The sequence below is a fragment of the Arvicola amphibius genome, chromosome 5, assembly GCF_903992535.2.
Source record: "Arvicola amphibius chromosome 5, mArvAmp1.2, whole genome shotgun sequence".
Taxonomy (NCBI): domain Eukaryota; kingdom Metazoa; phylum Chordata; class Mammalia; order Rodentia; family Cricetidae; genus Arvicola; species Arvicola amphibius.
Window position 1 is genome coordinate 64,145,592 of NC_052051.1, and position 72,089 is coordinate 64,217,680.

Consider the following 72,089-nt stretch of genomic DNA (forward strand, 5'->3'; position numbering starts at 1 on the left):
GAATGTGGCTGACGGTGGAGGAGGACTGAGAAACCAAGGACAATGGCGTTGAGCATGAACTCTACAGCATGGACGGGCTCACTGTGAGCCTTGTCAGTTTGGTTGCTCACCTTCCTGGACTTAGGGGGAGCTGGGAGGACCTTGGACTTAACATACTGAAGGGAACCCTGATGGCTCTTTGGCTTGGAGAGGGGCAGAGTGGGGGTATCGGTGGAAGGGAGAGGAGGGAAGGGGGAGGAGGAGGGGAGGAGATGGAAATTTTTAATAAAAAAATGAGAAAAAAAATAAATAAAATTAAAAAAGAAAACTTGTGCTAGATAGTTTAACATTGGGCAACATGCAAAGCTAATTCCTGTGTCAATGTTTTCTAAATGCTTACTACTAGGAAAAGGCAATATATGTGATACACCATGTGATGAATGCAATATACAGTATTACATATAAAAATAAATGGAACACATAGTGTATATGGAATAAGTTCTATGCCATGCTGTTAAGGCTTTAAAAAGAGGAATAAAATGTCATTGATGGATTTGGAGAACATTATGCTAAGTGAAAAGCCAGGGACAAAGAAAAACTGTATGGTGTGCTCTCACTTATACGCAAAGTTTTCAAGAGTTGAAAAAAACAGGAAAAGAAGAACAACTGTGGCAGTAATATCAGAGAGAAAAAAGAAGATATCAAAGGTCTACTGCATGGATGGGCTTTGTGGGAGCCTTGTCTGTTTGGATGCTCACCTTCCTGGACATGGGGGGAGCGGGAAGGACCTTGGACTTCCCATAGGGTAGGGAACCCTGACAGTTCTTTGACCTGTAGAGGGAGAGGGAGGGGGGTTGGGGGAAGTGGAAGGAGGGGGGAAATGGAAATTTTTAATATATATACATATATGTGTGTGTGTGTGTGTGTGTGTGTGTATGTGTGTGTGTGAAAGAAAAAGGGAAGTATCTTTAACAAGTGGTGTTGGCATAATTGATATTAACATGTAGAAGAAAGAAAATAGATCTATATCTATCCCCATGTACAAAACTCAAGTTCAAATTTATTAAAGACCTCAATATTAATCTGACCACATTGAACCTGATAGAAAAGAAATTGGGTAGTAGTCTTCAATGCATGGGAAGACCGTTTCCTAAATATATCACCAGTAGCACAGACACTGAGAGCAATGATAATAAATGAGCCCTCCTGAAACTGAGAAGCTTTTGTAAAGCAAGGACACAGTCAATAAGACAAAAAAGCAGCCTACTGAATGAGAAAAAGATCTTGACCAGCACCACATCAGACAATAGACTGATCTCCAAAAAATATAAAAAGAAATCTAGAAATTTGACATCAGAATTCTAAATAACCCAATTAAAAATGCAGTACAGAGCTAAACAGAGAATTCTCAATGGAAGAATCTCTAATGGTATAAAGACACTTAGGAAATGTGCATCTAGGTTGTTTCCAGGATCTGGCTATTACAAATAATGCTGCTATGAACATAGATGAGCATATGCTTTTGTAGTATGATTGGGCATCTTTTGGGTAGATTCCCAATAGTGGAATTGCTGGGTCCTGGGGTAGGTTGATCCCGAATTTCCTGAGAAACCGCCACACTGCTTTCCAAAGTGGTTGCACAAGTTTGCATTCCCACCAGCAATGGATGAGTGTACCCCTTACCCCACAACCTCTCCAGCAAAGGTTTATTATTGGTGTTTTGGATTTTAGCCAATCTGACAGGTGTAAGATGATATCTCAAAGTTGTTTTGATTTGCATTTCCCTGATAGCTAGGGAGGTTGAGCATGACCTTAAGTGTCTTTTGGCCATTTGAACTTCTTCTGTTGAGAATTCTCTGTTCAGTTCAGCGCCCCATTTTTTAATTGGGTTAATTGGCATTTTACCGTCTAGTCTCTTGAGTTCCTTATATATTTTAGAGATCAGACCTTTGTCAGTGCAGGGTTGGTGAAGATCTTTTCCCAGTCAGTAGGCTGCCTTTGTGTCTTAGTGACAATGTCCTTTGCTTTACAGAAGCTGCTCAACTTCAGGAGGTCCCATTTATTCAATGTTGCCCTTAATGTCTGTGTAGCTGGGGTTATGCGTAGGGAACAGTTCCCTGTGCCCATTTGTTGTAGAGTACTTCCCACTTTCTCCTCTATCAAGCTCAATGTGTTCAGATTAATACTGAGGTCTTTAATCCATTTGGACTTGAGTTTTGTGCATGGTGATAGATATGGATCTACTTTCATTCTTCTACAGGTTGACATCCAGTTATGCCAGCACCATTTGTTGAAGATGCCCTCTTTCTTCCATTGTGTACTTTTGGCTCCCTAGATGCCCTTCAGTGGAAGAATGGATGAAGAAACTGTGGAATATATACATGCTAGAATACTACTCAGCGGTAAAAAACAATGACATCTTGAATTTTGCAGGCAAATGGATGGAAATAGAAAACACTATTCTGAGTGAGGTAACCCAGACCCAAAAAGATGAACATGGGATGTACTCACTCATAATCGGTTTCTAGCCATAATTGAAGGACATCGAGCCTATAAATTTGGGATCCTTGAGAAGATAATAGGAAGGTGAACTCCCAAAAAAAGATATAGTAATCCTCCTGGATATTGGAAGTAGACATGATCGCCAGGCAAAATTGGGAACTTGAGGGTTGGGCGCGACTGGGCCAAGGGAAGATGGGGAGAGAAAAGTGTGAAGGGGAGAATGGGGGGAGCTCGGAGGAATGGGATGCTTGGGATACAGGAAGGGTGGATATGGGAGCAGGGAAGCATATATCTTAATTTAAGGAGCCACCTGAGGGTTGTCAAGAGACTTGACCCTAGAGGGGTTCCCAGGTTTCCAGGGAGACGCCCCCAGTTAGTTCCTTGGGCAGCTAAGGAGAGGGAGCCTGAAAAGGCCAGTTCCTATAGCCATACTGATGAATTTCTTGCATATCACCATAGAACCTCCACCTGACAATAGATGAAGAAAATGACAGAGCCCCACATTGGAGCACCAGACTGAGCTCCCAAGGTCCTGATGAGGAGCAGAAGGAGAGAGAACATGAGAAAGAAAGTTAGGACCGTGAGGGAACCTCCATCTGGCGATAGATGAAGAAAATGACTGAGCCCCACATTGGAGCACTGGACTGAGCTCCCAAGGTCCTGATGAGGAGCAGAAGGAGAGAGAACATGAGAAAGAAAGTCAGGAACGTGAGGGCTGCGTTCACTCATGGAGACGGTGGGACAGAACTAATGAGAGATCACCAACTCCAGTTGGAATGGGACTGATGGATCATGCGACCAAACCCGTCTCTCTGAATGTGGCCAACAGTGGGGGCTGACTGAGAAGCAAAGGACAATGGCTCTGGGCTCTGACTCTTCTGCATGGACGGGCTCTGTGGGAGCCTTCTCAGCTTGGTCGATCACCTTCCTGGACCTGGGGGGAGTTGGGAGGACCTTGGTCTTAGCATAGAGTAGGGAACCCTGATGGCTCCTTGGCCTTGAGAGGGAGGGAGGGGAGGTATGGGTGGAGGGGAGTGGAGGGAAGGGGAAGAACGAGGGGAGGGAAGGGGGAGAAGGAGGGGAGGGAAGGGGGAGAAGGAGGGGAGGAGATGGAAATTTTTAAATATAAAAAACTAAAACATGAGGAAAAAAATTAAAAAAAATAAATAAAAAAAAGGAAATGTGCAACATGTTTAATTATCAGAGAAATACAAGTCAAAACAATTCTAAGATACCATCTTATACATGTAAAGAATGGCTAAGATGAAAAACACCAATGATAGTTTATGCTGGAGAGGATGTATAGTAAGGAGAACACTCTTACATTGCTGGTGGGAATGCAAACTTATACAACCACTTTGGCAATCAGTATGGTGGTTTCCCAGAAAACCAGTAATCAACCTACCTCAGAATCCTTTAATACCACTCTTGGGAATACACCCAAAAGATGCTCAATCATACTACAAAGACATATTTTCACATATGTTCATCGCAGCATTATTTATAATAGCCAGAACCTGGAAACAAAGTAGATGCCCCTCAATTGAAGAATTGATAAGAAAATGTGGCACATTTACAAGTTAGAGCACTACTCATCAGAAAAAAAACAAACAATGATATCTTGAGTTTTGCATGCAAATGGATGTAATTAGATGTGGTTCAAGGTTTCTGTTTTGCCCAGCCCTCCAGCTGTTCAACTTCAAAGAAATACATAGAAATCTACATTAGTTTTAACCTGATTGACCCATTATTTCAGGCTTTTTATTAACGGATTCTTATAACTTACATTAACCCAAAATTTTTGTCTGAGTTAGCCACGTGGCTTGGCACATTTTTGACAAGGCAGTCACATCTTGTTTCTTCTGAATCTGGGTCACAACTGCAGACTGCACGTCCCTCTCCCCAGCATTCTCTTTGCTCCTCCTCTACTTTCTGCCTGGTTGCCCCACCTATACTTCCTCCCTGGCTACTAGCCAATCACCATTTTATTAAAAATAATACAAGTGACAGGATAAAAGACATTGTTCCCCATCACTTCTCCCTCCCTTTTTTTTTTAAACAAGAACTCTGAATTGACTCTACCTTGTTTAACTTTTCTACTAACCATTATCCTTAACAACTTGTAACCAACATTATAAACAAAGACAAAAGTTCACAATCCCTTTTTTGGTAAGTGGGCATAGTTTTCTAGGATACTTCCTTCTGATTGGGGGTCCTTATAATCTTTTGGGGACCTAAAGAAAATTTAGATTGATGATCAAGTCCTGGCTGGAATATTCTATGAGGCTTGATCATCTCAGCCAGCAGTCTTGAGGCTGTTCTGGATGGAAAACTCAGGTATCTGGGCCATCTGCTCCTATCAGAGATTTTTCAGGGGTATTCCTTGTTCAAATTCTATTTTTCTTAATCTAGAATGAATCCAAAATTTCATTTCCTGTGGAAACAAAAACAATGTCTCTTTTCCAAAGTAACATATGTTTAGACTTCAATTTTGATGTCAAGGCATTTACAAAATATTTACGTTTTATTAATACAGCAGCATTTATATTCAAATATTTTTAGCAGCTGTTTCTTTTTCCTCAGCTGTAAATAAATTCAAAGACAACATTATAACATACAGTATCCAGACTGTATATCCAGTATCTCTGTGTATATTCCATCTTTATGTGGCTTTATTTTAAACTCTCTTTTATTTTTTTTTTAATTTTTGACTACTTGAGACAGTTTCTCTGTGTATCTTTGGCTGTTCTGGAACTCTTTGTAGACCAGGCTGTCCTTGCATTCGCAGAGATCTGCCTGCCTCTGTCTCCCAAGTGCTGGGATTAAACCTGTATACAACCACACCTTGAATTCACAAGATATGTTGACCTCTGTCTCCCAAGTGTTGAGATTAAAGGTGTGTGCCACCACTCCCAACTACTCTCCGTTTTTTTCTTTTAAGGACTTTAAACTTTTTCTTTTCTCTCCCAATCCTGCATATATTTTTTAAACACATTGTAAACCATTTAGAGTTTTTGTTTCTTGACTGAATCTATCTTTACTGGCTATCTCTATTTTTCTGACCACATGAGTCTTTAATTTGTTTAGCAATATGGCTAGAATTTAAAGCCATAGCTTTGATGGCTGGATCCAGCCCATTCCTTAGCTTTCTGAGAATCTAGTCTAATGGTTTATTGCCACAATTTTATGGTGTTTCAAAGTCTCTGACACAACCAAGAAGCATGCTATTGGCAATTCATAAACACCATATAAGTGTTTGGTGGCAGAGCAAAGCTTCACAGTAAAGCTGAGTCAGGAAGCCTCTCTTAAATGAGAGTTCTTGCCTCTAGCAAGCAGATCCCACCTGAGAAAATGCTGATATCAATAAGCCATGCCTAACTTGGTTCTTTTCTGTCTGGAATTACTTCCCAAGCTCTCTCAGGCTTTATGTGGATGCAGTTGTCCACGCTGGCACCATTCTGTTGTACAAAGTTTCTGTGCTACCTGGTCAGAATGTCCTGCAGTCATTCAGCCTTGAAGAAATACACAGAGGTCTACATTAGTTATAAACTGATGGGCACATTAGCTAGGCTTCTTATTAACTCATTCCTATAACGTATTAAGTGCTGTGGAACAGTGGTCTTTTATCCTGTCACTTGTATTATTTATTTTTAATAAAGTGCTGATTGGCCAGTAATCAGGCAAGAAGTATAGGTGGGATGACCAGGAAGAAAGTAGAGAAGGAGCAGCGAGAAAGCAGATAAGAGGGAAGTGTAGTCTGCAGTTGTGACCCAGATGTAGAAGAAGCAAGATGTGACTGCCTCACTGAAAAAGGTACCAAGCCAGGTGGCTAACTGAATTAGATTATAAGAAGCCTGAGCTAATGGGTCAATCAGTTTATAACTAATGTAGACCCCTGTGTATTTCTTCAAGGCTGAATGACTGCAGGACTGGGTGGGACAGAAACCTCAGACAATTAGAAAATATTATGCTGAGTGAAGTAACCCAGACCCAAATAGATGAATATGGTATGTACTCATTCAGTGGATACTAGAAATAAACAAAAGATATTAAGCAGATAGTTCACCATCTTAGAGAAGCTAAGCAATAAGGTGAACCTAAAGAAAAACATATATAGATCCACCTGGAAATTGGAAACAGACAAGATTGCTAGAAAAATTTGGGAGCATGAGTGTGGGGAGAAGGGAGGGCAGAAGGGGAAAAAGAGGGAGAAGGGGATGTATGAGGAGAATTGAGGAAATGGGATAGTCAGTGTGGAGGAAAGACAGAGATAAGAGCAAAGAAAGAGACATCTTGATTGAGGGAGCCATTATAGAATTAGCAAAAACCTGGCTTGGAAGAAATTTCCAGGAATTCCCCAAGGATTATCCCAGCTAAGACCCTAAGCAATACAGGAGAGGGGACCCAATCTTGACTTTCCCTGTAGTCAGACTGATGAATATCTTAAATATCACCATAGAATCTTCATCCAGCAACAAATGGAAACAGAGACATAGACCCACATGGGAGTACTGGACTGAGTTCCCAAAGTCAGGTTGAAGACTGGGAGGAGTGAGAATATGAGCAAAGATCAAGATCATAATGGGTTCACCCACTGAAACAGTCTACTTGAGCTAATGGGAGCTCACTAACTCTAGACAAACTGGGAATGAACAAACATCGGACTAAACTAGTCCCTCTGAATGTTGTTGACAGTTGCATGGCTCAGGCAGACTGAGGGACCACTGACAATGGCACTAGGATATCTCCTTACTGCATGCACTGACTTTTTGGGAACCTATTAACATTGGATGGATACCCTTCTCAGCCTAGATATAGAAGGGAGGGCCTTGGATCTTCCACAATGCAATGTGCCTTACCCTCTCTGAAGATTGGAAGGGGGTGGGGATGTATGTGTAAGTAATGGAAGGATAGGAGGAGTGGGAACTTGGATTGGTATGTAAAAATAAAAAAGCTTATTTTCTTTTTTAAACACACACACACACACACACATACACACTACAAAAATGATTTGATACACTGAATGCCAATGTTTTAAGCAAACAGATTTATTTTAAAGAGTTTCTATTCTCTCATCATAGTGGAATGGATCATGAGTCCAACAAAGGATCTCAAGCAATAACTTTGTTTGCAAATCCAAGAAAATGATCAAAGAAGTCAAGAAAAGGTTTTAGAAGACTATGAAACCCTACTTAGGTACAAATATTAAATAAATATTTAAGAGTACACTGTGTTACATTTTTCTATATTGTTTTAAAAAATGGGTATTAAAATAACAATAAAAACAAAACAGGTATTAGCAGTTATCTGCATCTGTTTATAGCTGTCTATTGGGAAAGGCAATATTCATAGAAGGCGTAGTTCATATAGAAAATTTATAATGTAGATATTGAACAGTATTCCCAGTTGTATTAATTGGTTGTTTCCCTGTTGATAAGTACTTGTGTGCCATTTGTTGTAATGATGAGTGGTGATTTAGAAAAGGAATAACTCTCCCTGTGTTTCTCATTCCTTACAATTGCTGAGTGTGGAATCAATGCCTGCTTGGGTAGGTATAGCACCATTTTCTAATATTCTAGTATAGCACCATTTTCTAATCTTCTAGTATAGCACCATTTTCTAATCTTCTAGTGTCAGGTTGTACCCCTTGTTCTGTGTTTTTGTTGTTCATAATCTACTTCTTTGTGTCTTTATGTTTTTGCCAGCACACCTCTCTCAAGTTCTTTTGTAACCTTTGGCTTCTTTCCTCACAGTTGAAACTGAATTACAAGGAATTAAAATACTCTTCAAAGGAATAATATTTGAAATTAGTATGTGTAGTATTTTGGCTTTTCTTTCTCCTTTCATTCTAAATATAAAAGCATAAAATTAAAAAAACTGTCTTATATATCTCAAAAATTAAATTATTGTTGCCAATCTGAAAAGGTATAGAAAAATTTCCTATATATTACCAGTTTTTATGATGGATGAAACTTATCTAGGACTTATGCTCTGTTAGGTATTGGTAATTTCAAATATATATGTATGTGTCTATATATATATTCTATGGATTATCATAGATACATATTTTCTCATTTGAAAAATACTATAATAATAGAACAACTCACACTGAAAAGAATAAATTGAAATAGTTATTTAGTTCCAATTATAGGATGCTGGCACAATAATTTAGTGCATAAGAGGCCTTTCACAAATTGTGGTTATGAACTTTTATATGATTTGAAATATTTTGCAGCAATTTATTTATATTTTCAATAAAATTATCATTGCTTTAATAGAAGTTTAGGGCACATTCTAAGCCATTGCACAATAATATTGTCTTTCTTACTCTACCACTCCTTATATAGTTAATCAAATTGCCTGCTATCCACTTTGTGTTCGTCCAACATATATATCCACTACTTTTCAGGAATTTTGAAGTTATACATGAATTATTCCCCTCAGAAAAGATAGTTTCATGAGTCTGGTCTTGCTTTATTACTATACTTTGAGTTCTCATTTTATATAGAGTATCAAATATATAAAAATAATATTTAATATAATGTCTGCACTATGCTCTTTTATGCCTTATTTGGGGCAAAGAGACTATTAAAGTCTTCTTATATTTGCTTAAATTGTCTTGACATAATATTCCTTTTTTTCTTAATTTTTGAGGCAGTCCTGTAATTTGGAAACTGATTACTGAAATTTAGATCTTGTCTTTCAATTGCATTCTCTGATTTAGATTCTTGTCTATTTCAAGACATACTGTTGATCTATAACTCTAACCAGCTTTTCTTTACTTTTTAGTTTTAATATTTCACTTAAAATCCAAAGTTGACATTTAAAAATTACATTTAAATCACATTGAGTAAATTACTTCTAAATGCTTCATTTTGTCATTAATATAAATCTATAAATTGGTTTAAAAATTAGTAACCCATTGTTATATTTATGTCTTGTAACCATAGTGGAAAAGGTCTCTGAAATATTATGACATTTCACCCAAGTTTTATTCAAAGGCTACAGAATTTCAAATAGTTTCTCAATAAATACACCCAAGAATTAGGTTGAAAAAGATCACATTGATCTTGATCAATAGAGAGCTTCACAAATATCTTGTAGAATGACATAAACATAGGAAAAAAAATACTATCATGCATTTTAGTCAAGAAAAAAACTATAGAAATAAAGGCAAAAATGACATTGAAAATCTAGAGGAAGGAATTGATTAGATAACTTTTTGGAAGTAAATACAGGAAATGCAAAACAACTAGTCCATAACAAATTTTGGTTCTGAAGTAAAGTAAATATTGCTTTATTTAATCTAACACACCTCTGCTCACATTCTGAGAAAATACTATTTCTATTGATGACAAATGAAAAAGTACATAACGGATAGATGTCAGAAAGCCAAACATAGAAATGCCTAGCAAAAAAGACCATGATAAAGATAATGAAATTCTGCAGTAGTGCCAAGGAAAGTATGCTTAATATGATTATTACATAAGATATCGAGAGATATAGCTATTTTCTGTAAAACACACAATAAAGTATAGTATCATAGTAGAATTAATCAAATTAGTGATGACATTACAAAGGAGAAGTTGGAATGAACAGGCTACTTAGTGCAAAGAATTCCAGGGCCTCACTATTTGTTTGTTTGTTTCCTTGCTTTGGATTTTGAGACAAGGACTCCAGTAGCCAAAGATGCTTACAACTCACTGTCTATCCCTGAATTATTTTCAATTGGTGATCCTTTGATGCTGCTCACTCCCAAATGCATCCATACGTATCATCTAGTTATAACAGTAAAAGAAAAAGAGCAAACAAAACAGAGCCATCAATATAAAAAGAAGTCACTAGTCAGTAGATTAAGGAAAATAAAGATGGAATAAATTTTAGTCAATTAATTGTACTTGTACAAGAGTCTATCTTATAATTAAAGAAGAATAATAATTAGGAGCATGGATTATTATATCTTTAGCTTTGGATACAAGTCCTAACTCTGACACTTCATTCCCCTAAATGCCAGTGTCTCTGTGTATAAAATGGATCTAATAAAACAAACTTAAAATTCTGTGATGTTTATGTTAAATAAAGTGTTAAACATCGTGCCTTTCCCAGAATAAATGTTGAATACAACTTAGGCATAAATGTTATCATTAATGATCATAGTTGACTTCCAGGTTTACATTCTATTATTGTAGGAAGTAATACATCAATAAATCACCCCAAGCCTGTATTACTGTGAGTAGATATTGAAATGTAAATAACCTTTATCTGTGTATCTGTCTTTCACAGAAAACTGTTAAAAAAATATATGACAGGTACAGCAGACAAAATGCTTAATTAGAAAATATTGTTCACAACACAGTAACAAAGGTAGGTAAGAATACTTTGAAAATCATTTCCAAAGTATTAATGTGAAAATAAAAATATTGTCTCCTGAGTGCGAGGATTCATGTAAGAAGGAGTTATGGAAGCATAAAGGCAACTTTGAAAGTCAAAAAAAAAAAAAAACAGAACAAAAATACCTGGTTCTAAAGTAACAAAACAATGAAAGTAGACCATTTTTAACCATTTAGTATGTTAGCAACTTTCCTCTATTTAATAATTTTCTATATTAAAGGAGGTCATTATTTACCCCAGAAGCCTATGGTTCTCATACCTTAGCATCATGTGCACTACAACTAAAGAAATAAGTTGAGTTATACTGCTGGTTTTCATCTCTTTTTTGTTATTATCTTCCAATCTCTTTATATGTGATATCCTGATCCTGATTATATATCCCTTCCCAAATGTTATTCATGTAGCAGTACAGTAAACAGAATAAATAATTATAATTAATGGTAAGATACTTAACTCACAGATGAAAACTTGGTCATTTTCTATCAACAGGTATCTTGAAATACTCTCCTCTCTTCCAGTCAATGGATCAAACAAACGACACTGTAGTTTTTGAGTTTGTGTTGTTGGGACTCTCTGGTTCCTGGAAGACTACAATTTTTATCATATCCACTTTTTCTTTGCTCTATTTAAGCATTATCATGGGAAATCTTCTTATTGTCTTTTTGGTAATTACTGACTCCCACTTACAGTCTCCTATGTACTTTCTTCTGGCCAACCTGTCCGTCATTGATGTTGGACTTTCTTCTACCACAGTTCCCAAGATGATCTCAGATCTTCTGAAAGAATGCAAAGTAATTTCTTTCCACAGTTGTATGACTCAGGCATGTTTTATCCACATTATGGGAGGAGGGGAGATGGTGCTGCTCATAGCCATGGCATTTGACAGGTACACAGCTATCTGTAAGCCACTACACTACTTGAGAATCATGAGCCCTAAATTATGCATTTTATTTGTAATCATTAGCTGGGTCACTGGTGTGGTCCATGCCCTGGCCCAGTTTTCCTTTGTTATAAACCTGCCTTTTTGTGGTCCTAACAAAGTAGACAGCTTTTGCTGTGACTTTCCTCGGATTGTACAACTAGCATGTGCTGATGGAGACAAGTTTGAGCTTGTTGTTGCTGCCAACAGTGGCTTCATAAGCATGGGGACCTTCTTCCTGCTTCTCCTCTCCTATATGTTCATTTTGATCACTGTCTGGAAAAGGTCCTCAGGGGATTTATCAAAGGCACTTGTAACTCTGTCAGCACACATCACTGTAGTTATTCTTTTTTTCACTCCATGCATGTTTATATATGTATGGCCTTTCCCCACATCATCAATTGACAAATACCTGTTTATTGTTGACTTTGTCATCACCCCTGCCCTGAATCCTGTCATCTATACACTCAGGAACAAAGATATAATGGTAGCAATCAAAAGACTGTGCAATGTGACTGGTTATGACAAATATTGCTGACTCACATGGTGTGGGAACTCTAAAAGAGTATGCCCCAAAATGTACATTGGAAAATTTCGCTGAGGAATATGCTCGTTAACCTTACCAATTGCACATGTCACCTACCTCACAACAATATCCCTTTCCATAAACCATTAATGCCTTGCTTCTGTTCCTTTGAGAAATTAGAATATATCAGCATGTACTTCTTTTAAAAAATCACTATGGATAGATAAATGTGGGTTTTTCCTACCTTTGTGATAATCTGAAAACAATAAAGAACACAATGTCATCCTACAATGTTCAAAATTAGCTCCAAATTTGTTTGGGTAAATAAATGTATAATCATAATAAATGGTTCCATATTTAAGTTTACTGTCTCAAATTATTTATGTTATTTTGGTTGGGTTGTCTCAAAGAGTCCACAGAGTTTACATTTGAATATAAACAGCTTATTTAGAAGAGGTTTCATGGTCATCAATGGGAAATTAACACTTTAGTAGCGTCTACTGACTCTTCCCTAAAGTTGGCTATTTTATTGCTGTAATTTAGAGTGGTTTCAATTGTAATATAATATATCCAGTGTGGTTTTTATTTTGTTAATGCACATTATTTCTTTGATATGTCCAATCTGTTTCCTAGAAAATTTCCTATGTGCACCTTAGAAAACCTAGAAAAGTCATCAAGTAGGGTTGATGGTTAATACACTAAAAGCTAACCATCAAGTAAATTGACGATCATCATCTAAAGGTTATGTAACTTATAGAAATATACATCAAATTTTTCCACTTCAATTATGTGTTAGAATAAAAATAGTTACTAATACAATAGCATGGTTTAACCCCAAGTGCAGAGAGAAGAAACCTTAAACTTCAAATTTTTAAACTGATGAGATAGTAGAAGACTTTGCAACTGAAGTTGGACTAAGTGTCTTTTGCATTATCATATTTTCAGATCACATAGAACCCAGGTATTGGAATATGGTGGTTTTGAATGAAAAATATCTACCATAGATAGTCTCATATATTTTAATGTTTGATCTGTAGTTAGTTGAACTATTCATAAAATATTGGAAGTGATGGCCTATTTGGAGGAGCTATATCACTAGGAGAAAGCTTTGAGCTTTCAATGTCCAAGTCATTCCGACTTAACTTGCTCTCTCTTTCTTATACTTATAAGTGACATGCGAGTTCTCAGGCACTGATCCAGCATTATTTTGCCTGTCTATAATAGCAAGCTTCCTGCTGCAATGGACTCTAATGCTATTAAAGTGGAAGCCCCCCAAATAGTTGTTTTCCATTACACATTTTATTGGTCATAGGTATTTTGTCATGGCAGTAGAGGCAACTAAGAAAATTGGAGTAGAATTGGAAGAGGTTGTGTTTTATCTAAGCATATCATGTATCAGCTATACAGCCATATTTTATAAGTTCCATATTTGGTAAGAAAAACTTTCTGTAGGAATTCCTACAGCCAGTAGCTTTTAAGTTACCCACCTACTTGATTTTGGTTTCTTATACTGCAAATGCCAAAGTAAAGCACAAGGTCACTCTCCTGGCAGCAAGATTCAGTTGCTGTTCCCCGATTAAGCAGAGGACTTTGATTTGTGAGTTTACCCCTAAATAAATAACCTTTTATTATACTAAATTCTGAGCTAGTGTGAGGTTTCTTTTAGCATCTGTCTTCAAAAACTGATATATCTAAATCAGGTGCAAGGAAAATTGACTTCTTATGGGTCATATATTTTATCTTGTGTTATAAAATACCCATTTCCTAGTACAATAATGTAGGCAGGTGAAACTCAAAGTAAACCATCAAAGAGTTCCAAAATGGGTTTATGGGATTAATAAATTGTTTTGGTAGACTGAGAAAAACCACCTAAGTAAACAATATAAATAAATAGTTAAGAGTGTAACATAGTATTTTTTTTGTATTTTAGATAAATATATATTTCTAGAGAAAACTAAAAATAAAATAGATATTAAATGTTATTCCCAGATATATTAATTGTCTGTGTTTCTGCACATACACATAAGAACAATTTGAACCTGTTTATCATTAGTCATAACAGACAGTGATGAATTGGAAAAAAATACATTTCCATGTGTTTCTCATTCTTCAGAGATACCAAGAGTGGAATCTATGCCTGACAGGTGAGAAGAGCATCATTCTCTGGTATTCTAGCATTAAGTCATTCTAGCATTAAGTCATACTACCCTTATCTTGTTCTTTGCAATTGTTCTTCATAATTTTCTTTTTCACTTTTGTGTTCCTACTTCAGCTCACCTACATGAATGATGTCCAATTAAGTTCATTTGTAGCCTTTGATTCCTTTCCTCTTGGAAGGAACTGAGTTGAGAAGAATTCAAATATTCTTCAAAACAGTATTTCCAATATTTCCAATATTTCCAAGTGATATTTGTAGAGGTTTGACACTTCTACCTCATTTATTTCCAAAAATAAAATCATAATTTTTAAAGAAATGTCTGAATCATAACTATCATAGCTATCTCATTATAGTTCAGTTATTGCTTTTAGGAACGTTTTAGGAATATTTGTATCATCTAAGTTTGTGTCATTTTTCATATGTAACTATTTGCTACAGACTTTGCTTCTTGCTTGCAAAAATTATCTTGTTATATATAATATCCCTCCTTTGTTTTAATTTGGGAGGCATTTATGTAATTTGGCAATTAAAAACTAAGTTTTGGTACCTCCTTTCAATCAGCCTTCCATGGTTTAGAGTCATGGCTGCTTGACAAAATATTGTTATCCCATTCTCAAAATAACCTTACCTTTTGGTTTTAGTGTTTCAATTTTGTTTCATTTTACTTTTATTGGTTTTGTGGTTATTTATTATTTATTTATTTTACACGCAGACAACAGTTTTCCCTCTCACTCATCCTCCCACACTCTAGTCATACTCACCTCCCAGCCCCATACCCACTCTTCTGTTCTATTTAGGAAAGCACAGGGGTACCATGGATATTGACAAAACATGGGTTATCAAACTGGAGCAAGAATAAGCACCTCACCTTGTCTTAAGGCTGGGCAAGGCAACCCAATATGAGGAATAGGGTTCCAAATACTAGCAAAAGACTCAAAGGCAGTTCTTGCTACAACTGATGAGTGTGATAAGAAGACCAATCTACACAACTGCTACATATATGCAGAGGGCCTAGGTCAGTTCCATGCAGGCTCCCTTGTGAATTCAGTCTCTGTGAGCTCCTGTGAACCAAGATTGTTTGATTCTGTGGATTTTGTTGTGATGTTCTTGATGCTCTGGCTCTTAAAATCTGTCTGTCCTCTCTTCCACAGGATTCCCCAAGCACAGCCTATTATTTGCCTCTGGGTTTCTGCATCTGTTTCCACCAGTTGCTAGATGAACCCTCTCTGGTGACTATTGGGTTAGGCATTAATCTATAAGTATAGCATAATATTGTTATGCATTATTACATTGACATTTTTTTTTCTCCAGTAGTGTATAGTTGGTTCTATACTAGGTGTCTAGACCATGTAGCCTCTGGATCCTGACATGCCAGTGTCAGTGGTGATCTCACTGTCTTGGCATGGGAGTCAGTCTGAGCTAATCAGTGTTTAGCCACTCCCTCAAACTCTGTGTTACCCTTACCCCAGCACATTCCATAGGCTTGAAGGACTATAGGTTGAAGGTTATGTGGTTCAGTTGGTATACCAATCCCCTCACTTGTACTCTTGCCTGGTCAAAGGACATGGTCAATTCAAGATAACTATCCCCTTTTCCAGGACTCTTAGCTGACACCATCAAAAGGACAGATCAGCAGCCTACAGAATGGGAAAAAAAAATCTTAACCATCTCCAAATCTGACAGAGGGATGACTGACAAAATATATAAAGAACTCAAGAAACTGAAGTATAATATAAAATTTAAAACTGGGGTACAGATCGAAACAGAGATTTTATAACAGAAGAGTCACAAACACCAAAGAAAAACGTTAAAAATTTAACATCCTTAGTCATCAGATAAATTAAAATCAAACTCCTTTCTATATTCCATATCAAACCTGTCAGAAAAGATAAGATAAATAATGCAAGTGAGAATTCATGCTGCTGAACAGTTGGAACACTCTTCCAATGCCAGTGGGGATGCAAACATGTACAGCCATTATGGAAATCAACATAGTGAGCCTTGGAAAATTGGTAATAAATCTACCTCAAGATCCCCCATCCCACTTATGGGCTCAATCATATCACTAGGACACTTACCCAGTTATGCTCATAGTACCTTTATTAGTAATAACCAGAAACTGGAAACAACCTAGATGTTCCTCAACTGAAGATCATAAAAAGAAAATATGGCACATTTACACAATGGGGTACTACTCAGCTGTTAAAATCATTGACACCATGAAATTCAAAGACAAATGAATAGAACTAGAAGAAATCATTCTAGTATAACCAAAGTATGTCTCAGAAAGACAAACATACTATGTACTTATTCACTTATAAGTGGATATAACTATAAAGTAAAGAAAAATCATGATACCATCCACAGATCAAAAGAGGCTAGATAACAAGGAAGACATAGGGGATACACTTATATATCACTGGGAAGGAGAATATAGAAGAGATTTCATGAATGGACTCAAGGAATGTGGGGATGAGGACATAAGGGATCATGTGGCATGTGGTGGAGGGAGAGTACTGTAAAAGACAACTGGAAAGTGGGGTCATTTTAGGGTCAGGTAGAAACCTGCTGTAAGGGAAACTCCCAGAAATCTACTGGTATGATCCTAGCTAATATATCACTTGTAATTAGTAGCTGAGAATTTAAAAACTCCACTCATATCATCTTGAATAAATAACTTCTAAATGTCTCCTGTTTTGTTAATATTACTTATGTAGAGATCAATTAAAAATTTAGTAATGAATATTTTTATTTCTTTTAATTACAGCCAAAATGGTCCTTAAAATGACATGTCTTTAATTATTTTTTAAAATATGCTTCAGAACCCAAGGATTAGGTGAGATAATTTTTGACAGCCTTGATATTTATATAAACAGAACCATAAGCATCATATAAATTGGCTTACACCTGAGAAAAAAAGAAGACAGAAATACCATTCACACATGATTGTCAAGAAGACATGCAAAGGAGAATCAATTACTGACTATGGAGATCCTGAGGAAAGAGTTGACCTAAGAATTATCTGATAATAAATACATAAAATTCAAATCTATTTATCTAGAAAAACAGTATGTGACCCTCATATAACGTTAAAGTTGTTTCTATAATAAAAATAAAGTTTGATTCATGAAATATTAATGTAAACTTGGTCACATCAGAGGAATTATAATTTACGTTGTTGATAGAAGAAAGGCACAAATCTAATAGATACCAAAAAGCAAAATTTCAAAGAGTTAGCAATAAAGCAATGATATATAACAACAAATTCTGCAATAATGTCAATAAAATAAACTTGAAATTGATTTTTGCCTAGACTACTGAGAATTATAATTTTTTCCCTAAAAGTATCTGTAGAAATGAAATATACTTGAAGGAATAAAAGGTGATTATGGTCTTACCAAAAAGAAACTGGAAAGAAAGATCTAAATAGAATGCACAGAAAAATCAAAGGGCTGGAATAGTTGGTTGTTTGCTTGTTTGTTTTTTCTTTTTTTTAAATTTTTTCATGCATTTTATACTAATCATGATTTTCCCACCCCAACAACTCTGATAGCCTACTCACATACCAACCAATACACTACTCACTCCTTTCCTTTCCTCTCCTTAGAGAAATAGACAAAAACACCAACAAAAATAAAGAAACCAAATATAAAACACCAAAAAAGAAATGTAAAAGAAACACATAAATCCATAGAAAAACACAAAATCAAACCAAGATTTTACAAGCAAAAGTCCAGTAAGACAAAAATTATCCAAACAGACAAATATGAGACAAAAAGTCCTTACAAATGCCCTTCAGTTCATTTTTTGTTGGCCATCTACTAACAGATATTGGACCTCCCTTTCATATGGTTAGTGTGTTCAATGTGACTCCACTCGAGTAAAATAAATTTTTATTTGTAAGCAGATTTCAATAGGAGATAGATAAACCTGTGAAAACATCTCCCAACATTAAAGTTAAAAAAATTTAAACTAGCTGGACTACTAGGACTCAATTTTTAGTCATTAACTTGATCTACAATCCATGTAGCTCCTTATGTGAGACACACAAACACTGGTTATGAAACTTATCATTGTATTAATTTTTATTCATCAAAATTCTATATATCATTATTATCATTTAGATCTTAGAGGCAATTCAAGATAAGTTAGAGGCTAGGGATCCCTAAAGATTATGGAAGCTTTCCAATTTCATGGTCTTATTTAATGCACAGAATGGGAAACTTTCCAAGGCAGACATGACTTTTGTCAGTATATATAAACCACACTGAGGTGAAAAAATTCACCAACATTGTCCATAACAGGAAAAAATGATGTAAGAGTATTCCAGGGAAAGTTAGATGAACTATCATCTGAAAAGGAAGATTTGTGTTACACATTGATTCATATAGCCTGCGTACCTGGCAAATTGACTGTTGTACTTTCAGTTTTCATCACAACTACTCATTTAAGGTTTGTTTGCTTGTTTGTTTATTTCAGTAGCATGTCTTTTAAATCCTTCATGAGTTTGCATGCGTCTTGCGTTTGTAGTTTTTAACTGTTGTGCTTGTTGAAAAATTTGTAGCTTTCCTTTCTAACTAGTTCTTGGAACATTTGGAATCATAATGCAGTTTTATATGTTCACATCTAATGATCTCTTAGGATAATCTTAAAAGTTCCAAGTCTCTCAACAAAGAAAAACTTTGTATTCAGGAAACTAAACTTATTCTGATGTTATCTGATTACCATTTAAATTTTAGACTCTCTGATATTTCAAAAGATAGGCAATGCATTAGCAAAGTAGTTGTTAGAAATTACAGTGACACAGATTAGAGGACTCATTATTCACTAAGAATTTACCAAATTAAAAAAGTGTGTGAAAACACCAATGATATTCAAAGAGTTAAGTATGTCCAATTCTCATGAAAATAAAATTAACTTTATGTAATCCTGAACATTTTTGTTACTTCAGTTTATTATTTTTACTTTTGTTATTTGTAATTAAATTAAAAAGTGCCTTGTTTTACAAATATCATTAATTTTCTTAGACATCACAGAAATGAAATGTCTACTATTTATTTCATAATCTAGAACTGATATTAGGAAATTATGAATCAGAGAGACCTCATTTGGTACTACAGTTTTACTACTGTATAGAACTGATTGACAGGAAATCAATAAACATTATTATTACTAACATATTTTGTTTCAAGTGCTTAACAGGAAAATCACAAAATATACCCTAACTTGTTAAGGTTTTAACCTTCAAATTTCAAACCTAAAAGTAGTATGTAAAAGTATGGACATTAAGAAGGAAAACTCATGAGAAATAAAGAAAGGTAAAGTGTCAGGGAAGAAAAAAAGTTTAGAAAATTGAAGAAATGAAATAGGTAGAGAAGCATAGAAAGCAGCTTGCATGAATAAAATATCGTATGAAATCTCATCACTTAGAGTCAAAAGTAAAGTCCTTTAGTCCTAGTAATACATGATTGTTCAGAGATACAGTCCAATGAGTAAGTCAGAATTCAAGAAAAATATAATGCTAAGCACATGTCTTTAGCATGTGGATTGTCAATTTATTTGATGAACCATTTTTCCCACAAATTTTAATAGGCTGTATTAAATTCTGTGTCTTCAGACAAAGTCAAAAATAGTCTTGTGCCTGGGAATTTTGAGTTTATGTTTAAAATATGTCAGTGGTTTCTCATTCTAATATTTTGATAGTTGAGTGGAGAGGTTTTAATATGGCTCAGATATTAATTGAATATAGTAACCTCTGATTCCGTGGCCAAAGGGTAGATTTAACAATTGGGAAATGTGAGAAGAATATTTGCTACTGATATTTTTAAATGATATACTCATTTACATACATATACACATTAACTTTCAGATGTGGAAAGCTTTTCCTACATTTAGGAAAATTCCTTAATTAGAGAGAATATAAAAAATTATTTAAATATGACTTAATGCAATGCTAGGATATAATTTGTGTTCTTTCCTTTTTACTTTACTCTGAACATTAAGATATTGTTTCTATTTCAGGAATTCTTAGGCTCTGTCCCACTCAACCCCTTGGAGCACAGTGTACTAAATGGAAGAAGCAAACCACTCTGTGGTGTCTGAGTTTATTTTTCAGGGACTTTGTACCTCAAGGGACCTACAGATCTTCCTCCTGCTGCCATTTTCCACCCTCTACCTGATGACTGTGGTAGGCAACCTCTTTGTGGTGATTTTAATAATCACTGATCATCATCTTCATTCTCCCATGTACTTCCTGTTAGCCAATCTCTCGTTTACTGACTTCTGCCTGTCCTCAGTTACTACACCCAAAATGATTGCAGACCTTGTAAAAGAAAATAAAACCATTTCCTTTGGGGGCTGCATGAGCCAGATCCTCTTTGTGCATTTCTTTGTTGGGGAAGAGATGGTGCTTCTTGTAACAATGGCCTATGACCGCTATGTGGCCATCTGTAGGCCACTACACTACACCAGCATCATGGACAGTCAGAAGTGCATCTGGCTCGTTTTGATATCATGGATCATTGGATTTGTGCATGGCATTAGTCAACTGATTCTGATTTTGGAGCTACCTTTCTGTGGACCTAGAGTGATAGACAGCTTTTTCTGTGATATTCCTTTAGTGATGAAATTAGTCTGCATGAACACTGATACTATGGGAATCGTGATGAATGCTGAGAGTGGTGTTGTAGCAACAGCTTGTTTTATTCTCTTGCTGATATCTTACACTTACCTTCTGTTAACTGTTCAGCTTAACTCTAAAGATGGTTCATCAAAAGGCTCATCAAAGGCACTCTCTACCTGTACCTCCCATATCATAGTAGTTTTGCTATTCTTTGGTCCTGTCATTTTCATCTACCTGTGGCCAGTCAACATCACATGGTTGGATAAGTTTCTTGCTGTATTTTACTCAGTCATCACACCTCTCCTGAATCCAGCTATTTATACACTGAGAAATAGAGATATTAAGAATGCTATAAAGAAGCTGATAAGTCACATGTAAGTTTTTGAATAATTTTTAGACATCTTACATTATTAGAAAATGTATTGTATACATACCATTTTACACAAATTTTAATGGAAATTGATTGATAAAATAGCCTGTTTCTGTACTCTATAACTTGTAATTAGTATATGGTTATGAAAATAACCATTATAAGAATAGATTCAAAATTGTAATACTTATAGTTTTACCACTTAGAATGAGCAATAGTCTGAACAATGTACTTACATATATTGAATAGTAGAAGATGATGATAAAGTTGCAAAAATAACGATAACATGTTTTCGCACATTATGTGTGTTACCAAAGTTGTGCAAGGCAATTTAATTAGATTGTTAGTAACAAAATACTCTTTGAATTATTTATCAATTTTTGCCACCTTTTAAAATAACATTATACGTCAATCTTAATTTTATCTTTGTAAAAGAACAGATCGAAGTTATTTGTGAAAATTGCTAGAAATCAAACTTCTAAACAAATCTACATCATCATGATAGCTGCCTCTTATTGATATAATGTTTGGCAGCTTTCAAGGCTTATTATTCATATGAATTCAGGATTTTTTTACATTTTATTTCTTAACTAAAAGGACAATCTGTTTATAATATTTGAATATACTTTCATCAGTTTACAAATTATTTGCATGATCATGATATTATAATATATAATGAAATAACATAACTGCCAAGGCCCATTTTCTGTACTTGATAATATGGTGTTCATAATAATTCATATTACTTACCATTTAAGTAGTGTGTCATTTGCTGGATAAATTATATTAAACATGTTGAGAATAACTTGAAATCTAGTTGATTTCTGAACAGAACAGAAAATCAGTACTTCTTGCATATCTTACCAATGGTCCTTAAGTTTAGAGTTAAAATCAACCTATAGGTATATTCTAATAAGTTAGACATTTTTATAACATAAATTACCTAACTAACTCCCAAAACACCTGCATCATGTTTTCTCAAAATCATAGGACTACAGATAAGCATTGGTCATATATGCCCACAGACTTTGTTGTGTACATATGTACAGATTCTAGATTATTTTTCAGAAAAAAAAGTATCTCTAGTATGTATATGGATTTAACTCTCAACAATTTTGTCACCATATTTTTAATCAATTATTTTCTTTGACAATATCTGTGAAAAGTTGATTATATCTGATACAATCCCTGACCTCTTATATCTCTTCTACACTTATTATCCCTGTTCCTCAGCTGCACAAACCACAGGAGTGATTTTCTTTCTATTCTTTTCTTCTTTGGAGGGTAGGTATATTTTTATTACTTAAGTATACTTTCATTATCATAAGAGAACTTCCACAGTTGAGTGGTTTGGGACAAGGAAATAGACTGCAGTGGCTATTTGTTTAATGTTTTCAATTCGCTCAGTTTCTCTTCAGCTTCATTTAATACATTTGTATTTGTATTTTAACTAATTTATTAGCTTGTATTCATTGCAGAAGATCCTACTTTTTAGCATGAAAGCTTTCGTCCACGGACACCATGAACTTCCATTGTATTCATCCCACACTACCCTCTCTGCCCTTCCTCCCTGCTCCCCTTTGATACCCTTCCTCACACCAAATAGTACTACTTCTAATTTTATGTCTTTTTTAAATTTAGATTTAAAAAATCTGTTTGTCTCAGCATCTGGGTACTCTCACACAGCATGATGAGCTTTAGTTGTATCAGCTTTTATGAAAATAACATTAATTTTTTTCTTTTTGTGGCTAAATAAAACTCTACTGTATATATATTCACAATTCTTCATCCATCTATTGGTAGACAACTAGGTTAATATTTCCTTATTCTTTCATCACACCATTAAGGCTTTTTAAAAACTATCAACATTCAAGCTGTTAATAAAAGTGATGATTTGAATAGGAACAGGCTCATAGATTTGAAGGCTTGGTCACCAGGGAGTGTCATTCTTTGAAAGGATTAGTGTCTTTTAACATTCATATATATATATATATATATATATATATATATATATATATATATTTTTTTTTTGGTTTTTCGAGACAGGGTTTCTCTGTGGCTTTTGGAGCCTGTCCTGGAACTAGCTCTTGTAGACCAGGCTGGTCTCGAACTCACAGAGATCCACCTGCCTCTGCCTCCCGAGTGCTGGGATTAAAGGCGTGCGCCACCACCGCCCGGCCAACATTCATATATTTTTGATTAGCTTTGTGATCCATAACTATCTAAGTGTCCATTGTGTACAACTATCCCTGCGGCACTATGATCTCTTCAGTAGGTGGTCTCAACTGAAGAAAATGCCTGGCACTGTCCCAGAATCATCAGTAGGTCATAGTTCATCAAGGAGATGTAATAGTACATAGGTAGTCTCTGATCTTTGATTGACTATTGATGATTTTCTTGTGTGGCACCCAGGATAGAAAACTTTGGTAGCATAATTGCATTAACTATGCCAGGCCTAGAAGATTACATTTCACAGTTCTTGCATTCTTTCTGATTCCTTTCTCATTCTTTCTCAGGACTAATTTATAAGTCATGTTTAGTCTACAGACTTTACCTGCCCACAGTCATATTATAAAAAGAGAAACACTTTAAAGATTCTTTGAAAAACTATACAATTAAACTATAAAATGACCTCTGATTGCCTGTATAGTTTCTAAGAATTTAAATTTTACTTAAATTTTAACAATTATTTCAATGACATTTCGTGTATGTAATGTGTGTTTCAAGAAAGACAATGGAGGCTAGTGAGGTAGCTCTGCAGGTAAAAAAGTTTCCTGTCAAACCAAAGTTAAATCCCCTGAAACCTACATGGTGGAAGAAGAGATACCACTCCCATGAGATTTTCTCTAATATCAACAAATAGTCCCATAAATGAACACATAAAATAATTAAATAGATAAATGTTGAAGGTAGCCAAAGCAACACATCTGGTCCTAGCTATGTATGCTTAACAGCTTAAAGCAGTGATCAAAAAGAGAAGTATAGATACACAATTGAGACAGATTTGGACAAAAATAAACCTCTAGACGAGTCATAATATGTTTAAAAATGTATGTAGGCTTAAGAAAAGAAGAAAATGGGTATGGGCAGTGATAAAAAATGTTTTTAAAAATAAAACAAGGTCTTTAAAGAGACATTATGGTAATATAAAAGTGTACAGAAAGTCATAGATTAAAGGAGTAAAGATAATGAATACTAAAATGTAATAGAGTAAGAAATATAAGCCTTATTAACATGGAATATGCAAATATTACTTTTACTGTCTCTTTAAAGACTTTGTTACTATAACTACATTTGAAAGATAAACAGAATGCATGGAAAAAGAAAGTGGAGTCATCCAATGAGGAAACGAGGCATGTAGGAAATGAGGAACTACATAGATTAATAGAAATGGATTAACTTAAGTTGTAAGAGCTATCTAGAAATACACCTGATCCATTAGCCAAACAATGTTGTAATTAATATAGTTTCAGTGTGATTATTGAGGTCTGGGCAGCTAGTAAATAAACATTCAGTCTCCATTTACAGTAATTTTTGTTTGTAACCAAATAAATGCTACACACACACACACACACACACACACACACACAGTATTAGGCAATTAGTAGAAATCTATCTAATAAAAGAGCACTGGGATTTATCTTATATTAAAATGAGATAATGTAATAAATATAGTGTCATTTGCAGAATAGTTATTTTATGAAATTGGCTGTATTATATTTAATCACCATTTTTATATGTTTATATATTGTATTATTCTGAGTAATTATTTAAATGTTGTAAATGAACTCATTCTGTGCATCTGACATCTGCAGTAAATTGAACACACACAAGAAAATATATGCCAGATGTATCAGGCCAAGTGCTTCAGTTTGTGAAAAAATATTGGTGTTCACAGTTATTAAGAAATCCAGCTAGATATAATTAGCATGTATAAAAAGCATTAATATGAAAATAACAGAAATTATTGTACCTTCTACTGGGTAGTTTTGTGCATCAATTTGATATACACTAGAGCCATCAGAGGAAGGATCCTCAGCTGAGGAAATGTTTCATTGAAATTCAGCTGTAAGGCATTTTATTATTTATTCATCAGTGGGGTTGGGCCTAGCCTGTGGTTTGTGGTGTCATCCTTGGGCTGCTTGTCCTGTGTTTTATAAGGTGGGCTGAGCAAGCCAGGCTATACAAGCAGCTCCCATCCATGGCCTCTGTATCAGCTCCTGCTTCCGATATTCTTCCCTTTTTTTCTGTTCCTCTCCTGTCTGCCTTCAGTGATGAACAGCAATGCTAAGTGTAAACCTAATAAACCCTTTCCATCCAAACTTGCTCTTTGATTCTGGTGTTTCTTTCCAGCATAGAAACCTAAATATGTTACTATCTAAGTAGGAGAACTCAAAAATTAGGGGCTTGAGAAACATGAAGAAATCTTTCTGAAACAAACTGAAACAATATAATACACAACAGAACACAAATAATCTGTGTCAGAAATAACAAGGAATGTAATACATTTGTATCCACTTTTATTTAGTTATTTACTTACATAAGTATCCTGTTGTGGTTCAGGAAGTTCAAAACCAGGTCCTTGAACTGGTTTTCCTGACTCAGCATCTTGCACGCTACAAGTAAAAGCATAAGCTGCCTTACCTATTTAAACCTCATCTTATGTGATCTCCTGATCATTACACTTCCATTTTAACTGTTATTCAGTGATCGCCAACTCTCATAAATGTAGCCAATAGGACAAAGCACAAGGATAAGTGGGAATACACAATGATATTACTGATTATAATTTTTGTCATTTTCTATCAACAGTTGGTTTCTAATCTGCTCCTCTGTTAAACTCTACCCACTCCCAAACCAGATCCCTCTAGTTCCTGTCCCCACCTACCCCTGGTCCATCCAAGAGATCTCTTCTATTTCCTGTTTTTGGGAAATCCATGTGTAGTCCTATGGGTCCTCCTCGTTATCTCTCCTCTCAGAGTCTGTGAATTGTTGTATGGCTATTCTTTTCTTTGCAGTTAATATACAATTATGAATGAGTTCCTACTATGTTTTTTTTTTTTTGGTTCCAAGTTAATTCATTCAGCATGATTCTTTCAAGTTCCATCTATTTTTCTTCAAATTTCCTGATGTCATTGTTTTTAACAGCTGAAAATTTTAATTGCATGCACAGTTAAAAATAAATTAGTTTTTTGAAATGTATGTAATGAACAGTATATTTAATGAAATAGAATTATGTGATCAAAAGTTGAAAGGAGATTTTAAATGATCTTAATGAACACAGTTTCTACATGAAGTATTAATATGCAATTTTACTCTAATTATGTCTGTCAAAACATAATGATGTTCATATTAATTATATGTAATGAAATTAATTTGAAAAAGGACAAATTATAAAATCTAAAATAAAATTATTTGCATGATTCATATATGTGGTAAGGGTTTATAATAAAGTATCAAAAGAAAGTGAGAAAGAAAAAATGTCTGTTGGCATTTCCAGGTGTGGAGATAATTATTTAAATCGATATGTATACTACAAAACTACAGATATGTTTTCTTGCTTTTTGAAATAATAATCCATTTCTTAATGTGGTCCATGTGTCATGAATGTCCATATATATGTATACACACACACACACACACACACACACACACACACACATATATACACTAAAACCACATCTGTGTGGAGATCAGAATTCAGCTGAGTGAGTGGATTCTATCCCTCCATCCTGTTAATCTTAAAATTTAGATCGGGTCTTCAGGCTTAGCAACAAGTGACTTTAACTGTTACTTGCAGCACCTCAATGTCCCATGTATTCATCTTTTTGATTTGTCATAACACATGCAAAATATTAACTCAAACTTTCAAAAATATTTATAAAATTAAGGAAAGAATTTCTCTTTATTATTCAGCTCTCTTATGCAATTCAAGGAAAGCTGGAAGCTAGGGATTCCCCAAAGACTATGAAATCAAAAGGCTTTCCAACACGAAGGTATTATTTAATGTGGAGAATCGGAAACTTTACAAGAGAGTGTATAAAAGCCACACAGAATTGAAACATCTCAGCAACACTGGTTATGGCAGAAACAATAATATAAGAGTTTCAGATTCCGGGGAGAATCAGAGGAGACATCATCCAAAAGAGAAGATCTGCTTTATAAGGTGATTCTTGTATTGTGTGTGCATTACAAACTGATTGTTGTACTTTAATTTTTATTGCAACTACCCATTTAAAGTTTGTTTGTTTTACATACTGTATGAGTTTACAGTATTTTCGGCATTCATGTTTTTAACAGTTGTGAGTGACAAAAATATTGTAGTTTCCCTTTCCAACTAGAGCTTGAGGTATTTGGAAATGAAATGCAGTTTTATATGCTCACGACTAATGTGTCCTTAGGGTAACCTTACTCTAATATCATGTGATTATCTTTTGATTTTTAGGTTCTCTATTTTCTCAAGATGCAAACAAAACAATACGGAAGTAGTTATAAAAAGTAGAGGGGGATGAGAGGGACACCGATTAGAAAAAATATATTTCACTACGAATTCACTGAATTAAAAAAGATATGTGAAAATGTCATTGATAGCCAAAGAGTTTAGAATGCTCAATTTAGAATACAATAAAATTAACTTTATGTAAACCTGACCATTGTTGCTTTTTAAATTAACCATTTTTACTTCTTTGTACTTGTATTAAAATAGTAAATTATCTTGTTAGAAATGTCATTGATTTTCCTAGACTTCTCAAAATAAAAACTCCTATGATTTATTTTATAACTTGAAACTGATATTTCGGATTTTGGAACAGAGAGACCTTAATTAGCGCTTGTTTAATCTTTTATAGAACTGGCTGACCCAGAAAATCCATACATATTGTTCTTACTATTATATTTCAAGTACTAGTAAGGAAATAAAAAAAATCGCCTAGACTGTTGACATATTAATCTTCCAATTTCAAACCTAAATTTAGTAGGAAATCTGAAGATATTAAGATTAAGAAAGAAGACTCAAGAGAAATAAATAAAGGGAGAGAGTCAATGAAGGAAGAAAGAAAAAAAGAAATGAAACAGAAAGATAAAGAGACAGAGAAAGCAGCTTTCATGATAAATTATTCAAATTATCTTATGAAATCTCACCATTTCTAGTTGAAAGTCTGTAAATATATGGCAATAAATAACAACCCTCAGACCTATTAATACATTATTGTTTAAAGATACCCTCCAATGAATAAGTCAAAAGTGCAGGGAAAGACGATACTAAAAACGTGTCCTCAGTATGTAGTTTCTCAGTTTATTTGATGAACCATTTGTATCACAGATTAAATAGAATTTATTTAATTACATCTCTTCAAACATAACCATGAGTAGACTGGTGCCTGGGAATTTTGTGTTTATGTGTAAAATATGTCAATGGCTTTTCATTCTGCTACTTCGACAGTCAAGAGACTGTAAATACATCTCAGATATTCGATATTCAGAAAATTATCTCTGAATACATGCCAAAAACTTAGATTTAAGGCAAAGAAAATGTAAAAAGAATAACTCTTACTAATATTTTTATAAAATGTATTCATTATTGTTTATATATATGTATATATATATATATATAGTAATATAATATTACACATTATTTTTCTGATGTGTAAAGTTTTTCTTGAATTTAGGAAAATTTCCCAATTAGAAAGAATATATAAACTCAAGGAAGATATTTTAAATTTTGCTGGGTACAATGCTAATATACAATATATATTCTTTTTAATTGATTCTGAACATTAAGTTACTGTTTCTATTTCAGGAATTCTTAGGCTCTGTCCCACTCAACCCCTTGGAGCACAGTGTACTAAATGGAAGAAGCAAACTACTCTGTGGTGACTGAGTTTATTTTTCAGGGACTTTGTACCTCAAGAGAAATACAGAGTTTGTTCCTGTTGCCATTTTCCACCCTCTACCTGATGATTGTGGTAGGCAACCTCTTTGTGGTGATTTTAATCATCATTGATCACCATCTCCATTCTCCTATGTACTATTTGTTGGCCAATCTCTCATTTATTGACTTCTGCCTTTCATCAGTTACTACCCCCAAACTGATCACAGACCTCACAAAGGAAAATAAAACCATTTCCTTTTGGGGCTGCATGAGCCAGATCCTCTGTGGACATTTCTTTGCAGGGGGTGAGATGGTTCTTCTTGTAACAATGGCCTATGACCGCTATGTGGCCATCTGTAGGCCACTCCACTACACCAGCATCATGGACAGACAGAAGTGCATCTGGCTTGTTTTGATATCATGGATCATTGGAGTCGTGCACGCCATTAGTCAGCTGCTCTTGATTTTGGAGCTACCTTTCTGTGGGCCAAGAGTGATAGACAGCTTTTTCTGTGATATTCCTTTGGTGATGAAATTAGCCTGCATGAACACTGATACTCTGAGAATCATGATAAATATTGACAGTGGTGTTTTAGCAATGGCTTGTTTCATTTTCTTGCTGATATCTTACACTTACATTCTACTAACTGTACAGCTTCACTATAAAGATGGTTCATCAAAGGCATTCTCTACCTGTACCTCCCATATCATAGTAGTTTTGCTATTCTTTGGTCCTATCATTTTCATCTATCTGTGGCCTGTCAGCATCACTTGGGTGGACAAGTTTCTTGCTGTATTTTACTCAGTCATCACACCTCTCCTGAATCCAGCCATCTATACACTGAGAAATAGAGACATTAAGAATGCCATAAAGAAGATGATGAATCACAGGTGAGTTCTGAAATAACTTTAGGCATCTTATTTTATCAGATAATTCAATGTATACACTCCATTTTATACAAACAACTTTTTTTCTGGAATTTATATGATGTAATTAATATATAGTTGTGAAAATAGCCATTATATAAATAAATTCAAAATTTTAATAATTATAGTTTAACCACTAGAATGAGTAATAGCTCTGCATAATATATGTATTGAAGAGTAGACGATAATAATAATGCTACAAAAATAATGGTCATGTGTTATTACACATCATCTGTGTTCCAAAATTTGTGCAAGTCACTTTGCTTAGAATTTTAGTAACAAAATCCTCTTTAATCCCAGCAGTGGCGGCACATGCCTTTAATTTCAGCACTCAGAAGGCAGAGGCAAGGCATGTGAGTTCAAGGCCAGCCTGGTTTACAAGAGCTAATTCCAGGAGAGGCTCCAAAGCTACCAAGAAACCCTGTTTATAAAAAACAAAAAAAATCCACTTTGAATAATTAACACTCTTGTCATGTTTTAAAATATTGCATTATTTTAAATGAGTATGTATTAATCTATATTTATTTCTAAACTATAGATTACATTTTTATTGTTTTTATTATTAGATATTTTCTCTACTTCCCTTTTTTTCTCCCATCACCTTCTACCCTCTCTTTTGTTCCCCATGCTCCCAATTTACTAAGGAGATCCTGTCTTTTTCTATCTTTCATGTAGTTTAGATCAAATTATATCTCTCTTAGGGTTCTCACTGTTTTTAGCTTCTCTGGATTGTGAATTCCAGACTGGTTTTCTTTGTTTCTTGTCAAAAAACCACTTATGAGTAAGTACATATGATAATTGTCTTTCTAGGTCATGGTTATCTCACTCAGTATGATGTTTTCTAGATGAATCCATGTGCCCACAATTTTCAAAATGTCATTTTTTTCTGTAGTGTAGTACTCAGCAGAAATGAATAATGCCTATCAACTTTTGTTGTGTAAATGTCCCACATTTTCCTTATCCATTCTTCAGCTGAAGGACATTTAGGTTGATTCCAGATTCTGACTATGACAATCCATTCTGCTATGAACATAGTTGAGAACATGTCTTTGTGGTAAAATTGAGCATCCTTTGGGCATATACCCAAAAGTGGTATTGTTGCATCTTGAGGTAGGTTGTTTCCCAATTTTCTGAGAATTCCTCATACTGATATCTAAAGGGCCTGTACCAGTTTGCACTCCTTCCAAAGGTGAAGGAGTGTTCCCTTTACCCCACGTCCTCTCCAGTTTATAATAGTCAAACTTGTAGTCACATTAGTCAGATTTTCTAGATAGGTAGAGATTTATTTCAGTTAGATAGATAATCACCAACACTTTAAAGACCTACAGAATATAACATTTAAAATGTTATAAGAATTTAGACTTTTCTCGACAGTGAGACATGTCTGTTTCAGGCAATGCCAATACTTTAAAAGTTGATAGGCATTAAAGAAACTTGTTATGGAATTTGCCTTCAATGTAGAAGTCTAGTTAGTCATTTGGGCAAGAAACTGTTCTTGCCTGGACTGCTTGGTGACAGTATGCTGTATAAACTGGATATGCAGAACCCACGGAAAAATGACTGCTGAACTTGCATAAAGAAGGTAAGATCGTCCTTAAGAGTTCCTGCTTCACAAAAGAAACTGTTGGACATTCTCTAGGAGACAGAAGAAAGTGACTGAACAATCTTTCCAGTTTTCTACTTCATGGAAAAGTCTGCCAGATACTATAGGCCTATAGGCTGAAGATGGATATCCTTATGTTACAGAAGAAATCTTCTGTCCAGGCAGCAAGATGTCTCTGTCAAATCTAGAATTTAGGAAGTTGCTTACAATGTACTTCCTGTTGATTTAGGTAATATTATAACCTCCTGGGGTCTTTGAAGCAGGTGAAGACAGATAGTTATAGTTTTCCTTAGTTGAGATAAAAGATAAATTGGAAATAAAACTTTAGACTCACAAAAAGATACTGTAATTCTTGCTTGATACCCATTTTGTTATATGTAATTTTACTATGTTAAAGTTAAAACTTTCCTTTTTATATAGACAGAAAAGGGGAGTGCATGTGAGATTCCCTTATGTATGTTGTGAATAATTTTATTACCATTGGTTAATTAAGAATCTGCTTTGGCCTATGGCAGGGTAGAATAAAAAGCAATATAGGGTATTATATGTGAATCCTAATTCTACCTTTGTAACAGAAGACATTAAGATATCTATGGAGACTACAGATAAGTAGATATAAAAATGCTAAACAAATTAAATCATAAAGTTAGTTAACTCATATTGATATAATCTCTGTCAGTTTTCAAGCCTTAACTTCATATAAATTCAGATTTTTTCTATATTTTATCCATAACTGAAAGGACAACCTTTTACACTATTTGAATGTACTTTCCTCAGCTCACAAATTCTTTGCATGATCATGATTTTATATAATGAAGTAACATAATTACCAATGCCAGTTAAATAAACATTATAAGCTCTTGATAATATGGTATTCATAATATTTCATATTATATGTGATCTGGTATAGTGTATTATTTGCTTCATAAATTGTTTGTATACTTGTTTACAAGGGTTGAGGTCTAGTACCTTTCTTCTTTCTTTCTTTATTTCTATTTTCCTTTCTTTCATTCTTTCTTTCTTTTGGATTTTCAAAACAGGATATCTCTTTAGCTTCAGAGCATGTCCACAACTAGCTCTTCTAGACCAGGTTGGCCTTAAATTCACAAAGATTTGCCTTCCTCTGCCTCTGAATGTGGTGAATAAAGTCATGCACCACCAACTTCTGACTGGTCTCGCTCATTTATAAACAGATATGAAAATTTGAACTCCTTGAATATCATGCCAACATTTCATGAGGTTTTAATTAAAATCAACTTGTCTATTTTAATAAGTTAAAGAGATTTACATAATACAAATATCTCAGCAAACCTTACAAACTTATATATCATGTTTTTCTGAAATCAAATGATTACAGATAAGCCTTGGTCATGTCTGGCAACAGACTTTGATGTGTACATACATGCAGATTCTGACTTTTTTCAGAAGAAATTATCTTTAGTGTTTTTACAGATTTAACTCTCAACAATTCTCTTACCATATTTTTAATTAAATATGTTCTTTGACAAAATCTTCAATAAATTGATTACATCTAATACAGTCCCTAACCTCTTATTTCCGTCCAATTCTTATTATTCCCTTTGCAAGTCACACAACCATGGGAGTACCTTTCTACATTTATATATTTTTGTTTCATTTGTTATACACTGCAATGATCCATAGAATATAGAATATGTGGGTCCAATGTTAGTAGCTATCTCCTGACACTATGATCACATCAGTGGGTCACAAGTGAATAAAATGCCCGACACTGTACCAAAATCTTCATTAGACCAAAGTTCAACAAGGATATCTAGTAGTATATAGGTACTCTTTGTTCTTTGATTGGCTGTTGACTATTTTGCTGTTTGGGACCCATGGTAGGTAACTTTGGGTTCATTATTGAATATGCCAGTCCTACATGATTACATTTCACCATTCTTGCATTTTTCTGACCCCTTCCTCATTCTTTCTCAGCATTAATTTATAAGTGATTTTAAATCTACATACAGCATGCCCTCACATGCCCACAGTCATAATCTAACAATCGAATATCTGAAGGACTCTTCACTAAAATGACCTCTTATTGCCTGTATAATTTCTTTTTTGTACAATTTCTTTCTTTCCTTCCTTTCTTCTTTCTTTCTTTTCTTTCTTCTTTCTTTCTTCCTTTCTTTCCTTTCTTTCTTTCTTTCTTTCTTTCTTTCTTTCTTTCTTTCTTTCTTTCTTTCTTTCTTTCTTTCTTTCTTTCTTTGAAATTGAATCCAGATTGAAATAGACATCACATTTTAAGTATTCTTACACACAGTATGATAAATACACATAGAAAAAATTTTCCCAAACATGGCTTTTGGCAGAAGCCCATGTCTGGATATCATCATGGCCCTGGTGGTAGCACAGGCCACCGAGATCATTATGACCCTGGCAGCAGCAAGACTTTCAGACATGGACATGGTCTCAAGTAGCTATACAGACAGATCCCTGGCATCCTCACAGTCTTTTGTGCTCACAGAAGTCACAGATATCAAACTAGATCATGGCAGCCACTGGCCACAGAGCCAAACATGGCCCTGTGCAGCAGCCTGGGAAAGGACAACACAATAGTCCTGTGTGACAGTACAGGCCACGCAGATCAGAATATCTCCAGTGGCAGCCTGGCCCTCAGACACCAACAGAGGCACAAGTTTTGGCCTCACCCCTGGAATCTGTGTAGCCTTCGGTGTTATCATGAACCACAGGCAACAACATAGGTCTCAGTTTTGGTATAACAATGGACCCAGACATTGTTCCTGATAGCATCCTAGTTCCAGATTGTACCATGAACCCAGGTGGCCGCACAGGCCAGTCAGTTTGGCATGGCATCCATGGCGATGTTACCCTTGGTACACAATTGGTACCAAGGAGCAGCCCAGACACCTGGCATCTGCGTGGGCTTTGATGGTATCAACAGCCACGGACATCTGCACACACCCTAGCTGCAGCACAGCCATGGGCACAGACGTGGTCCCTGGCAGCAGCTCAGGTTGGATATCATCATGTCCTCTGGTGGTACTCAAATCAGGATCCCCCATTTGTGACAACAATGTGATGACAGGTGGTGGCCAAGACTCTGGGCATTCCTTTGACCTTAGTGGCAACATGAGCACCAACTCAGACTCCAGCTGCAGTATATCCATCAATCATGGTCCTAGATAGCAACTCAGCACCAGACATCATCCTGGTCCTGAGTGGCAAGCAGGCCACCAACATCAGTCCATTCTTCACCAAGCTTTCTGCTTCAGATCTGCTTCTTACCACAACAAAGAAACCATTCTGTTTTTCTTTCTTTCCCATTTCTCCACCACATACCTATTAATCATAAGCTGCCATGTGGGTGTCTATCATCTGCTTCTCATCAGGCAGGCCTGTTGATCCAAGCAGCATTTATAAAAAAACTAATAACATTACGTATAAAATAAGTCACTTAGCAAGTTCACTATTATTTACTTGTATAAAATAAATCTGTGTATCTAACAAGCACACTGTTGTATTCCTAACAGCTATAGATTAGATACAAATCTAATGTACTGAAGTGGGGAGTAGATAAATAGAAGTATATACAATGAAATAAAAGTACTAGAATAAAATTACTAATACAACAGCATAGTTTAATCCCAAGTACAGAGACAAGAAATCTTCAATCAAAAGAGTATAATATGCAACTATGTAAACCGAAGCCATGAAGACATAACAACTTATAACTTCTCAGATGTTTATAACTTCTCAGATATGTATCAAAAATGATATACATTTTAGGGTAAACATTTGTAGAAAGAAATTCTTAAATTGTTGATACAAATACGAACTTGTAAAGCCAATGTTTATAATAATCTGAAAAATTTCAACACTCTGGAAATTGAATAAAGGTTATGTTTCTCAGATAAATGTGTGAAAGTTTGTAACCTTGAGCGACATGCAAAGAAAATTCCTGTGTCAATACTTTTAAAATGGTTACTAGATAAAATCGATATATATATGATACAAGATGTGAAGGATGAAATACATACTATTACATATAAAACAAATAAGTAGAGCACATAGTATGTAAAAAATGAGTTTATGCCATGTTATTAAGGCTTTAAAAAGAGGATATAATGCAATAGGTTAATGTGGAGACAATTATGCTGAATGGAAAAACAGACACGAAGAAAAATGTAAGGTGTTCTCTCACTTATAGGCAAAAATTTAAAAAGTCTGGACCGCAAGCAGTTGGTCCACTGAGACCCACTGAGACAGTGTGTCTGTTCTAATGGGAGCTCACCAAATCCATCTGGACTGGGACTGAATGAGCATGTGATCAAACAGGACTCTCTGAATGTGAGTGAAAATGGGGGCTGACTGAGAAGCCATTGATAGGCACTGGGACTTGTTTTTACTTCATGTACTGGCTTTTTGGGTGCAAAGCTTCCTAGGCCTGGATGTGGGGGGGCTTGGACTTCCCACAGGGGAAGTTGGGTCTCTGTCCCCTCTTAAGGAGGGAGGGGAAAGGAGGAGGTTGAGTGGGGGAGCGGGTGGGGAATGGGAGGAAGGAAGGAAGTGTAAAATTAATTAGTTAAAAAATTTAAAAAGTTGAATAAACAGGAAAATAGTAGAACTGTAGTCATTAATAGTAGATCAAAAAGAAAATAGAAGATATATAAGTTTATAATTACATGTGGCTAATAATTCTAGAAAATTAATGCCCTGAATTAAAACTGTAGTTATTAGATTGATATTTAATAATGATGAGTTGAAGAGATTTTAGATGTTTTTATTGTACACACAGTGTCTATATAAAGTACAAATATACAATTTTCAAATATGTATATATATTAAAACATAGTAGTGTTCTCCTTAATTAAGCATATATAATAAATGGATTTAAAAATAAAAGCAAAATTATACAAACTAAGAGAAGATTGTTTGCCTGAGCCTTATGTGTGGTATGGGTTGATCATAAAGTACCAAAAGTCTGGGAGAAAATAAATGACTCCAATAGTATTTTCAGATGTCATTACGATTGTATAAATATATATGCACAGCTGTAAACATACAGACATTTTGAAATTTTCATTTCCCAAATATATTTATTTGTGTGCATGTAACCATGAATGTGTGAATGTTTGCCTGTATCCAGGCAACAACATATGTGTAGAGATTAGAATAAAATGTGATGGAGTCAGGTTTCTCTCTCTTCCATGTGAGGCCCAGTTAAGTCCAATGAAATAACTCAGGTTATCAGGTTTGGCAACAAGTGACATTCCCTGTTGAGACATTTCACTTAACCATATTATTCAGTTTATAACATGTATATTATCATAACACATACAGAAATGGTAACTTATTACACACACACACACACACACACACATATATATATATATATATATATATATATATATATATATATATACTATTTTTATTTCTTATTGGGCTCTTTGTTGTATTTATCTCTATTAATAGGTTATTTATTTAATATATGTTAGAAAGTGCCCCCTTATTACTTAGAGAAGCAACCATAGTATGTTTTTCCATTAAACTTGATTTTCTGAACTCAACTAAAGGAAGTTCTGAGCATGATGTGACACCACAATGTTCCTCTAAGCCAAAGGAAGTAAAAGTTTACATGGACTCTTCATTCAAAAGGAGAATGGCAGTGTGCCAATGGTGATGTGGGTGCTACTTCCAAATGAACATAACAAATAACTACTGTGTGTACAGATATAACATCTACATATATAATTTTATGATATGAAAGATATAAGTCTAAAAGAAGAGCATTATATCCTATCGAAATAACAATTGTAGAGATGAGGCAAGCAGACCGGCTTTTCATCCCACACAGCTAGTTTAGCCCCAGAAATAATCACACAGAAACTGTATTCATTTAATCACTGCCTGGCTCATTAGTTCCAGCCACTTATTGGATAATTCTGACATCTTGATTAACCCATTTCTAATAATCTGTGTAGAACCACGATGTGGTGGCTTACTGGGAAGATTCTAACCTACATCCATCCCAGACCAGAGCTTCATGGCATCTGCCTGACTCTGCTTTCTTCTTCCAAGAATTCTGTTCTGTCTACTCTGCCTACCTAATTTTCTGACCTATTAAAGGGCCAAGGCAGTTTCTTTATTAACCAATGAAAGTAACACATAGACAGAAGACTCTCCTCCATCAACAGAGTAAAATTACATATAACAAAACAATTATCAAGCAAGAATTACAGTTACAATATTTATATCTATTTTATCTTTATCATAACAATGGGAAACTATAACCATCTATCTATTTTTCAACTCCATCAATGACTCCAGAAGGATATAATATTACCTAAGTAAATGAGAAGTAAGCAACTTCCAAAACTCCTGAAAAGACAGAGACATCTCACCACCTGGACAGTCACTCAAGAGTTCTTTTGTACTGTTGGGGCATCCATCTTTAGTCTTCAGGCCCATAGTATCCAGCAGACGTTTCCATGAAGCAGGAAATTTCAAAGATAGTTTAGTCACTTTCCTTCGTATCCTGCAGAATGTCTCGCAGACTCCTTCATGAATCAAAAACCCCAAAAGATCATCTCACCTTTAGGCAAATTCCTCAGTCCTCTCTCTGTGGGTTCTTTGTGTCCAGTTTATTCAACAGTCCAGGCAAGAGCAATTTCTTGCCCAAATGGCTATCAAACTCCATAAGGAGCCTCTTCGATGCCCATCTTCGTCTTGAAGTAGCTGGTGCTACCAGGAGCAGATGTGTCTCATTGTCATGAAAAGCCCTAAGTTATTAAAACATTAAATGCCATATTCTGTAGTCTTTGAAAGATATGAAGAATGCCTATTTAACTGAAATATATATCTATATATCTATCAAAAGGCCAAGGCAGTTTCTTTATTAACCAATGAAAGTAACACATGGACAGAAGACCCTCCCACATCAGACAATAACACACTTTTTATTTAACAATTTTGTAAAACATTATAACATTGCTCAGGTACAACTGATACTTGATAATCATGCATTTAATGAATACACTTGTGTGTCTTCACAGCTACAATTCCATGTAAAATTACACTTCCTTTGCTGAGCTTTCATTTTCTGTTTTCTTTTGTTTTGTTTTTCATTGTTGAGAGAGAGAGATTATATTTCATGCTGCACATATATGAAAAACAGAGGACAATACTGGGTATCAGTTCTTAACTTCCAACTTACTTGAGACAGGTTCTGCCTGTGTATCGTCAGATAGCTGACCTAGCTTCTCAAGATTCCTGTGTTTCCAATGCTCATTTTGCCATAGGAATGTTGTCAATATGTGTCTTTTCTGGCATTTGAATTCAACTCCTCCTGTTGCAGGAGAAAGCACTTTGGTAACTGATTCATCTACCTCGTCCTACCTAAATCTACTCTATACAGGTCTTAATTAGCCACTGTCATTATATGGTGAAACAGATCCACAGATGTTAATTCAGGATAAATAATTATGTGCTTACTGTATACCTCCTTTTCTTCCTTCTCTAGTCTTTAGAAACCACTATTGCACTCTCTGCTTTTGAGATTCATTGTTTTAAATTTCTCACAAACATGAGAAAACTATACAACACTTATTCTTCTATGACAAAATATCTTTAGCATTCATCTACATCGCCATAAATAATAGCGTTGTGTTTTTTTATTAACACAATTAATAATATATATCTTTGTGTTCATTCACTTGTCTACATGCATATGCATGTGCTTATATGCATGTATCATATATATGTGTGTGTATACATATATATGTATATATACAATACATATCTATGTTTCTCTATTGCATTATCTTTTTCTAGAAGCTTCAGTAGATAATGTATGATATATATATATCTATATATATATAATACATAAAACATGGAAATACAGTATTCTTTGATATGTGAATTTCATTTAATATATATTTTAAATGATTGGATAGTATGATTAGATTAGTTTTCTATTAATTCTTTGTAAAATCTTTCATCAGTTATCACTGTATAGAGTCAACAGCAATATACAAGCTTTTTGTTTTTTGATCCCTAATAAAACATATATTTTACTTCATTTAAGCTTTGTATCTTGCATCTTTACAATTTTAACTGGAACATACTGTTGAAATTGGGGAATTAGTGCAAGTCATTTCTCATTCATGTTCCCCAAGGACTTAAGACCAATTTAAAATACAGAACAGGAATGCTTCCAATGCTAACATGATTTTGTCAGCGTATATATAAAAACTACTCTGAGGTGAAATCCTTGCCAACATTGGTCACAGCAAAAATCACATTGTTGCTACTATGTGGCACAGTATCAGATTCAATCAGCATTTAGATGGAACTTAATCAACTTGGGAAGAGCTGGTTGATGAGATGATTGCTGGAGTGTAAGTATATCTTAAAGTGATTGTTTACTGTCATTTTTTTCTCACACATACTATTTTAAAAGGTTTTCCTTATAGAAGCACTTTGGTATCACTAATTATTTTCAGAGAATCATCCATATTAATTTTATTGTTCAATTTTCCAAAAACATCATATAAGATTACCTTTCAAATAACATTTGAGACTTCTGGAAATTTTAAGTAGTTTTATATATTTACTTAAAATAAATTGATATGTTGCATGACAAGTTGCAAGACTGTTGAAAAAACATTCTATTGACAGAACATTTACATTACTATAAAATTATCTTATTATCTTAGAATTTTTGATATCTACTTTCTATAGTCAATAAAGTAGAGAAGCAGGTAAAAAATAGTGGTAAGGAGATGAGAATGCTGACGGTTTGAATAATAATAGTTCACTGCCAACTCACCAATTAATATGTTATCTAAAAATGACATTTTATACAAGGAAAGAAGAAAGGAAGGAGACAAAAATGTAGAGAAGCAGGAAAATTTGCTTTTATTTATTAATTATTCAGATTTCCATATGACAGCTCACCACATAGAATTGAAAGAAGTTCAAAATAGGACAATAAGTAACATCCCCTAAGCCTCTGAATGTATTATTGCTCACAGATATACTCTAATGGGTAAGTCAAAAATGAAGGAAAGGCTTAATTTTAACAATGTATCTTTAGTAAGTGACTACATAATATATTTGATGAAAATTCTTTCACATTTTCTAGTCAATAGATTTGATTATGTGCATTCATACAAAGTCAACAATAGATTATTGCCTGGGCATTTTGTAATGATTATTATTCTGTAATATGATAAGCAAGCAAATGTATTATAGCTATGTCTCTAATATTCACTTAAAGATAATTTCTGATTCCGTTCATATAGAATAGATTGATGCAAAGAGAATATGTGAAACTGATAATTTTTAATAATATACTCATATTGATGCCTATAAATATTGTCTTTTAGATGTACGAAGCTTTTGACCCATCATTCTAAATTTAGAAACCTTCCCTGATTATACACAATCTACAAAAACAAGAAACATTTCTTAAAAATTTCACTGGACATAATGTGAAGATATAATTTATATGTCTCTTACATTACTCAGAATAAAATTTTTTGTTTCTGTTTCAGAAATTCTTTGTTATGCTCTGTCTCTAACATCCATTGGAGTACAGTGTACTAAATGGGAGAAGCAAACCAGACTCTAGTGTCTGAGTTTATTTTTCAGGGACTTTGTACCTCAAGGGACCTGCAGATCTTCCTCCTGCTGCCTTTTTCCACCCTCTACCTGATGACTGTGGTAGGCAACCTCTTTGTGGTGATTTTAATCATCACTGATCATCATCTTCATTCTCCCATGTACTTCCTGTTAGCCAATCTCTCATTTGTTGACTTCTGCCTTTCTTCAGTAAATACACCCAAACTGATCACAGACCTACTAAAAGATAATAAAACCATTTCTTTCTGGGGTTGCATGAGCCAGATCCTCTGCGTGCATTTCTTTGCAGGGGGTGAGATGGTGCTTCTTGTAACAATGGCCTATGACCGCTATGTGGCCATCTGTAGGCCACTCCACTACACCAGCATCATGGACAGACAGAAGTGCATCTGGCTCGTTTTGATATCATGGATCATTGGATTCGTGCACGCCATTAGTCAGCTGCTCTTGATTTTGGAGCTACCTTTCTGTGGGCCAAGAGTGATAGACAGCTTTTTCTGTGATATTCCTTTGGTGTTGAAATTAGCCTGCATGAATACTGATACTCTGGGAATCTTGATAAATGCTGACAGTGGTGTTTTAGCCACAACTTGTTTCATTCTCTTGCTGCTATCTTACACTTACATTCTATTGACTGTTAGGCTTCACTCTAAAGATGGTTCATCAAAAGGCTCATCAAAGGCACTCTCTACCTGCACCTCCCATATTATAGTGGTTGTGCTATTCTTTGGACCCTGCATTTTCATCTACCTGTGGCCAGTCAGCATCACGTGGGTGGATAAGTTTCTTGCTGTGTTTTATACAATTATCACACCTCTCTTGAATCCAGCAATCTATACATTGAGAAATAATGATATTAAAAATTCCATAATTAAGCTGAAAAACTACAGGTAATTTTGGGGATAATTGTTAGACACCTCTTCTCAGAAGAAAATTAGTTGTGTCCATAATAATTTAGCTATATTTAGACCACAAAACTGCATATATTACTCATTTTTACATGGCATTAATTGTAAGAATATATGGCTATAAAAATAAATACTATAAAACTAAATTCATAAATCTAATACTTAGATAGACTTTTACCACTTAGAGTAATATCTACATTTTATATGTATCTGAAGATTAGATGATGATAATGTTATACAAATGATGATCAAAAAATAATCACTGCAATCTTTTAATCATTTCAAATTGTTACAACAATTTGCATATCATTTTAACTAAATTTTTATTCACAAAGTTCTCATTATATTATTCTTAAATTATTCTTCAAAATTCCAATCCTAACTCTAACATCACTACAGGAGATACTGAAGTTATTGTCAAGGACTACATAGTCTTAGAAATGAAAGTGATTTACAAATATAATCATGCTAGTTGTCTTGCATTGACATAATCTTTGCCATTTTTCTAGTTGTACCTAATCAAATGAAATCATTTATCCCCTTTTTTCTATAACTAAAATGTCAGTGTTTATAATATTAGAATACACATTCCTCAGTCCACAAATTCCTTTTATAAATTTGAATTTACTTTATATTATGAAAGTAGTTCAGTGTGGTAAAATTATATGCTTTTGAATATAATATATTATGTGTATATGTAGGTACATATATTTACACATATATGCATAGATTAATCATGTTAGTTGCCATTTGATAATGTCTGGCATTTGCTTATAAAACTATATGCATACACATTTATAAAAGTTTGACATCTAGTGCAATTCTAAAAAATGGTGAAAGTGATAATTCTCTGAATATCCTGTCCAAATATTTCATGAACTATGGTAGCAATCAATCTGTATGTCTATCCTAATAAGTTAAATATTTTCTCATAACATAAACTATAAAAACATGCAAATACCTGCATCATGCTTTACTGAAATCATATTAGAGATAAGCAAGGCTCATGTGTGTTCACACATCTTGGCATATGGAGAATATTTGCAAGTTTTGGTATCTATTTCCTAAAATATTATCTCAGCTGTTTTTTATAGATCTAACAATGTAACATTTATAGTTACCATTTTCCCTAGTGAAATTTGTCCTTTATTAATATCTGCAATAAGCTGACTGCATCTGACTAATATTCCTGAACCCTTCTCTCCCACTCCTAATATCCACTTCCCCAGTCACATGCACACCACTTCTTTTCTGCACTTATCTTTTGGCTTTTTGCTTTTTACCTTGTGGCCTACCTACTCCCAACCCATCGACCTTCCACTTCTCAGACATAGTAAGACCTCCCATGTCAACAAAAATTGGAACATTCAGTTGAGTCAGGAACAAACTCCTCCCCCTGTGTCAAGACTGGGAAAGGTATACACAATAAGGAATGGGTTCTAAAATGCCAGCTCTTGCATTGGGGATAGATCATGGTCACACTGCCATGGGTCCGACAAACAGACCAGGCTACACAACTGTCTCCCACAACAGAAACATGGACCGATGAAATTGAATAAAAGACGGTAATCTGCACACCTATGAACACCTGATTTTTGACAAAGAAGCCAAAACTATACAATGTAAACAAACCAATAATTCTGAAGAGAGGAAACCAAAATGGCTGAGAAATGTTTAAAGAAATGTTCAACATTCTTAGCACTCAGGGAAATGCAAATCAAAAAACTTTGAAATTACATCTTTCACCTGTCAGAAAGCCTATAATCAAACACATAAGTGACAGCTCATATTTGTGAGGATGTAAAGCAAGGGGTAGACTCCTCCACTCCTGTTGGATGTGTAGACTTGTATAGCAACTTTGGAAATCAATATGGTGGTTTCTTAGAAAATTGGGAATTGCTGATTTTAGAGAGGAATACAAATAAAAGACTGTCTTGAGCTTAGAACAGACTACAATTTTAAACTTTGTTGAAACTGTAAAAGATAACAGGGACTTTTGAGGTTGAACCCAATGCTTGAATTATGATATGGCTCCAATCTATGGGTCAGGGAATGAAATATGATTGTTTATTAATAATGGCATTCATAAACTCATGTATTTAAATGACTGTTTTACAGTCGGTTGAATGGTTTGAGATGTGTTAAGAATGACTTTGTAATAGAATGTGTGTCCATTGGTGGTGGGCTTTGAACTTTCAAAAGCCCACACCATTCCCAGAAAACACACAGATTTCCCTCCCCTTTCTCTCTCCCTCGCTCGCTCTCTTTCTCCCTCTGCCTTATGAATCTTAATAAAATATGACCCCTTAGTTACTGTTCCGATGTAATGTCTGTCTGCCTGCCTGCATGGTACTGTGCTCTCTGACATGACGGCCATGGACTATAACTCTCTTCAACAATGAGCTCCAAATCAAATGCTTTTCTTAAAAAGTTGCTTACATTATGGTGTGTTGTCATAGCAATAGAAAGTTAACTAAGAAAATGAGAGTGAAATTTTAAGGTATTTTTAATCTATGTAAACCACATATTAGTTACATAGACATATTTTAAATAGTCCAGATTTGAGGATTAGAAAACCTAGATCTAAATCAGATGAAAACAAATCCAATCTCTTGTGGGTCATAAATTTTATCTTGCATTAAGAAGCTTCCTTTCCTAATATAAGAAGGAAGTTATGTGTAATGTTAATAACAAAGTAACAAACTGATAATTTTAGAAAAAGAAACCCCAAGTAAATCCAGACTGGAGTCTGTTCATATTGTGAAGTGATGATCTTTAGATAGTCCATGTCAAAGCACAAAATATGTTAATTCCGTGATCTGTATCTCTCCTAAACTGCCATAAGCCCATGGCTCACTCCTTTCTTTTTCTCCCATCTTCTGATCAGTCTTCTTGCTAGTATCACTGAAAAGTCTCCACCAGCACTCCTGGGGTATTGACCACACTGGACACTTTAAAGGGCTTGTCTTCATCTTTTACTCTCTGAAACAAAATTTAAAGACTTTAGAAGTGTTAGAATATAAAGGAGGTTGTAAATAAAAAATCTGCTTATTGGTACTTGCTGGAAGAATATGAAAAACTAAATATTTTGACAAAATGAATCAAACTTACAGCAAAACTATAAGAATACAGAGCTTCTTATTTTATAAATATAGGTAAATTAAATTCATTTAATTCCCACTATCTTAAGTTAGCAAGATAAATCAGTGGATAAAAGGATTTTGATACATTAAGTTTCCTAGAAGATACAAAATTAGAAATGTTTTGAAAAACATTCTGATTTAGGTTCCTTTGTATCCAAGTAAAATTATCATTGTTTCAATATTACAAGGTTGTAACACATTCTAAACTAGGCATATATCCTGATTTTTGCTTAACAACTCCATGAACTATTTTAAATTTCATGTCTATTTTCTTTTATTCTATCAAATACCCTCCTTTGTCTTAATTGGCGTGGCAAATACTGTAATTTGGCAGTTAATAAGTGAAATTTTGGTGCGTTATTGCAAAAACAGTTCCATGATTTTGAATCATGTCTATTTGACAAAATACTATCAATACATTCAAGGCAACTTGATTAAATAATTTCTCAATATTTCCTTTTCTTTAATTATTAATGTAAAAATCAACAAAAATTTAAGTAATTCATTTTATATTAATTTACTATGAGCAATGGTAGGTATTATACATTAAAATATTATGCAATTTTATCAAAACTACATACAATATTGTTCAAATTTCCAAAAGATTATAGACAACACAAGAATTAATTAGCAAATTGACAACCTTTATTTTTAGATAGACATATGTATAAATATCAAATAAAATAAATAAAAAAGAAAAGGATAAAACAATATCATTCATAATGTCAATTAAGAAAATATGACATGGAAAAAAATTTGACAATTAAAATATAAAAGTAACTATTTAACATCTCTTTGCACATAAATATATGAAATGCATATATTTCATTTACAGAAATAATGCTTCATTACATATAAAATTAAGGTTGTTTCACTGAAAATATAGCATATGTCTTCTTAAAATTTAAGAAAATAAAATTTCTGTGATGATGAAAGTGAGACATCCAATAATACATAACAAAAAACATAAGCAGAAAAGTGTAGGAAAGAAGCAATGATAAAGAACATCAAACTCTGTTTGCCAGCACCATTTGTCAAAGATTATTTCTTTTTATAGTTATATAATTTTAGATTCTTTGTCAAAAATCAAGTGTTTATACATGTGGATTAGTATCTGGGTCTTTGATTCTATTCCATTGGCCAACATCTCTGTTTTTATGCCAGTACCAAGCTGTTTGTATTACTATAGCTCTGCAATAGAGCTTGGTAACAGGAATGGTGATGAGTCTAGAACTTCCCTTATTATAAATGATTATTTTGGCTATCCTTGTTTTTTTTCCATATGAAGTTAATTATTGTTCTTTCAAGGTCTGTGAAGAATTGTGTTGGGATTTTGTTGAAGGATTATGTTGAATCTATAAATATTTTGGTGGGATAGCCAGTTTTATTATGTTGATCCTATCTACGCAAGAACATAGGAGATCTTTCTATTTTCTGATATCTTCTTTAATTTTCTTCTTCAAAGAATTGAACTTCTTGTCAAACAGGTCTTTCTCTTCTTTGATTACTGTTACCAATAATATTTTATGTTATTTGTGGCTATTGTGAAAGGTGATGTTTCTTTAATTTCCCTCTCAGCCCCTTTATCATTTTTATATAGGAGGCTACTGTTTTGTTTTGTTTTTAGTTGATCTTGTATCCTGCCACATTATTGAAGGTATTTATCAGCTGTAGGAGTTCCCTGGTAGAGTTTTAAGGTCATTTATATATACTATCACATCATCTGCAAATAACGAAAGTTTAACTTCTTCCTTTCCAATCTGAATACCCTTGATATCTGTTGTCTTTTGCTATAGACAGAAATTCAAGAGATATGGAAAGAGTGCACAGCTTTGTCTTGTTCCTGGTTTTAGTGGAATCATTTTGAGTTTCTCTCCATTTAATTTGATGTTAGCTCTTGGCATGCTGTATACTGCTTTTATTATATTTAGATATGTTTCTTGTATCTTTGATCTCTCCAAGCCTTTCATTATGAAGGGGTGTTGGATTTTTGTCAAATGCTTTTTCAATATCTAATGAGATGATCATATGGGTTTTTTCTTTTAGTTTATTTCTTTCAGTTTGATGTGCTCTTAGATTCGGTTTGTAGGATGTTATTATTTTTGCATCTATGTTCATGAGTGAGATTGGTCTGTAATTCTTTTTCTTGGTTGTGTCTTTTTTGGTTTTGTTATTAGGGTAACTGTAACCTCATAAAACAAAGATTGGAAGTGTTCTTTCTGTTACTATTATGTGGAACACTTTGAGAAATATAGGTACTAGCTCTTCTTGGAAGTTCTGGTAGAATTTTGCACCAAAACCATCCGGCCCTGTGCTTTTCTTGGTTGGGAGGCTTTTGATGACAGTTTATATATCCATGCATTTTATACCTCTATTTAAATTGTTCACCTGGTCTTTACTTAATTTTGATATATGGTATCTATCCAGAAAATTGTTAGTTTCTTTTATGTTTTTCAATTTTGTGGAGTATAGTTTCATTTAGTGTGACCTAATGATGGCCTGGATTTTCTCAGGGTCTATTATTATGATCCACTCCTCATTTCTGCTCTTGCTAATTTCGATGTTCTCCTCTGCCTTTCCATTAGGTTGGATAAGGCTTTGTCTATCTTGCTGATTTCCTCAAAGAACCTGCTCTTTGTCTCATTGATTCTTTGTGTTTTTTTTTTTTTTTTTGCATGTATTCCATTGACTTTAGGCCTCAATTTGATTATTTCCTGTCTTCTATTCCTTCTGGTTGAATCTTCCCTTCTTGTTGTTCTAGAGGTTTCAGGTGTGTTGTTAAGTCACTAGTGTGAGCTTTCTCCCCTTTATGTAGGGACTTGTTCTATGAACTTTCATTTTAGCACCGCTTTCATAGCGCCATATAGGTTGGGTATGTTGTACCTTCATTTTCACTGACTTCTAGAAAGTTTTAAATTTCTTTCTTTATTTCTTCCTTGACCTAGGAGTGTTTTAATAGTGCACTGTTCAATTTTCGTGATTTTGTAGGCACTCTGAGAGTAGTGTTGTTAAATCTAACTTCAAATCATGATGATCCAATAATACATAGAAGGTTACTCCTATTTTTTAGTATGTCCAAAGGTTTGCTTTGTTTCTGAGTACGTGATAACTTTTAGAGAAGGTTTTATGAGGTGCTGAGAAGAATGTACATTCTTTTGAGATGGGGGAAATGTTCTTTAAATGTCTGCTAAGTCCATTTGACTCAAAACAGCTGATGGATTTTGTATTTCTCTGTTAAGTTTTTGTCTGGTTGACCTATCCTTCAGTGATAGTGGAATGTTGGAGTCTCCTATTATTAGGGTGTGGGGTTCAATGTGTGATTTAAGATTTAGCAATGATTCTTTTAAATATTTGGATGTTCCTCTATTAGGGGCATACATGTTCAGGATTAAGACTTTATTTTGATGGACTTTTCCTCTTATGAGTATAAAGTGTCCTTCTCCATTTATTCTATTTGAATTTAGTTTGAAAAATATTTTGTTAGATATTAGGATATCTACACACACCTGTTTCATAGGTTCACTTAAATGGAAAACTTATTTCTAACCCTTTACTCTGAGGTAATACCTGCCTTTGAGTTTGAGGCATGTTTCTTATATATATCAGAAGGCTGAATGAATAAAAATAAATCCATATCTGCCCCATGTACAAAACTCAAGTCCAAATGGTTAAAGACCTTAATATAAATCCAACAACACTAAACCTGATAGAAGAGAAAGTGGGAAGTAGCCTTCAATACATGGGCACAGGAGACCACTTCCTAAATATAACAAGAGTAGCACAAAAACTGAGAGAAACAATAAATAAATTGGGCCTTTTTAAACTGAGAAGCTTCTGCAAAGTAAAGGACACAGTCAATAAGACACAAAGGCAGACTACTGAATGGGAAAAGACCTTAACCAACCCCACATCAGACAGAGCACCTATTTCTAAAATATATACAGAACTCAAGAAATTAGACAACAAAATTCCAAATTTAAAAATGCAGTACAGATCTAAACATAGATTCTTAACAGAAGAATCTCAAATGGCTAAAAGACACTTAAGGAAATGTTCAACATCCTTAGCCATCTGGGAAATGCAAATCAAAACAACTTTGAGATGCAATCTTACACCTGTCAGAATGGCTAATATCAAAAACACCAACAATATGCTTATTTTGGAAAGTATGATGAGTAAGGAATTCATCCATTGCTGGTGGGAATGCAAACTTGTACAACCACTTTGGAAATCAGTATGGCAGTTTCTCAGAAAATTGGGAATCAACCTACTTCAGGATCCAGCAATAGCACTCTTGGGCAAAATTCCCATAAGATGCTCAATCATACTACAAAGACATTTGTTCAGCTGTGTTCATAGCAACATTATTTGTAATTGCCAGAAACTGAAAACAACCTAGATGCACCTCAACCTAACAAAATATGGATGAAACTAGAAAACACCATCGTAATTGAGGTAACACAAACCCAAAAAGATTAATATGATATGTACTCACTCATAAGTAGATACTGGCTATAAACAAAGGATATTGAGCCTATAGTTCATGATTCTGTAGAATCTAAATAACAAAGTGAACCCTAAGGAAAACATATGTAGATCCACCTGGGAAGGAGATATAGACAAGATCATCTGACAATATTGGGAACAGAGTAATGAGGGAAGAAAGATGGGCAGATGGGGAAGAAAAGGGGAGAACAGTTGGGAGAAGCACTTAATGGAACAGAATTGTTGAGAAGGATGAAGGACAGAGATAAGATCAAAGAGAGAGATATCTTGACTGAGAGAGCCATTGTGGTGTAGCATGAAACCTGTCTCTAGAGAAATTCCGAGGAATCCACAAGGATGACCCCAGCTAAGACCCTAAGCAATAGAAAAGAGGGCGCCAGAACTGGCCTTGCCCTGTAGTCAGACTGATAAATATCTTAAAAATCCCCATAGAACCTTCATCCAGCAACTGACGGAAACAGGCAGAGACTCACATCATAGCACTGGACTGAGCTCCAAAATTCCAATTGTAGAGTGAATGGAATGAGAATATGAGCAAAGAGTTCAAGACCATGATGGGTACCCCCACTGGAATAGTCTACATGAACTAATGTAAGCTCACCAACTCCAGCTGAACTGGGAAGGCACAAACATAGGTCCAAACCAGCCCCTCTGAATGTGGTTGACAGTTGCATGGCTGGGGCAGACTGAGGGGCCACTGGCATTGGCACTGGGATTTATCCCTACTGCTTGTCCTGGCTTTTTGGGAACCTATTCTCTATGGATATCTGATACTGGCTCAATCTAGATATAGTGAGGAGGGCCTTGGGCCTTCCACAAAGCAATGTACCTTATCCTCTCTGAGAAGTGGATAGTGGGGGTGGACTTGGGGGTGTAAAGTGGACAGAATGGGAGAAGGGGAGGGAGTGAGAACTTGTATTGGTATGCATAATGAAAAAAGGTAGTTTGGGATTACACATATGTATCATATGGAATTACACACTACAGTTCACATATTGGGGAGACATGATAGCTACTTTAGAAAGTATGAAATTACCAAAAAGAGCAATAGTCCCCAGAATCAGTGTGATCATAGTCCCTGGACAGGATTTTCCTCCATCAGAGAATTATTCATCTAGTGTATTGACATCTAAACACTAGTTGTCACCTGCTGCAATTCCCACAATGTCTGACAATTATGTTTAGAAGATGTTGTTTCTGTGGTACCATTTACCTCTCTCATTCTTAAAATTATCCTACTTTATCTTTCACATAGCATTCTGAATCCTGAGGCAATAAACTTAATGAAGACCTCCCAATTAGAACTGAGTGTTCCAATGTCTCCCACTTTAAACATTGTTCAAATGTGTATCTCTGTGATTGTTCCTATCTACTGCAAGAAACAATTTCTCTGGCAATGGCTGATCAGTGCACTGATTTGTAGGCATAGACATAGCAAAATGAGATTAGCTTTCCTATCATGAAGTCTGACCTACAACTCACTATCTATCCAAGAATGACCCTCAGGTGTTTCCACCTCCCAAGTCGTACCACAAAAATTATCTAAATTTAAAAACAAATAACAACAACCAAAACAGAAAACAACAAAAAGAGGTCATTTTCTTTGTAGTTTAATGAAAATAGAACTTATGTAATAATGAGTTGATGGATCTCTTTGGAAGATCCATAGCATGTATTTCAGAGGCTTTCATTTTAGAACACAGTTTGATAATTAGTTTTATGGATTACCATATTCTTTAGATATGGATACAACTCCTAACTCTGACACTTTGTCCCTCTAAAATACCAAGTCTCCATATACATAATGGATGTAAAAGTATACCAGTGGGAATTTTGTGAAGTTTAATTGGGATAACGTGCTAAGAATGTGTGTTTTGCAGAAATAAAATATTTTAACAGAAATTATGCATTGACTTTAGTATGATGCACCATATTTTATTTAAATATGTATACTACATCGTTGTAGAAAATAATGCAATAATAAAGTTCATGTTTGTATTATTGAGACATTATTTAAATTTTGTGAAAGATCTAATATGTATATGTGAACTCCAAAGTTACTTGTACAAGCAAAATAAGACATACACAGGTAAACTGAGAAAAATATTGTTTGTCAAGAATAGCATTAATATCAAATATAAGAAAAATTATTGCAACCTGAGAGGGAGAACTCTTAGGAGAGAATTCATAGGAGAAATAAATGCATCTTTGTGTATCAAAGCAAAGAAAGCAAAACATAAAACACCTGCTTTGGGAATAACAAGTAAATTAGGCCATTGTATTCATACAATTGAATGTATTAGCATTCCCCTTTATTTCTTTATGGGTTCAATGATTTAAAATAAAAATATAATGTTGTAAGAAGGGAGGCTTTTAACCTATGAGTCTCCTGCCTCACTATTGTACAAACTGCAGATAAAGACATGATTCACTTCACCTTAATGTATCTCATCTCCTCTCGTGTAATCTCCTGATCACTATACTTCACTTTCATAATTTTCTTCAATTTAGTTATCTCCACTTTCATGTTCCTGTCCAAGAAGAAAGTACTAAACTCTTTAAGGATATAACTTACTATCATGGAAGATGGCATTTGCCATTTTCTATCAGCTGGTGCTATGAGGTCCATTGCTTTCTTCAAGTCAATGGTCCAAAATAATGACTCTGAGGTTTTTGAATTTGAGTTGACGATATGCTCTAGTTCTTAGTAAATACATTTTAAGACCATTTCTTCTTTGTTCTTTTTATAAAGAAGAATATATTGCCAATGTTAACTCTGAAGGACTTTAAGCTAAATGATGAAAGCCAGATATCTATCGCACCCACTCACAGTTATATGCAGATTTTTACATTTTAAATAAAGTAGAACTGTGAAATAAATAATAATTTAAATGAAATATAAACAAAATTATTGCATATATTTATATGTGTATACATGTGAACATGTATTTAGGCATATCTATATATGTACACTAACCCAGTGTATAGCACATATGTGGAAATCCGAAGATAATTTGAAGGAGCTGGTCTCTCCTTCCACCAACAGAGTCTGACTCACTTCTTCTTCCTTACAACAGGTTTCTTTTCCTGCTATGGCATCTTCCTGGCCCATGTGATTCATCTTATAACATGTATGTTATAAGATGAATATAAAATTTTTTATAAAATTATAAAATATTTGTAAAATTAATATTTACAATATTAATTAATATTTTTAATTAATTTTGTAAGTTTTTGAAAACTTTCTGTCTTTGTAATATTTTATAATAATAATGTCCTGTTTATGGAAAACTTTCAAAGACAGACGCTTCTGATGTCAATATATAGTAAACACACTGACATGTAAGACTCTTGACAGCACTGGTCAAAGCAGAAAATACATTGTAATAGTGTCAGGTTTAAGGGATGATTAGAGGAAACATCATCCAAAAGAGGGACCTGGTTTACAAATTGATTCTTGTAGATTGAGTACTTCATAAAATGGTTGTTGCATCATTTTCTTCTCATCCTCTCATTTAAGGTTTGTTTGTCTTATTGTTTTAGTAGCACACATTTTTACCTTTTGATTATTTGACAAGGAGATGTGCCTTTGTAATTATTGTACTTGAAAAAATATATTGTGCAAATTTTCCCTTCCAACAAATCCTTGAGAACTTTGGCTACTTAAAGCACTTTTACATGCTCATATCTAATGATTTTTTATTGTAACCTTACAAGTTCTAAATCTTTCAACTTGGAGAAGTATGCTGTTCCAAGACCATAAACTTTATGTAATATTATGTGATTATCTATGCATTAATAGATGCTGTATTTTCCAAGATATACACAATACAGCAAGGAAGTAGTTAATAGAGATTAGAGGAAATGAGAAAATATGGGTATAAAGTAATCATATTTTTGATAATTCACAAAATCAACTAACAGGTAAAGAAAATAAAACTGATATTCAAGCTTTAGGGCACTGAATTTTGAATACAATGAAATTGCACTAACTTTTATGTAAATACTGTATTTGTACATAATAAAAATGAGCCAAGTGCCTTGATTTACAAATATCAGTTTTTTAAAGAATACTCAATATCTAATTTCCTATCAGTTACCTTCTGTTTTGGAAGTGATATTTCAGGCTTCAAAACTAAAAATACTTCTCTGATTTCCCTCTCTGCTTCCTTATCCTTTGTGTATAGGAGGGCGACTGATTTTTTGGAGTTGATCTTGTAACCTGCCACGTTACTGAAGGAGTTTATCAGCTGTAGGAGTTCTTTGGTGGAGTTTTTGGGGTCGCTTATGTATACTATCATATCATCTGCAAATAATGAAAGTTTAACTTCTTCCTTTCCAAATTGAATCCCCTTGATTCCCTTATGTTGTCTTATTGCTATTGCTAGAACTTCAAGCACTATATTGAAGAGATAAGGAGAGAGTGGACAGCCTTAAAAACTGAAAGTTTTACATATGAGATTAAATGTATAGCTTAATACCATCAATAATGGAAACAAATCTAGTTGAAAATACAGCTGCTTGTAATTTGACACTTGGATGCCTCACGGAACTCTCAAAATTGTTGTCACCACGGATACAATGTAGGCAGAAAATTCTGCCATTTTATAAACACTGCTTTAAAAATTGTTATAATTTATCAAATATTAAATGTGGTTAATATGCTCTACAATGCATTTCTGTATTGTCAATATCATGCTACATTAGCTGATCATTATTTCTAATTTGCACAATGGCACAATAATTTTTATGTCTGAATGTTTTTAGTGTATACAATTCAATCAATTATCAACTCAACAGAAATAAAGACTTATAAAAGTGCAAAAAAAAACTAAAAATACAATGAAAAATACAGAAATTAATGAAGAATTATAAAGGAAGAAATTCAAGGAAGGAAGAAAAGGTTGAGAAGCATGGAAAGAAGCATTATGGATAAATTATTCATACTATTATATGAAATCTCAACATTTAGAGTATAAAGCCAGTACATATACGTCAATAAGTAACAATCAGGGCTGTAAATAAATGAATGTTAGAAGATTCACTTTGATGGTTTAGTCAAAAATAAAGGAAAGACATAATGCTAACAATGTGTCTTTAACAACTGTGTTCTCAATGTATTCAGTGAAGAGTTTTTCTCATACTTTGTAGTGTGTTGGGAGTAGTGCAAATTTTAATTTGCCTTAGTAATAAAATCCAAAGTCAGATATAGGGGTTAATATTGAAAGAAATAGAGTAACCAGTCACTAGTTCTTAACTTTACTCAATCCTCAGACCAAGTAGGCAATCCTGTTCCAATGAATCCTCAGACTGAATGCCCTCTTTACAAAACCTGAAACTGTATCTGAACTTTTGTCTCTTCCCACATTATATTCCCTTCTCTGCCAAGACATATCACTCTTGTCTCCACCTGCCCAGTGCTGCAATTAAAGGAATGGGAAATGTGCTGGGGAAAGTTTTGTGTAAGATTTATTTCTCTTTTAGAAAGATTAATCTCATGTAGCCCAGTGTGGCTGAACTCACAGAGATCTGTCTCTCTAGTCCTGTTACTAGTGGTATGTGCAACCTCCTGCCTGGCCTCTATGGCTAACTAGTGGCTTAGATCTGCACTCTGATCTTCAAGGAAGTTTTAGTTGTTAGAGAACAAACAAAATATCCCTACATTTCGATTTTGTCTATAAAAAGATTAAACTAATATAAGGAAAATTATATGTGATAGGTATATACAACATATAAAGACAATGAATACATCAACAATGTCTATTCATTTGAATTTTACAGATTGAGAGAAAATACTCCATTATCTATCCTATCTTAGTGAATCCAAAGTTTTATACCTAAATCACTTTCTATTCTTATTTGCATTACCATGAAAAAGTATTTTTATATATCGCTCAACCTTAAACACTTTACAAATCTTAGTGAATTTCTTTCCTGTGTTGGTTAAATAAGAAAATTTATAACTCTATCTAGTATTCAACTCACTCAGAGACCTGAAGAAGTAATAATATTAACTGAGAAAGCGGGAAGTATAAACAAGAAATGACAGAAACCTTCAAAGCCAGTGTTAATTTTTAATTGGACTAAGGTCACAAAAAGATTTTTTGGATTATATTTTTGTAGAGAACAACAACAACAAACATTTAGGAAAAATTGTGAAGCTTTATCCTGTTGCAGATGTGATATACAAGTAGACCAATTTAACCTTTTTCTTAGGACATTATCTTTAGATTATTCATCCATTTTCTTCAGATGTCTAATTGGTTGTTGTTCAGATCCACCAGATACCTTCATTTTCCTGAAAAGACAAAAACAAAAATCTTCCCCAACTTTAATTTTGGGGAAGTTCCCTTTTCACAATTATTTCTGATAAAATAAAAAACATTTGTTGGTATTATTTACCTCAGTTTAGGTTAAATGGCCATGCTACTTGGTAAACAATTATCTCTTCTTATTTAGAGCTCCCTCTTGTCCAAATAGAATCATATTAAATTTTAATGGTACCCATAGTTTTCATCTCCTGTCAAAACACATTAAACCCCTTTAACAATGTAACACATATCCTGGTCAAATCATCTTTAAAGTATAAAGATTGATTTAATTCCATAGTTTTTTCTATTGTTTAATGTCTCACCTCATTTGCTCTTTCTCATTAGCACATAGAAAACCCAAAGTTAATAAAAGCGTTATGCAATGTATTTCTTAGGGTCTTTATTACCCATTTCTGTTTATTTAACATATACTTTAGCATTCAATTGGAACTTTCTGCAACTGCTAGTTCTATAGCATTGTGTGGTATTCCTGTAATATGCTTTACATTTTTAGAAGCAACAGATTATTTCATTTCCTTAGAGACATATGCTGGAACATTGTCACTCTTAATTTGTACAGGTATGTCCATGGTGGCCATAACTTTCAGCAAATGTGTGATTATCAAATCAGTGTTATTTAAACTCAAAGCAGCTTCCCATTGAAATATTTGAATACATAAAATTGGTGTAGTGTACATAATTTAAATTTCCAAACCATACAAATCAGAATACATCTATTGGACAGATATTATTCCTTTGAGTATCCAGTGGGTTACTTTCTGCAGGTAGTGAAATTTCTTTGTATAACATCCAAGGAGAACATTTCTTTCTAACTTCTCTGGTTTGTTGCCAAGTGATGGGAAGCAAAAAAAAGGAAAGTTCATAGCACTTAGTGCCTACATGAGAATGACTGAGTATATTTTGGATATATAACTAAAAGTGCTATTGATGCTTCTTGAGGAAGTTTGTTTCCTAATTTTTTGAGAAAATGCCATACTAATATCCAAAGGGGCCGTACTAGCTTGCACTCCCACCAGCAATACTGGAGTCTTCGCTTTATTCCACAACCACTCCAGCATGAGTTGTGATCAGTGTGATTTTTGTTTTGGCCATTTCTACGGGTGTACGATGGAATATCAGAGTTGTTTTTATTTGCATTTCTCTGATGACTAAGGATGTTGAGCATTTCCTTAAGTGTCTTTCAGCCATTTCAGAATCCTCTGTTGGGAGTTCTTTGTTTAGGTCTGTTCTCCATTTTTTATTGTATCATTTGTTCTTTTGATAACCAATTTCTTGAGTTTGTTGTATATTTTGGAGATCAGACCTCTCTTTGATGTGTGGTTGGTAAAGACCTCTTCATATAAAGAATTCTTCATATTCATAGTAAGCTGCTGTTTTGTCTTGTTGACCATGTCCTTTGCTTTACAGAACCTTTTCATTTTCTGGAAGTCCCATTTATTAATTATTTCTCTCAGTGTTTGTGCTATTGGGTCTATATTAGGAAATGGGCTCCTGTGCCAAAGTGTTTAAGTATACCTCACAATTTCTCTTCCATGTAGTTCAGTGTTCCTGGCTTTATGGTGAGGTCTTTGATCCATTTGGACTTGAGTTTTGTGCATGGTTGATGGGGAAGCTGACCAATCCCTTGTCTGAGGGGCGTGACCTCTCAGGGGCACAAAATACCTTTAAAAGATCCCTGTTTTGTTTGTTTTGCCCTCTTGGTTCCCTGCTCTTCACTGGAACTCTGGCTCTGTAAGTTTCTCTCATTTTCTCTTTTTATTAAAGCTGAGTATTTTATATAAGGCTAGTTCGGTTATTTCCAGTTGCCGCCCAACCATGCCTGCTTCACATGGTGATAAATATAAATGATTTTCATTCTTCTGCATGTTGATACCAGTTATGTCATTTGTTAAATATGCTTCTTTTCTCCATTTTATATTATTTGTAAAAAATCAGGTGTTTGTAGGTGTGTGGAATAATATAATGGTTTTCAGTTAGGTTCCGTTGGTCCTCCTGTCTGATTTTATGCCAATACCAGGCTGTTTTCAGCACTGTAACTCTGTAGTAGAGTTTAAAATCTGGGACTGTGAAGTCTCCACAAGCTCTTTTATTCTACAAGATTGTTTTGGTTATCCTGGTTTTCTGCTTTCCGTATGAAGTGGAGTACTGGACTTGTTCTCAACTATGTTCAGGGCAACATTGTTTTTAATAGCAAGATTCTGGAAAGGACCTAAATTGCCCTGGGCTGAATAATGGATAAGGAAAATGCAGTACATTTACACAATGAAGTACTACACAGCAGAAAGAAATAATGGCATCTTGAAATTTGTCAGCAAATGGATGGAGCTAGAAAACATCATATTGAGTGAGGTAACCCAGACCTAGAAAGACAATTATAATATATACTCACTCATAACTGGTTTTTAAAATAAAGCAAAAAAAATCCAGTCTACAAATCACAATACAGTATAACTTAGACAACAATGAGGACCCTGAGAGAGACATACATGTATGTAATCTACATGGGAAGTAGAAAAATACAAACTCTCCTGAGGAAACTGGGAACATAGGGACCATGGGAGAGAGGTTAAGGGGAGGGAAAACAAATGGAAACGAGCAGAGAAAAATGTATAGCTCAATAAAATCAATAAAAAAGAAAGTAGAGAATGCTTACATTAGTTGCTTAACAGCACACTTGAAAGCTCTAGAAGTAAAAGAAGAAAAAAATAACCCAGGGGGAGTAGAAGACAGGAAATAATCAAATTGAGGGCTGTAATCAATGAAATATAAACAAGGAAAAAATTCAAATAAACAATTTAGCAAAAAGATGTTTTTTGAGAAATTCAACAAGGTAGACAAACTCATATCCAAAGAAATCAAAAGGAAGAGAGAACATCCAGATTGACACAATTGGAAATGAAAGAGTAGACATAACAGCAGACACTGAGAAAATCCAGAGAATCATTAGCTCATACTACAAAAACCTCTACTCCACAAAATTGAAAACATAAAAGAAATGAACAATTTTCTGGGTGATACCATATACCATAAATAAATAAAGATGAGATGAATAATTTTAATATATCTATAAACTGTAAGGAAATAGAAACTCTCATCAAAAGCCTCCCAAACCAAACAAAAGTCAAGGATCAGACAGTTTTAGTGCAGAATTCTACCAGAGTTTTCAAGAAGAGCTAATACCTATACTCCTCAATGTGTTCCACATAATAGATATGGAAGAAACATTGCCAGTATCTTTTTATGAGGCTTCAATTACCCTGATAACAAAACCACAAAAAGAATCAACAAAGAAACAGAATTACAGACCAATCTCATTCATGAATATAGATGCAAAATACTCAAATACTGTCAAGTGGAAAACAAGAACATATCAAAAAAATCATCCACCATGATCAAGTCAGCTTCATTCCAGAGACTCAGGAATGATGCAACATATAAAAATATATTACTTTAATCTATCATATAAACAAACTGAAAGAAAAACAACCATATGATTATCTCAATTAGATGCTGAAAGAGCATTCAATAGAATATAACACCCCTTTATGATAAAGGTCTTGAAGAGATCAGGGATGCAAGGAACATATATAAACATAAGCCAACAGATAACAGTAAATTAAATGGAATGAAACTCAATGTGATTCCACTAAAATTAGGAACAAAACAAGGCTGTCCACCCTCTCCATATCTCTTCATCATAGTTCTTGAAATTCTGGCTATAGCAAGAAGACAACAAAAGGAGATCAAGGGGATTCAATTTGGAAAGGAAGAAGTCAAACTTTTGATATTTGCAGATGTTATGATAGTATATATAAATGACCCCAATAAATCTACCAGAGAACTACAACTGAGAAATACCTTCAGTAATGTGGCAAAATACAACATCAACTCAAAGACATCAGAAGCTCTCCTATATACAAATGATAAAGGGGCTGAGAAAGAAATCAGAGAAATATCACCTTTCACAATAGCCACAAATAACAAAATATTTTGGGTAACACTAACCAAAGAAGTGAAAGACCTATTTGACAAAAACTAAAAGTTACAAGGTCCTGATGAGGAGCAGAAGGAGAGAGAACATGAGAAAGAAAGTCAGGACCGTGAGGGAACCTCCAGCTGGCGACAGATGGGGAAGGTGACTGAGCCCCACATTGGAGCACTGGACTGAGCTCCCAAGGTCCCGATGAGGAGCAGAAGGAGCGAGAACATGAGGGAGAAAGTCAGGAACGAGAGGGGTGCGTTCACTCATGGAGACGGTGGGACAGAACTAATGGGAGATCACCAACTCCAGTTGGAATGGGACTGATGGATCATGCGACCAAACCCGTCTCTCTGAGTGTGGCCAACAGCGGGGGCTGACTGAGAAGCAAAGGACAATGGCTCTGGGCTCTGATTCTTCTGCATGGACGGGCTCTGTGGGAGCCTTCTCAGCTTGGTCGATCACCTTCCTGGACCTGGGGGGAGTTGGGAGGACCTTGGTCTTAGCATAGAGTGGGGAACCCTGATGGCTCCTTGGCCTTGAGAGGGAGGGAGGGGAGGTATGGGTGGAGGGGAGGGGAGGGAAGGGGGAGAAGGAGGGGAGAGAAAGGGGAGAAGGAGGGGAGGGAGGGGGGAGGAGGAGGGAAGGAGATGGAAATTTTTAAATATAAAAAAAAATAAACCATGAGAAAAAAAAAAAAAAAGAAATTGAAAAAGATGCCAGAAAATAGAAATGATCTCCCATGTTTTTGGATAAATAGGGTCAACATAATAAAAATTGCAATCCTACAAAAAGTCATCTATAAACACTGCTGTAGGAGGTCCTTCTGTCTTTGTTTTGCTTTCATTGGTTAACAAAGAGGCTAGAGCTAATGGGTCAAGCAGTGATTTAATTAATACAATTTTTGTATGGTTATTTTGGTGCTAAGCTAGCCGGGTGGCCTGGATGAATAAGAGGGTCTTCCTCCTACAAATTGGTGCTCCAACGTTTGCTAGCTAAATCTACATAAAACCCAAGAAAGCTTGAAAGGGAATTCTAGACAAAAAAAAAAAAAATACAGATTTTAACACAGCTCCTTTTTGTTTGCTAGAAGAGCATTACAGCTCCATTAAGAGAGATTTCCCTGATTCAACCATAGCAGAAAAAAAAGCCACAGCCATTTTAAAACATGACTTCCTGGTCTATGCTGCCAGCACCAACTCTAGCTATTGTAGGACCCTCATCCATTACTCTCAAAGGAATGAGAAGGAATTTTGCTTCATGTTCCTAGAAAAGATAGTGCCCCCCAACCCCTCATGCCCAAGGGCATCCAGCGACCTGGTGGAAACTGATAAAGATGTCCTGACTCAGGGAGAGCATAACCTTGCTCTAAAGAGAAAACAAACTGACCAAAATTGGATGGGAAAGAACAAAGATCTTGCACCTGTGCTAAATGCCCCTGATTGCTCTTTTCTGGAAAGCCACTGCCACGTGGCCATATATAGATTAATAGAGAATGGTTAAATCAAGATGTAAGAGTTAGCTAATAAAAGGCTAGAGATAATGGGACAAGCAGTGATTTAATTAATAAAATTTCTGTGTGGTTATTTCAGGGCTAAGGTAACTGGGTGGCTGGGATGAACAAGTGGTTTCTCCTCCTACATAACACCTCTTTTTTGACAAAGAAGCTAAAACTACACAATGGAGAAAAGGAAGCACTCCAACAAATGGTGCTGGCATAACTGGCTGTCAACATGTAGAAGAATGAAAATAGATCCATATTTATCCCCATGCACAAAACTCATTTCCAAATGGATTAAAAACCTTAATATAAATCAGACTACACTGAACATGACAGAAGAGAAAGTGGGAAGTATCCATAAATGCATGGGCACAGGAAGCAACTTTCTAAATATAACACCAGTAGTGCAGTAGTTAGCCAAAAAGGCAGGCTCTGGTGGCACACACCTTTAATGCCCCACTGGAATTCTGAGAGGTAGTATACTATGCCAAATGAGCTCCAAGTTCATAGTTCGTATGGGATTGATTGATTGATGATTGATTTACCTAGTTATCTATTTACATTACAATACAAGGGGCAGATTCATTGTAAGAGTTAGGAAATCAGTGACTTTCTATGAGGTTATGTATCTTAATAACATCAAAACCTCCTTGGCCTTGAGAGGGAGGGAGGGGAGGTATGGGTGGAGGGGAGGGGAGGGAAGGGGGAGAAGGAGGGGAGAGAAAGGGGAGAAGGAGGGGAGGGAGGGGGGAGGAGGAGGGAAGGAGATGGAAATTTTTAAATATAAAAAAAAATAAACCATGAGAGAAAAAAAAAATAAAATTCATGGTGAAGAACTGGAAAAAAAAAAAAAAAAAAAAAAACCTCCATCAAAACCAAGATAAAAATCTTATCACCATTATTGTCCAAATATAGAATGAACAAAGTCTACAATAAAAGGAGACAAACATGGGTAGGACAAAGCCAATAAGACCTCAATCCCTTGTGTTTTGTTTAGGCAAGATAGTCCAGTATGAGAAATAGGTTCAAAAGAGCTATGAAAGCATTAGGTAAATCTCCTGCTCCCTTTGTTGGGAGTCTCATAAATAAACCAAGATGCAGAACTGTCACATATCTGTAAGAGCATTAGGTAGGTCCCATACAGTATCCCTGGTTGATTTTTCAGAATCTGTGTGTTCCTATGAGTAGGATTAGCTGTTTCTTTGAGTTTGTTTATAATGCCCACAACCCCTCTGGATCCTATGATCTGTTCTCTCTTCAACAGAATTCCCTGAGCTCAGTCTCATGTTTGGCTGTATGTATCTATCTCTTTCCATATGTTACTGAATGAAATCTCTCTGTTGGAGTACTTAGAATCTAATCACTGGAAATGGCAAGTTTTGGCTACATATCCACTATTACCAGGAGTATTAGCTAAAGCTACCCTTGTAGATTCACAGGATTTTCCCTTGCATCAGGTTTCTGACTGTCCTGAAAAGCTCCCCCTTTCCAGTCATCTCTTTCAAAGACTCTCTCCACAACCTACTCCAAAATCAGATGCCTCAAGGTCCTGTGACAACCTGCCCCTGGTGCAACCAGAATATATTTTCTATTTCCCCTTTCCTGAAAAATCCATATGTCCTCCTTGTTATGTAACCTCTAAGAGTTTGTGAATTGCTGTTTGGTTATCCTTTTCCTTTTCTTTAGAGTAAATATCCAGTTATGAATGAGTTCATTCCATATGTGTCTTTCTGTGTCTGAGTTACTTCACTCAGGATGATTATTTTCTGGGTCCATCTATTCGCCTTCAAATTTCTTGATGTCATTGTTTTAACAGCTAAATAATACTCCATTTTGTAAATATACCACATTTTTTCATTTATTTATTGGGGGCATTTATATTGTTAATAGGTTTTGAATATTAAATAGTTCCAAAATTATAGGCTGTGGCTGAGAGAATATTGGCTTTGACAGAAAAAAACTGCAAGACACACAAAGAGATCACTTGGATCTATATCCTTGATTGTATTTTAGTAATTTTGCTTTCTATTCATTTTTCCACATGAATTCTTACTCAGAAAAAAACATAAGATCATAGAATGCTTACTTTTTAACACACAAGCAGAGTAAAATTTTAAAACCTATGCAGAAAAGGTTTCTGAACTGATTATAAAAGATAAAAACTACTTCCTCAATTAGTAGGATAGACTCAGAGAAATTGTGTACCTTTTATAAATGCTGAAATTGCCTCATTACAGACAGAAGATGAACATTGGCAGAGAGCTTGCATAAAATTTTTGAAGCAATTACTAACAAAGATTCCAAAAGCAAGAGGCTTCAGTTTATAAAAGGAACTAATTGTATTTTCTCTCAGACACCAATTTCTGTAGTTCCTACACTGTATCCCGATGAAAAGAAATCAGGAAATGCACCCTGAAATCAGGAGAAATTAAAGTGGCTAAAATCTCTTGATTTTGTCAAAAGTCAGAGCTGTATAGCATTATCAGATATTTCTGAATCTCTCTCTTTTTTTTTTTTTTTTTGGTTTTTCGAGACAGGGTTTCTCTGTAGCTTTGGTGCCTGTCCTGGAACTAGCTCTTGTAGATCAGGCTGGTCTCGAACTCACAGAGATCCGCCTTCCTCTGCCTCCCGAGTGCTGGGATTAAAGGCGTGCGCCACCACTGCCCGGCCTGAATCTCTTAATTACTGGCTTTCAGTATGCAGGAAGTGTTTCACATTTTGAAACCACTGAACTTATTCCAGATGATTCAGACTCAATTTTACTATTTATTCAACTACAATAATAAATTAGGAAAAACAAACACAGGCAATAAACACACACAGAGTTACATACATACAAACAATGCATACAGACAAAACACATACAAAATCACACACAGAACACATACAAATACACAGAAAAATAATTATGCATACTTTCACTAAGATACCATACTTTTACAATGTTGATTAACATTGGTAGAAATGCAATCATAAACAGAATATTGGAGGAAAAAGTTACAGAATAAAAGAGAGTTTATAATTTTCAGTAATTTGAAACTAATAATTCTACAGAATAAAAGTATGAATGAGAAGCACTCTTGATAGCAAAAGGTACAGGGAATGCCTTCTAATATATGTTGCCTATGTGAAATGGGTTGAATAATGCTGTGCTCTAAATTTGTCTATTTTTGAACATGAGGCCTTCAGCAAAGGGTGTCATGAAAAACAAACCTGTTAGCTATTTTTGTTCTTATATTGTTGCATTACCATAATGTAACATTAGATATATCACTACAAATAAAAAGACTCATCAAAGAATACTGATATTTATTTGGGAATAATAGTACAAATAGCATTGATGTTTCACAGTGAATTCTGGGCACATTCAAAGAATTGAGGCTGGGATAAATTGCTTTTGTTTCTGTTGTTTGGTTGATTTGGAATGCTTTAGCTTGGTTTCATTTGGTGGATATTTTGTTTTTGTTTTTGTTTTGTTTTGTACAGGCTCTAATGTAGCCTAGGATGGCCTGAAACTCAACATACAGATGATATGACCTTAAATTTTTTATCCTTTTGTCTCTGCTTCTCAAGTTCTAAAATTCTGTTTTTGTCTACCCACCCACTCTGGTTCCTGCAGTGCTGGTGACTAAACTCAGGGCGTCATGCATGCTAGGAAACCACTCTACCAACCAAGGAATCTATAATATGAAGGAAAGTTATATAAAAGATGAAACTGAAGAAGATCCATCAGAGTTTTGAAACATTAACTCTGACTAAGGGCTTAATTATAGGACCACCTCAGTCTAAAGTGGAACTAAACGTTTTTGTGCCTGTGTCCCTAGAGAAGTACTTCATCTAAAAGTCTGTGGTGGCTTTTATGTGAGTTGTGGTCTTGCCAGAGTCTTTATTGATGGTTTCCATTAATTAATCATGTGTAAAAACTCTTCTTTCACAATTGCTTTGGGTAATTCCCTTTTTGTTGCTAAGGCTGGAGAAAACATCTCTGTTTTGATTTTCACAACTTTCATGTTGCTATTGTAAAGAGTGGGGGCTCATCAGTCATGTTATACTGGCAGTGTCAAGCACTTCACATAAAAATCAAGAGCCAAGACCCAAAGAATACCTCTGTAAAGCAATTCCAGATCTAAAGGATGAGCAACATTACAAAAGAAATGGAAGAAATACTATGATAGCTAGAGAATCGGGCACTTTGAGATGAGACTGTGTCTCCTAGTAACACGAAAACTACATCTTTAAAGTCTCACCACCATTACTGCCCATCGATAAGCAGAACAAAGCCTAGAATAAAAGAGGCCAAAGTGGACAAAAAAGCCTATGAGACCTCACCCCTACACACAAAAAAAACTATAGACAACTGAGTGTTTCTAAGTGTGGACAAGGTGAACCCCATCTAATGAAAGAACACACCAATGGGTTGCACAGTAACCAAAATCAGAAGATATTCATATAAGCAGCATTATACAGATTATGAAGATCAAATTTGAATTATAAATTTCTATAGAAATATATATGTACATGTATATTTATGAATGCAGTAACATTTAATGGAAAGAAGTCATAGATCTAAAGGAAAATGTGAAGGGTTATATGTAAGGATTTGAAAGTTATTACAATATAGCAAAAATATACAGAGTGTAGTTAATAAACTTTAGAGAAACAGCTATAATAACAGATTTATTATATAAAACATAATGAGCATATTTGGAGTCTATAATTATTTTGTTTACAAAAATACTTTTCATATAATAATGTATCTAGAAAACTGCATGCAGAGTTGAAAATTAGTTTTTTGAAATGCATGAAGTGAAAACTATATTTAATGACATAGAATTAGGTGATAAAATGTTGAAAGGAGATTTTAAATGATTTTAGCAACACAGTTTCCATATAAATTACTAATATGTAATTTTGTTATAGGTGTGTCAGTCAAAACATAACAATTTTCACTTTAATTATGTATAATGAAGTGAATTTGAAAAACAACAAATTGTGCAATCTAAAATGAAATTATTTGCCTGATCCATATGTATGGTAGTGGTTTATCATAAAGTATCAAAAAAGTGAGAAAGACAAAAATTCTCTCTGATGGCATTTCCATGTGTGGAGATAATTGTCTAAACAGATACCTCAACTGTGTAACTACAAATATGTTTTTTTCTCTTTTTGAAATAATTATTACATTTATTAAAGTGGGTACATGTGTCCTGAGTGTAAGCATGTCCGTATATGCAACAGCACATGTGTGGAGATCAGAACATAGCTGAGTGAGTGGTTTCTACCCCTCCAGCTTATGGATCTCTAAGATTAACTCAGGTTATCTGGCTTGGCAACAGGAAATTAACTGCTATGGCATCTCACTGACTCATGTGAATCATCTTTCAACTTGTAAGTTGTCATAACACAACTTAAAATATTAACTCATATCTACAAAATATTTATAAAATTAAGGGAATAATTTTTCTTTATTATGAGTTCTCATATTCATCTCTAGAAAATTTGGAGGCTAGGGATCCCCAAGGACTATGAAAGCAAAAGGCCTTCTGACTTCATAGACCTATTGGAGAATGGAAAACTTTCCAAGGCAGATATGACTTTGTCATTGTATATAAGCCACTCAGAGGTGAAACACATCAGCATAACTGGTCATAGCAGAAACAGTCATCTAAGAGTTTCAGATTCCACGGAAGATCAGAGGAAACACCATCCAAAAGGAAAGATCTGTTTTATAAGGTGATTCCTGTAGTGTGAGTGCATCACAAACTGAGTGTCATACTTTCATTTTTTATTGCAACTACTCATTTAAACTTTGTTGTTTTAGTGGCACATTTTAAAATATTTCATGAGTTTACAGTGTTTGTTGCATTCATATGTTTTTAATTGTGTGGCTGACAAAAAATATTGTAGTTTTCCCTTCCAGCTACTCCTTGAGACATTTGGAAACATAAAGGAGTTTTATATGCTGATCTTTAATGATCTCTCGGTAGAACCTTAAAAATACCAAGTCTCTGAACAGAGAAATCATTGTACTCACAGGCCACTATACATACTTTAATGTTATCTGATTATCTTGTGATTTTGGAGCCTCTGTGTTCTCATGACACAAAGAACATATTAATGAAGTAGTTATTAGAAAATAAAGGGAGATGGCAGTTATACTGATTAGAATAATTTTAATTCACTAAGAATTTGCTAATTAAAATAGATATGTGAAAATGTCATTGATATTCAAAGAGTTAAGTATGTTCAAGTTTAAAAACAATAAATTAACTTTACGTATACATGACAATTATTACTTCTTAAACTGATCATTTTTACTTATTTGTGCTTGTATTAAAATAGCAGAATACCTTGTGAGAAATATCATTGATTTTATTTTACATATTATAATCAAAATTTCCATTATTTATTTAATAATCTGGAAGAAATATTGGGGCTTTGGAATCAGAGAGACTTCATTGTGCACCACAGTTTTAACTACTTTATAGATCTGATTGAAACAAAAAAAATCAATAAACATTGTTATTACTATAATACTAAAATACTTAACAAGAAATTACAAAGTATCCCCTAATTTATTGGCATTTTAGTTCCCAATTTCAAATATAAAATTAATAAGAAAAGTGGAGATATTAAGTTTTAGAAGGAAAACTCAAGAGAAATAAATAAAGGGAGAGAATTAAGAAAATAAGAAAGAAAACAAAGAAATGAAACTGAAAGAGAGTCAGAAAAAGTCACTTTCATAATAAATTTTTCAAACTATCATATGAAATCTCACCATTTATAGTTGAAAGGCTGTAATTATATGAAAATAAGTAACATCCATCAGACCTAGCAATACATTATATTTTAGAGATATCTCCAATGAATAAGACCAAGCATCAAGGAAAGACAATGCTAAAAACTTGTCCTAGGTATATTATTTCTCAGTTTATTTGATGATCCATTTTTATCATATATTTCAATAGAATTTATTCAATTATGTCTCCTTATATGTAATCATAAATAGATTTGTGCCTGGGAATTGTGTGTTTTATTTAAAATATGTCAAAGGATTATCCTTCTGGAATTATTGCAGTCAAGTAAGAGACTGTGACTATATCTCAGATATTCCTTTAAGAAAATTATCTCTGAATCCATGCCAAAAATAGATTTATGGTGGGAAAATGTAAACAGAATAATTGGTATTGGTATTTTTCATAATATATTTACATACTTATAAAGATTATTCTTCAGATGGGTAGTTTTTCCTATATTCAGCAAAATTATCTGATTAGAAAAAATAAGCAAATTAAAGGAAGTTACTTAAATGACTGGGTATAATGCTTAGATATAATGTGTATTATTTTTACGTGATTACGAACATTAAGTTATTGCTTCTGTTTCAGGAATTTTTAGTTAGGCTCTGTCCCTCTCAACATTTTGGAGCACAGTGTACTAAATGGAAGAAACAAACCAGTCTCTGGTGTCTGAATTCATTTTTCAGGGACTTTGCAACTCAAGGGAAATACAGATTTTTCTCCTGTTGCTCTTTTCTACCCTCTACCTGATGATTATGGTTGGCAACCTCTTTGTGGTGATTTTAATCATCATTGATCGCCATCTCCATTCTCCTATGTACTATTTGTTAGCCAATCTCTCATTTATTGACTTTTGCCTTTCCTCAGTTACTACTCCCAAACTGATCACAGACCTCCTAAAAGAAAATAAAAGCATTTCCTTCGGGGGCTGCATGAGCCAGATCCTCTTCGTGCATTTCTTTGCAGGGGGTGAGATGGTTCTTCTTGTAACAATGGCCTATGACCGCTATGTGGCCATCTGTAGGCCACTCCACTACACCAGCATCATGGACAGACAGAAGTGCATCTGGCTCATTTTAATATCATGGATCACTGGATTTGTGCATGGCATTAATCAGCTGATCCTAGTTTTGGAGCTACCTTTCTGTGGACCTAGAGTGATAGACAGTTTTTTCTGTGATATTCCTTTGGTGATGAAATTAGTCTGCATGAACACTGATATTCTGGGTATCATAATAAATGCTGAGAGTGGTGTTTTAGGAATAACTTGTTTCATTCTCTTGATGATATCTTATACTTATATTCTACTAACTGTTCAGATTCACTCAAAAGATGGTTCATCAAAGGCACTCTCTACCTGCACCTCCCATATCATAGTGGTTGTACTATTCTATGGTCCTGTCATTTTCATCTACCTGTGGCCAGTCAACATCACTTTGGTGGATAAGTTTCTCTCTGTGTTTTATACAGTCATCACACCTCTCCTGAATCCAGCCATCTATACACTGAGAAACAGAAATATTAAGAATGCCATAAAGAAGCTGATAAATCACATGTGAATTCCGTAATAATTTCTAGACATCTTATGTTATAAACAAATTCATTGTATGCACATTGTTTTATATAAATTGGAGTGGCAACTGAATTGAATAGCATCTTGTTTCTATAATCTATATGATGTATTTTGTATATAGTTGTGAAAATAACCACTAGAAAATTACATTCAATATTGTAATACTTATAGTTTTATCATATAAAATCAGTGATAGTTTTGCATAGTATACTTATATAGAGAGAAGAATAGAAGATGGTAATATGTTGCAAAAATAGTGATTGCACGTGTTCTCAAAGTGTGCTTATCACTTTAATTAGATTATTAGTAACATAACACACTTTGAATTATTTATCAATCTTAGCATCTTTTAAAATATGGTATTAGATGTCAATCCTAATTCTATGCATCAAGAGATATTGAAGATATCTGTGGAGACTACAGCCACCTAGAAATTAAAATGTTAGACAAAGCACATGATAATTTACCTTATACTGTTATAAAATCTGTCAGTTTTCAAGTCTTAACTATTCATATGGATTCAGAATTTTCATAAATTGTTTTCCATAACTGAAAGGACAATCTATTTATAATATTTGAATACACTTTCCTCTGTTCTTAGGTTCTTTGCATGATCATGATTTTATATTACATAATGAAATAACATAATTGCCAAAGCCAGTTAGGGAGATATTATTGTTCTTTTTTTGTTGTTTTTTGGGGCAGTTGTTTTTTGTTTTAGAAACAGGGTTTTTATGTAGCTTTAGAGCCTGTCCTGGAACTAGCTCTTGTATACCAGGTTGGCCTAAAACTCATAGAGATCTACCTGCCTCTGCCTCCTCAGTGCTGAGAATAAAGCCTGTGCCACAACTCCTGGATACATTATATGTTCTTGATAATATGGTACTCATAATAATTCATATTACATACAATTTGGAGTAGAGTATTATTTGCTGAATAAACTATACTTATACATGTTACAATAGTTGAGTTCTAAGTCATGTCTAAACAGTTATGTAAGTTGAACTTCTTAAATTTCATGACAATATTTCATGAACTAATGGTTAAAATCAACATGTATGTATATTCTATTAAGTTAAAAGTGTTGTCATAATATGAATTATCTAACAAAAATACACAAACAAGTTAATAAAGTTTTTCTGAAATCATATGAATACAGATAAGCATTGCTCATGTCTGGTCACAGACTTTGATGTATACATATGGGTACATATGGCATCTTTTTCAGAAGAAAATATCTATAGTGTGTTTATAAATTTAACCCTCAACAATTTTGTCACCATATTTTTATTAATTATGATTTTGACAATATCTGCAATAAACTGATTATATGTAATATAATCCTTGACCACTTATATCCTTTTAATGCTTATTACCACTTTCCAAGCCATAAAAACCATGGGAGTACCTTTCTATATTTATATATTTTTGTTTTGCTTTGTGGTTCACTGCAATGATTCATTGGCATCTGTGTGTTCATTATTTGTAATTATCCCTATGGCACTATGATAGCACCAGTTGGTTACAATTGAAGAAAATGGCTAGCACGGCTCTAGAAACATCAGTAGCTCACAGTTCAACAAGGGGATGTAGCAGAACATGGGTATGCTCTGATCTTTAATTGACTGCTGCTTATTATTTTCTTGTATGGTACCCATGTTAGGCAACTTTGGTATTTTAACTGCATTGTCTGATTATCTATCTATAGATAGATAATATATCTATAATATCTATATCTATAATAGATATATATCTATAGATAGATAATATATCTATAATAGATAGTAAGATTGCATTTCATAGTTCTTGCATTTTTGTTAAACCCTTCCTCATTCTTTATCAGCATTTTT

General features: G+C 34.4%; 5 protein-coding genes across 6 annotated transcripts in view; all 5 read left to right on the top strand.

Moving 5' to 3' along the window:
* The first annotated feature begins 11,393 nt into the window (after positions 1-11,393).
* Positions 11,394-12,329, top strand: LOC119815242 (olfactory receptor 4F3/4F16/4F29-like). The gene has a single exon (XM_038331403.1). It carries the CDS (start codon positions 11,394-11,396, stop codon positions 12,327-12,329), a length of 936 nt encoding a protein of 311 aa, XP_038187331.1.
* An 8,216-nt stretch (positions 12,330-20,545) lies between these two features.
* Positions 20,546-21,475, top strand: LOC119814762 (olfactory receptor 4K3-like). Its single transcript, XM_038330797.1, has one exon. The coding sequence runs from the start codon at positions 20,546-20,548 to the stop codon at positions 21,473-21,475; it is 930 nt and encodes a 309-aa protein (XP_038186725.1).
* Positions 21,476-29,314: 7,839 nt separating this feature from the next.
* LOC119814763 (olfactory receptor 4K5-like) lies at positions 29,315-30,232 on the top strand. Its single transcript, XM_038330798.1, has one exon. The coding sequence runs from the start codon at positions 29,315-29,317 to the stop codon at positions 30,230-30,232; it is 918 nt and encodes a 305-aa protein (XP_038186726.1).
* Positions 30,233-41,461: 11,229 nt separating this feature from the next.
* On the top strand, positions 41,462-42,391 carry LOC119815009 (olfactory receptor 4K3-like). The gene has a single exon (XM_038331139.1). It carries the CDS (start codon positions 41,462-41,464, stop codon positions 42,389-42,391), a length of 930 nt encoding a protein of 309 aa, XP_038187067.1.
* A 26,916-nt stretch (positions 42,392-69,307) lies between these two features.
* The window catches only part of LOC119815094 (olfactory receptor 4K3-like), a 5,541-nt gene continuing 2,759 nt past the window's right edge, over positions 69,308-72,089 (top strand). Inside the window, exon 1 of one of the 2 annotated variants that reach the window (XM_038331278.1) lies at positions 69,308-70,206. In XM_038331278.1, the coding sequence (XP_038187206.1) occupies positions 69,308-70,206 (899 nt within the window). Of the gene's footprint in view, positions 70,226-72,089 lie in introns of those variants that run through there. The other variant, XM_038331277.1, reaches the window with a different exon arrangement.

Excerpts from the sequence above, each read along its gene's own strand:
- LOC119815242 (XM_038331403.1), top strand. The coding sequence starts at position 11,394 with ATGGATCAAACAAACGACACTGTAGTTTTTGAGTTTGTGTTGTTGGGA.
- LOC119814762 (XM_038330797.1), top strand. The coding sequence starts at position 20,546 with ATGGAAGAAGCAAACCACTCTGTGGTGTCTGAGTTTATTTTTCAGGGA.
- LOC119814763 (XM_038330798.1), top strand. The coding sequence starts at position 29,315 with ATGGAAGAAGCAAACTACTCTGTGGTGACTGAGTTTATTTTTCAGGGA.
- LOC119815009 (XM_038331139.1), top strand. The coding sequence starts at position 41,462 with ATGGGAGAAGCAAACCAGACTCTAGTGTCTGAGTTTATTTTTCAGGGA.